The following is a 72,089-nucleotide window of genomic DNA, read 5'->3' on the forward strand; positions in this document are numbered from 1 at the left end:
ACACAATAACTGAAGTCACTCACCCTACTCATCGTTGGTAGATTTAAGCATTTTCTTGGCTTTGGATGTAGAGTACGGGAAACCGATGGTACTGGAAATTCAGGGGAGATATCTAGGTCCAGCAGTAGACGAACGAACACAATAAATATGTAGCTTGACGTAAGTGTAAATGCACATAAACGGACTTTTTTATCCCAACGAGGCGGCACTATGCGATGAGCTGAATACAAAAGCACTTTGTACGCCGTGTAACCATTCTCATTTTGTATCCACTAAGAGAAAATCATGACTGATGAGTGTAGCCGTAAGAATGCTGATTCATATTTGGCTGATCAATTGGTTTTTTTAACAGCGGAGTAAGTGTATTGTTTTTTTAAACTTTCTTAATTATTTTAATACTTATTGGCATATAAATATATACTTAGTTTTATTTATTTAGGCAAAGACGAAGTTTGTGGCAGTTTTGAGGGCAAGTTAGGAAGTGTAATCGAATTGTCTGCTCTCGGCGGCTCGTTACACAAATTGGGCCGAATTCTTCTGACCCGCCCGACTTGTTGGCTCTTATGCGACAACTAATGACTACACCTAAATACCTTCTCTAACTTTATGTATCCAAAGAGTTAGACATGCCCTTTCTATTAATCATTAAGTAAAAATTATAAGTATAATATGCAGTCAGCAAAAAAAGTGTTTTTGCTTCGCCAGTAAATAGTCATTTAAAACACATTTTACAACATTTACGAACTTTACCCAAATTCAGTTGATATGTACCAAAATGCGACTCGCGTGGGTCACACAGGCCGTGTGTGTCAAAAAAGTATTTAATAAAAATAGATTACACAATCAGATATTTCAGATAAAAGACAATACTATAATCAGATATTTGTTAAACTTATTATGAAACGAACGAAGTCGTGGCCAGTTATTATTACACCAAACTGCGTACTTTAAGGTTCGAGCTAATTCTTAAAAGCATTCACCAATTCCAACTAATAATATCACAGTAGAGCTTTTCTCGGAGAAATAGGCAATTATGTGTAAGACGAGAAAATGAGCCTCGGAGTTGAGGCAGTTTGTCACTGCGAGTGTCATTTGGCGGAATGTCTTGTTTACTAATCATAATTTTTACAACTCCAAGGCGTTACATAAACAACAACATTATGAGAAAACACCTCTGGACATAAATTTCGTAGTCTGCATTGTTTATGGATTGCAATTTACAAGAATAAATTAGTATAATATTTTAATACTTTTGTTATCAAAGGTAATATGCATAAATGAAATACTTAAAGCTAGCAACGATCAGTAGGGTGAGTGACCTCAGTTAATTGTAGGCTGAATGTGGTGTGACGTCACGCGGACCGGTCCTACCACCCGCCGCCCGCGCATATCGTAATGCTAGGGCTGACATAACCTCATGCTGTTACTTCCGATACAATTGTTTTGTCATTTACAACAATTAGCTGCGATACACTTGCTCGATTCCACGCTGGCAAGAAATACTTTTAAAATCTTTCGCTCTTATTTGACAGTGAAGAGTTTGCTTTCAATATATATTCTCTTAATATTTTCCTAAATTAAGCTTTATAATAATGCCAGACAAGTGCGTGATGCAGCCCTAGAGCGAGTGTGGACCGCAAAACCTGCGCAGCCGGCGAGCGACCGTGCTCGCGACCAGTCGCGTTTAGGTCAGTTTCTTTGAGTGCGTGGTGCGGTGTGTCTGTGTGGTCCTGCGGGGCGATGTGGCCGACGTTGCAACATGTTGGCCCTCCGCCATGCCAAGGTATCGCATCCCGCATAAAATGTCTTTTAATAAGTTTAAACTTACATTTGCCTGCCATGTATAGAGACTGCTATATTAAAAAAATCTAATGTACTGGATTAGTTAAAATTAATATAAAGATTGTGCAAAGCGGTATAACTTCAATTTTGACGTTGCAGTTGTATGTGCAATGTGCATACAGAAAGATGCGTCGATAACTGGGTCAATTTTTCGTTTTGAAAGTTCGAGAGCTGCGTGTTCTGAAGAGAAATCGCGTATACCTTTGAACTTTAAACAATTTTTATGTAGCACTATCGAAACAACGTGCGAACAATATTAAAGGATTATTTGATTTACATTTTTTTATATGACAGTATAAAGTTGGTGTGTGGCCTACTAATATTACAATTATTGTAAGGGACAGCCCAATACGATGCATTTATTTAAACGTAGAGCGAACGTCTAAACGTAGGAGAACCCAATAAATCGTCGCTCAAACATATTACAGTGTCCGTGTCCCGAGCTCACAAAAATGACTTTTCTGAGAAAACTAGAATATTCACGTACAGAACATTTGTGCGACGTGACGCTAACGAACGAATTATTTTATTTGTTATTTCTCGGTTTATAGCTTAATTTATATTGTATCAAGTACCACGTAACCGTTGGAGTAATTTTGTTATTACAGTAGTTCGGTTCTACGACTATGTATATATATGTAATATTATGCATAATATTACATAATATTTCGGCATAAGGTTAGGTAAGCAATAGGATAGAAGAATACAATGCCAACTTTGTGATTTAAAAAAAATATCCGTGCATATGAATTAAATATTTGTGGCATCTTGCTATTCAACAGTCCTTGACTAAAATAATTAATTCGAATTTTTTTTATCAGCTTTGAATTAGCAATTATTAATACCTATCTTACAAAATTGTGTCCGTTATTTACGTGGAAGTTCGCTGTTTGAATGTTCAGCTTTATTTGCATAAAAGTGGCCGGAGGTATTATGTAGAATTTTAATTAGTTAAAATATAATTACAATTATGAGAGGTTAAGGAGAAAAGGTTAGAAGCGGTGGTAACAAAAGAAGCTTTTTATGTATTAATATATTCATGCTACTCATCTTTAATTAAAATATTATTTGATCGATATAAAGGCATCTAACCTGTAATTGTATGTCAATAAAATGATAAAAGGGTCATGACTAGTCGTCAGGTTATACTTTATAGGTAGTTAGTGGACAGTAATATTCATATTGGCATGGTGACGTGCGAAGAGGAAATGTTTATGAAGACGCTAATAACAAAAGAAGACGAGGCTGCGAGGTGAGAGTGAATGGAAATAGAATGCGAATGAGTAGTGAGCCGGCTGTAATTATAGACGAGTTGGACGACTGGTCTGAAGACCGGTTCGGTGGCATTCAAGCTCATGTGCACTCTGCATCTCAAGCGCGAATAATTATTATATTATTGATAAATAATTTCTGGTCGTGTATAATAATCTCATGTTTTAATAACTACAAAACACACACCGTTTTTGTTATAAATGGTTCTAACAGAGAGTTAAACGCTTTTTGTATTTCGTTAAGGAACTTCATGTATTTATGATTTTTGTACGGATATACGAATAGTTTCTATTTGTGATAAATATACATCAGCAGACCACACGTGTGAGTTGGCAGTTTCTAGTGGGAAGGACGTTTGTAATCTGAAGGGAGGGAGAGGGAGTGCACGGTCGCCTCGTGTCTTCCAATGGATTTTAAAGTGCGCTGATAAATAGCTTTAAAATCGTCGGCGCGCACGGACTCGGAAAACTGAGCGACATCATTATACTATCATATTCCCATTTCATATTTTCACTTTACACTTTCAATATTTCACAAATCGTATTTCGGTTTGTGTCTAGATAGTGAGTTGCAGTTATCAAAACTTTAAAGAAGCGGAACTAAATCGAACATACCTATCTCACTCAAAGCTGCAGTAATCGACCTGCAAAGCCTACTTAAACGGACTAGATTGGAATTAACATTAGAATAGAAGCGATCTATTTCTCTCCGCAGCGATGGTTATCTAAGAGAGCGTGAAATAAAACCTTAGTCAGTAAACAATGCGGCGTAATTAAGCCCTCAATACGGAGATGGTATCACATTTAGTAATTTAGTAGCCTAGTTTAGGTAATATGAAATTTCTGTTCGAACCCTTATTAACCACATCCTGACGTATACGTACAATTTGATGAATAAAGTTATTTTAAAAACAGTCTTTTTTTCTCAAAATTACTTTAGCAGTCACATTTCTGCTAGTTCTATTTTTTTTCTGAAAATAGGTAGGGCGGTGTGTCTCAGGTATTAAGCCTATCTGGGGGTAGCTGTATGGAAACGAAAGTTGCGAGCAAAAGGGGTGCAAAACGCTACGGTGATGAGTAGCGGAAACTTTGTGAGTAAATAATATGAAAATGAGTCGAATCCAAAGCCAGATGGTGCCAACGTCGTGGATCGTAAATTACTACTTAATTTAATGACATTGGCGTCTAGATATTGTAAAATGCAAATGTTTTTTTTTTAATTACTTAAGTTCTAACAATATTTCATCTGTAATTAGATACTGTATTTCAAGTTTGATGAATGTTTGTTACCTATAAATACGCAAAGTTAGATTGGGAAAATTTAGTGTTAAGTCACAGGTAAAATAAAAGAAGAAAGGTTCCGTTTTACCCAAATAAAGTCCAGAGCAATTAAATTAACGAACGAGTTTGAAAGCGCGGAGTTTTAATTATTTTTATACTTATCGCTTTTGAATTTAGTCTCTACACGCTCACGGAAATGACCCGGCATTGCCATGCTTAAGAAGAATTAGTAAGGAGCGACTAGTTTTTAGTTTTAAGGCATTTAGAAAATTTATAAAAAAAAGGTATATGTAACCATAGAGTTTCTGTAACGAAAAAACTCTGAGTAAAATAAGCATAATGCAAAAATAGGATTTTCTTGTCAAGCGAATGTTATAAAAGGATAAGTCCAGCTCAAGCGTCGCAGTCGAGGGGCGTCCCTCGGCGAAAGAGTTGCGAGAAAGGATTTAAAATATCATAAAGAGAAGTGAGAGCGGGGTTCGGGCGGTGCAATTGAAGTTTTTCTACGAGTTGTAGCCAATCGAAAACTAAAAGCAATTTCTGGAGGAAAAGTTGAGCACCTCGGCTCGCATACCTAACGACTGCTCTCATCGGCCGCTATTACTTCAGCTCTTTGATATTTTGACGACCTCAAAAAAGAAGTTTGCAATTCATTTCAATCACATGTTTTTAAGAGTAGAGCAGAATCATATTATAATATTCTTGGTGGGTTCTCTCCGGTAGTCTCAGCATGTTTAAATCTTAAGTACACAATTCCATTTAGGTTTGCAATGTCAATAGTCGAAGTGAGAAGATTTGTATTGTGCGATTAAGAGATAAATTTAATAGAATTCGAATATTATGAAGATTAAAAATTCCCATATTATTTTTCCTTACACTTTATACATTTGTTGTTTTAATAATATTTTACTGACGGAAACCTAAGGGTATAAAACTCACAGTAAAATTTTTAAAATCACTGATTCGCTTTCGGAATGTTTGTTTAATTTGTGAACCGACATATCTCTAGTGCAGCCGCCTCTTGAATTAAACGGATGAGTCGAGAAGCTCTTCATAACTTCTGCATTTTAAGACGCGTACGATCGAACGTTGTTCCCTCGCACTAAAACAACTCGTATTTAAATTATTTAAATGCTACTTTTACGTGCAACGAAGATGAAAAGTTCTTTGATTAAAAGTTTGCATCGGTAGATGGCGCTTGAAAAGCTGACAGTCTATATGATGAATTGGAATCTGTTAAAAACTACTCAATTATGTATGTTGATTTCGAAGTTCGACTTTACTCTGCAGCGACTGAAAACTTTTCCATTACATTATGGTACATCACCATCATATAATTAACATCGGCTGTTTAGATTCGATTCTTAGTAGAACGTTTATCTTGTGCCCTATTTTGTCCTGTACTGCATCCATAACCAATTTATATTTCACGCAGATAAGAAAATCTATACTAAGATTACAAAGATTAAGAGCTTGTTTGTTTGGTAGAATACCTTAATGCGGAGCGGGAATAATAAATAATGGATAAACGGAACGAAAAAAATTGTTGAAAAAGGTTTGAGTGGTTCGATTACGCGCGCTGCGTAAGCGGTGACTGAATTGTTCTTCCTTACATCTAAAAAAACTATGTTTATTAGCAACAACATATTATATCCTCCTTTTATGGTTGGCTTACTATAAACTTCTTATCATTATATATTTGAATAGAACATAATTTGATAGATTACTATGATATCTTCTAAGAAAATAGTAAAGTTACTTCGCAAAAAAATGGTCACGCATTATGTTTATGTGTGCGTCTCTAAGTACGACTACTGTATAAGTTGACATCAGTGACAAGCTGCATAACATACTCGAAATACGTCGATATGGAATATTTCATATTTCATACCCAATTATAGTTATTCTTTTGGCAGTTAAGATTGCGTTAGAGAAGTTTACAGAAAGCAAATTCACAAACGGAAGTGATTGAGGGAGGTTGAGCAAAGTTGGGGTCAAGTCCACGAAAGTTGGTGACACTTCGACTAACAAACGTGATTGATAACTGTTATAGGGACTCAACAAATCCGTTATCTATACTGATATCAAGTTGAATTACGAACCACCTGCCAATGCCACCACCCAATGATTATCAAAAAAAAATAGTATGTTATTAATATTGGCGTTTGTTATTACACTACACTATGACAATAATCTTTTCTTTGTTGCACTGTAGATGTGCGCTATTGTATATTGTATATTGCAGGAGAAAGACAAACTTAATTAGTAATTACGCAAAAAATATTAAACTTAGTTAATTCAATGATTAATTAATAATTCATTTCTCATTAAAAATATATTAGTTTTATTTATTTTACTGAAACTTGTTTACATAAGGTATCTAAATTTAAAAGGAGGGGTTTTCTCATTTATTGTGCCACAGAAATAAAAATAAAAAATGAACATTTTTAATCACTAGTTTATACATTGCTTCGCCAAATGCTGTATAGTGCCATCTACAATTTTCAAGAGAATGTAAGTAAAACTCTACCGAAAGTAAAAAGTTATTAAAGCTTTGTGAACACTCCCTCTGAAGACATACAAAATTTTCCAAGTGTAACCATCACCCGCTAGATGGCACACCCCAAGTTTATTTCAGGACTTCGTTTGGTAAAGCAAATGCAGATGGCGTTCAATGGCATAATTTCCTCTAGTCAGTCAGTTTGATAGGTTATTATCTAAACTAATTAATCTTTTGCCTTACGATAATTTTATTAGTCTACGGCTGCACTTGAGTTGCATTTTCCAATGGATCGAATAGTGATGGCGGTAGTCGGTGGGCGACACGGCGATTGTAAGGGGACACGAGCCTTAAGTCTGCGGTCAGCTTTCACGCGATAATCCCATGAGGTATATTTAAGCCGTTCCTTGCTCAACGGCTCCCTTTGCCTCCAGACTAGGTTTCTTTTACTTGCGTAGACTTAAATAACTTCATTTATTTATAGTATTTTTTCAACAATACAGTACCACTACTACGTAAGTATATGTACTATACTGAATATTGTTTTCTACTATTCAATCACGTTAACCCGCACTTTAAAAATTAACACGTTCTTTAAAGTACCGTCATTAATAATTAGTTATATAATAATTAGGTATTACAAAGTATTATTATATTTTCCAAAGTTTTCATTTATACATATTTATTTAAGTTTTATATTTATTGTTTTCTCGTGGGCAATTATTAATTAACATTAATGCTAAATTACTTTATTATAAAATATTATCGCTATATCACCCCACATTGGATGAAAATCCAGTCCAAGTGCTGAAACATTATTGAAGCAGCACGTGGCGTTTTCCATTAATATCCATTTACAATGTTATAATACGAGTATTTTTGTTTAGTCTCGTCTAAATTGTCTTTTTATATCAATAGTAATTGCCGAATGTTTATAATAAAAATCTTGCAAACATTACCAACCACGGGTACTCGCTCTATAACGTGCTTTACTAATTATTACAAGAATTTATACATAATGTTCACAGTCGTAGTCATAAATGCACATTGAATACAATCAAACTACGGCTCGTTTACAAACAAAATAACTATGCGGTTTTTCACCTACGCCTAAAAAAATGTTATTTAAGAGTTATGCTATTATAATAATATATTGGCACCAGTCTGACTGATATCGTATTTATGCGCAGTATTTGGGCTCATTTCCGGCGGCGGGTGGCGAGGCAGATCGGGTGGAAGCCGTCACAAAGAGATTGCAACACATGAAGGTTAGTAGAATTTTTCAAAATATGTAATTGGTTAAAATATTTATTATAAAGGTGGAAGCCAAAGCCTTTCGCATGACGCCGGAGATCAATTTTTTTTATTTATAAGTTAAATTGACACCAGAGTTTCGTTAAACAGGCGTCCATGTGTTGTAAGCAAATGATCAGAAAATTATCTAAATTCGTAGACGCCCGTGACGAGGTCAACGTTTTACAGGCATCTTCAGTTTAGTTTGCTTTTGTACTCTGGCACACTTTGACTAGCCTATATCTGGGTTATTTGTAGACACATTGTGCACCTTATACAAACACATCAAAGTTTCAATTTGCATAAAACTTTGGGGCTAAAGTCAAAATTTCAGAAAAGCAAACTCTTGCGACTTTTAAATATAGGTCTTAATGCTGAAGAACCAAGCTTCGGTTTTGCCTTGATTAGGTTTTGGGAGTTAGTCTGCTCGTATTAGAAGTGGTTTATAAGTTCATGAAACTAGGCCTTTGGGTTTTTAATTCAGGTGTTGCGTTTTAAAACACATTTGTTAGATAAATTTAGATCAAGACGGATTTCAAATAGGTTATAGTCTTTTAATAACGAAGTTTATCTCCTTATATTCTTCAATATCCTCCTCTCATTCAATATCTCCATAAACTCTTTATCTCGAATTTTAAGGGACATTTTTAGCATTTTTCTTCGCTATAGAGGGATGTCGTTATAAGGAAGGAAGAGAAAAAACACCAAATTTAACCAATTACAATAATTTATATATATATATATATAAATTATATATATATATATATACGTATAATAGATAGGTGACAATAGTGCGTTTAGTTACCGAGACCAAAATTTCATACAGGCAATGTAATCTAAGAATAATGACACACGTGTTAATGCAATAACAAACGCGAGAAGGCTGTTTATGACCTCAGGCGCCTTTCTTAGAAATTTCGGCACCTCAATAGGTTAGTTTTGTAAGCTGATTATAAAAAAAATTACACTTAAGTCACTTAACTCATTTTTATCGTTATAGAGAGTTTACACTCATATCTTCGTAATAAAATATATTTCTCAGAATATAAAACTTCTGTATGGCTGAGTGCGGGCCCATTATAATCCTTCGACGCTTGCTGAGCAGAGCCTGCGAGATGCGAGGCTTAAACTTTCACACTGCACTTAGTCGAACGATATCCGCCACTTATATATTTTACTGAAGTTGACGCATTTAAGTTTGCTGGCTGGACGTTGGTTTTTTATTTCGCGATTCTATGACCTTTATCTTATTAACTATACATTATTTATTTAAGTTATTAAAACTAAATATATGGATATACAATTTTCAAATTAGAGTAAACATATCTGGAATAAATTAAGTAAAAATTAAAAAGTGACGTAAAGTGAAATTTTTGTCACTACATGCAATAGTGCAGGTTGTTTGAGATGTAAAACATCTTAAGTGAAGAAAAAATGCAAACTCGGGTGTTGAGTCTGGGCGCGGGATGTCCTATTTAGCCTGTTTTAAAATGACTGCGAAGTTCATTAACCGGCATAAACCAGGACTTTTCTGAGCTTGTTCTGCTTTAATTACTCCTGCCGAAGAAGTGTCGTTGCTGGGGCTGCGAGTTGCTTAATTACACTTAGAGCAGGAGAGTGGTGATTGGCAATGCGATATGCAAGGGTGCCGCCCTTGATATCTCATATAAAATGATATATCAAAATCACGTATTAAAACTCACTATTCTAATTCTTTATTAATATGAACCAAGATGAGATGTATATGTAATGTGGCTTTGCTATTGAAGTTGTCACTGATAAAATGATCAATGAAAGCGTTTTTCAATCGAACTTCTATGAAAGCTTGCAGAGATATCATTTAAAACGCAATTACAATTTAATAAAAATGAATTCTTGAAGAGTTTAAGACTTACGTACATAAAGTTTTGTAAAAGTTTTTTGTCTTTAAGCTTTGACACCTAGTTAACGTTTAGGAGTTGGTTAAATTAATTAGTTTAATGGGATAAACCCTAACTAATTAGTGTGCTAATGTTTGGGCGGAAAAATAAAGAGCACTTTTCTATGTATGTAAGAATGAAAGAATGCAGATTAATCTGTTGTCTCGTCGACCGTTCGCAAATAAAGCAAAAGCAGTCTCGGACAAATCAAAAGCCTTTGTGCGTTTAGGAGCGTGGCCACAGACATAATGCCGTGTCTGGGGAAATATTCATATTTTTTGTATCTTTCGTTTCTGCGTAATACCTGTTCTAGCTATGATGAATGTCATTTGTTATTTCATTTCAAAGGCGTATTAACTAATATTACATTTTAAATTAAAAATATGGTCCCTGCTCTACTGTTTGTTCTGAAGTTCTTTTCTTTTGTTAGTATATAATACAAAATTAGTTATTTATAGCAGATCAACATAATTTTTTATATATTTTTAGAATACATTTAAGGTTGAAGCTTCTATTAAACGGTCATCTAAATCATCTCAAATCTTACTATTTACATGACAGTCAAGTAACAGTGACAGTGAATAAGGTATTTTTTATCGTTTTATCAAAAATTACTTCAAGCTGTATATTTTGCTCACTCAGGTTTTATAAGTTTTATAAGCATGTCGATTACCGAAATTGTCGGTGTTATGCCCCGAGAGTATACACAATACACATGCCTGCGTCTAGCTCTCTTCACCGTTAATTAGCATAGCGTAGCATAGAATTCAATTTTATAGCATTTAATAATATTTTAACTAATTATTGTGTTGTACGTGAATGTTGAATATAAAGTGAAAATGATATCCTCTATTATTTAAAGAATCCCGTTGACCCAGGAACCGTACAGATTGTTGTGATTGTATCGTTATATTGAATAAATTTCTAAAAGTAAATACAATATATATATATATTTATTATACATCTATATTGAAATAATAGTTATATCTACATGGTATGGTAATTGTCGGAGGCCTTGAGCGTTCGTAGCTCGGAGCCGTAGTACTCGTAGCAGAACAAATGTCCTGTATCCAATCTGTGCGAGACCGCTACGACTCCTCAGGGACGGCCGTCTGCGAGCAAAGCTCTTTCAGCTTTATCTAAGTCTTTTACCTAACATCTTTACTTCGTTTCATTTACTAAGTTTTAATTTTAATAAAAAAATTATGCTTTCTACAAAAAGTCTTATATTGATATAATTATAATTTCTGAATTTTGAGCCAAAGTTGCAGGTTGTGATTGTTTAGTTTAAGTACTTGAATATACTACATTTAATACTTCTTTCTATATAAATAATGTATATTTACTTTATATAAAGATAATAGATAAGTATAAAAATAAATTATAAATAGCATGACGTGCTGCTGTAATAATTTAATTTTAAAGAATATATTTTTATATAATATAATAATAACTGACCTTTGTTAATTTTAATTATTAACAAAAAGGTTATAAACAACAACAGTTACCAGCTATTAAAACACCTCTTGTCTTCATCTCTATTGAAGAATATATATTTAAAAAAAAAAATAGTAAAATAAAAAATAAAATTCTAGTAAGGAATACCGACTTATCTAAAAATAAACTTCTTAAAGCCTTATTTAGTGATTAATTTTATTTTACATAATTAAATGTAATACACTGGGAAGGTTCATTACTAAAGGTCACATTTAGGGTGGCAGGTGCCAGCAGCTAATGGGCAAGGGAAAGGTCGCACTCGCCAGGTACTCTCTCCCAAGGCCTTGCCGGGAGATTCCCTACAGATTTTGAAAAATGGCAAGAGTACCGTTTCGTAATTTTCCGGTTCTTTAATAAATAAGTTGTGGGTATAGTATAAGTATCCCTATTCTTTTTCTATTTCTTATGCCAAAGTAATATCTATCCATGTACGATGAAATAACTACATATTTGCGTTTAATTATTTCAGTATTTTATTAATTTGAAAATATACAACTCTTAGGTCTATGTCCCATATACTTCGTAACTCCCTATCTCCCAACATACATTATTTAAATTAATTAACAAACTTACCTCTCAACCTCTATAACATTATATAAGGTTAATCTCCATACACCAGGTATAACGTAGTCAGAGCGAATACAAGGTACTCGTATGAACACAAAAGCTAAAACTCTTCACTGATGATAACAAAAAAATATTCTTACTATTCACTTATAAGACAAAGAAATATTTTCAACGTGAAAAACTGATTCGTTATTCATGAGAAAATCTCTAAAGACGAGGCTTTAAGATATAAGTTGAAACATTTATAAAATAGCTATCGCTGCAGTTTCATTTGAGTTTTATATTCGAATTGGTAATAAACTAATAGTCTTCTAGTGAACATCCTAATATGTGTGCATGGCTTGAACATTATTATTTATTGTTAAAAAGTAAAATTCTATAGCATTATATATAAATAACTCATTCGAATTTATCCATGTTTTGAGTGAGTGAGGTAAATCAAAAATCTCTCATATCGCGGCTACTGTATACTCGTATATTTTTGTAGGTTTAGAAGTCTACAGAAAATATAAGTGTATTTGTTTAAAATGAATTCAAAAGTCAAATAGCAAGCGACAGAGCGGGTTGCAGTTTACCGTTCGTCGCATTAATATTATCGTTAACCAAATCCAAGTCGTTGCCTTCTTGACCTCTGGACGATTGCAAAAGGGTCATCACTTATTGTTCCGCGAGTATATCTCGTCGTTTTTACGCTCTTTAATAACGATTCGAAAATATAGGTTTGTCAAAATACTCAATGACGTGAAAAGTTATATCGAGCACCGAGAACGGTTCATGGGCAAATTGTGAAAAGCTGGTATCACGTGTATGACATCTTAGATTTTGTTAATTTAATTATATTAACAAAACGCGACAAATTACACAATCTAAATAGCATATAAAGTAACGATACAAGAGCCTATCGCTCGAATATATATATAATCGTATCTCGTCTTGGTCACACAAAAACAAATTGGTGAGGCTATTCAATTACTAGGATCTAACCTATTTCCTACGACCTCACCCTCCCTTATCTCACTTGGGCGGTTCGACATCGGAATATTAAGCCTACATTCAGAAGAACTAAACAACACCATAAACTTCATCAATTTTCTTCAGTGATTTTGTAATTACGACATTTAACTATTATTTTTTATAAAAAATAATTAGAAGGCGAGGAACCCTAACGGTATCAATTTCTTGAAACACTCAGAAGTGGCGAGGAACGGGAGATAAGAAAATTGTCAAGTTTAAAGCTAGCTCCAGCTTTATTTCTCGAGGCCTACATAAAAGTTTAATGTCTACACTTTGTTCTTTAATATTTGAAGACTAAAATTGCCGAGGAATATTCAGATATATAACTATTTCTACGTTATACGGAGACATTGCTCGTTTTTTAAGTAACTTTTCATGAATATTATATAAGAAGGATATAGGCGGAGTACTTTATGAGTTAACTTCGTGCGCATGAAAATTTTTAATGAAAACCCGCAAGGATTCAGATAACAGCCTCCAGTTTTGAGAGTATTCTTCACCTGAAGCCATTCATTAACTTTCGTAACTTTGTAATTTGCATTATGTTTCAATGTGGTAGTTAGAACCAAGTGTAATATTATATATAATGTACTCTTTATGTTTATAAATAAAAATGCAAATAATGTGTTCTATTAACTCGATGTTATCTTTATATCAGCTATTTACTACTGATCATTATTACGCCAGTACCGGAGTTGTGGCCTACGGTATTTATAAGGAAAATCATAATAAAGGTTTTGAATAATTCGACTCATTGGCTAAAATCAATACCCACTATTTTCATTATAGTATTCACATTATTGTTTTCACCCTAATTCCATACGAATTCCAAATAAATTCTTAGCAGAATTTTTAGCATTCGTAGTTTAATGTGATTCTTCTGTATGTAGGTATCATATTATGCCGAGGCATCATCCGCCGTCCCTTTAGGTGGTCTACGCTAGTGTAGAGGTAGTCTAGGAACTAGGCGGCTCTTGTCTACAAATGAAAGCGTCAGTCGCGCGCCGCTCTTGTTATGTTATGCTTGTCTGTATTTAATAAAGCTCTTAGCTGTGTAAAGTTCCGTAACAAACGATTTGGGATTAAAGGGTGAGTTTTTCAAAGAATAATGTCTTAATGACGTCCAATCTTTATTTCAAATAAAACAGTAATACCAGTACAAAGGAAAGTAATATTTTTAAGAGTATTAAGTAAGTTTTTCTGCCTTTGTTTAAGAATATATTACCAAGCCACATGGAGTCCATGGACATAAAAATATTATTAATATACATAATAATTTTACTAGCGCGCAGTTCTGCAAATCAAATCTTTGTTTTTAATTTATTTTACCATTATTAATTACTTAAATTCAAATTCAAATATTGTGTTACCTAGATTTTTAATTGAATTGCAGTAAGAAAATGGTATACGTTTTTTCATAGTAATGAATTTCTGTGATGATGTAGAAATACTATAAAATAACCAAATTCTGTGAGAATATGTAGTCGGTAACGCTATATTAAATATACATTTTGTAAGTATTCAACTTGTAAGGATTCAAAATATGAATAAAAGCAACCATCCCCATGATATATAAATATCGATTGAGATATTCGAGGCCGAGTTCTCGTGTTACGACGGTACGCGCGCCCAGACACACACACCCTCCGTCCTTTTACTAGTTAAGATTTATTCAATAACTGCTTAACTCAGTGGCATGGTTTATTAAGTGTAAGAATTATCTTTGATCTCAGTTCGGTGTGTTAATAGAGGGCTTAAGATGACAATCCTCACACATCGCAATGCTTTATGAAGTTGCTAAGAGGCAACTTGCTAACTTTTTTAAAATGATAGCAATTAAATATTTTAAAGAAATAGTCCATCTTAAATAAAAAGTTAATTCCTAATCTGAGAACGGCAAAAATTGAGTGAGTGTAATTGATTTTTTGTAATTTTGTCATCGTTCATAGTAACAATAACTACAATCGTTATATATTTTATCTGGTTAGTCAGTGAAATTAATTTTGCACTCAATCTAATTAATCAAGCAAAAAGCATGGATTTCAGTACTCGTATTAAATAGCGTTGAATAACTGGGCGTCATTGCAGTAATGAAGTACACTTGCGATCATTTACGATAAATTCATAATAAAATAAAAACGCTTATCGAATAGGGATTCGAGTGTTTGCGATTTCAATCAAGATATAAATCAATTAATCGAAAAGCCGGATCGACTTCAACTGCTTTACATTATTGTATTTACCATTTTGCTGTTATCTTATTTTGGTGAAAAGTAAAACAAATTAATAATATACAATTATATTATCAACCACTTTTATCGACTTAATTGTCATGTTAGAGGAGAGGTAGTCGAGGAGCGACTCGTGACATAGAAATGGCAAAATAATAGTGAAACGGGATAAGAAGTCGCGAGTAGAACTCGAGGGCGCAGAGAGGCGGTGTGTAATGGAAGGCCCAAGTTGTAAGAGAAAATCAAATGTCTCTTGACTTTTACAAAATGTTTATTTCTTTGTTTGTATATATTATTTTATGGTTTTAACAGATTTTCGGATTTATTTATTTACACTTCGTTATCTAAAACATACATATAAAATACAGGGTACATAAGTTATAAGGCAATGGGCGGCGTTATCGCTAACAAGAAATTTCTTCCAGGCAACCCTAGTATGGGAAAATATAAAAAGAAATACTTACTGAGGGTAAAGAACAAGAAGTGCGTAAAAAAACATAAAATTACATGTAACAATATACGAATTGAATCTAAAAAAACATAATAATATTAAAAACGTAAAAGATAATCTTAGGATTAGTGTGTCATAACTAATATGTATTAGTAGCTAATTACGAGGTAGAAGAGTAATGCTCAACAAGAAGATTCTGAAGCTGTTTTAAGTAACTAAGAGTAAGAGTTTTAGGTTCGAAAATAACATTATAGAGAAGTGGTAAAATCTGCATCTTGCCCCGCAATCGAATGGGTAACCAGTTTAGAATTCTTCGGAATTCCGATATATGGTCAAATTTACGAAGTCATAATATGAATCTGATGCATCTATGTTGTAAAAACTCCAAATTATCAAGCTGCAGTTCAATTAAATCTGGATAACATACATCAGCGTAATCTAGAATAGAAAATAGAAATAATGTGAAAGAGAAATTTTAGTAGAAATAGAGAAACAATTGCGTAGCCTTTTTAGTGCGTGGGATAAAGAAAAGATCCTTTTGCTCAGTTCATTCCAATGATAATGGACTGGCTCTTATGAGGGTTTATTTGAAGACCATACGATTTAGTCCATTCAAAAATTTGTCAAAACCAAAGTTTGCCGTCAGAGCAGAGGGAAAGACATGATGCTCTTCCCAACTTCGTTTTCAATAATCGACTGGAACGAAAAAGAACGTCATACAGCTGCGTTAGCAATGTGTTAAGAACCATAACTTTCATGTGAACATCGCTCTCATTATACACCGAGTTCCAATCTAACCTAGTAGCATCTCCAGATAAACGCTCTGTGTCTATGCTACTAAAATTTCGTAGCAGAAGGATTTGTGGTTTCACGTTTGCTGGACGTAATTTGTAGGATAGGAAGATAAGATCGTGGTAAGGAAAGGGATGAATGTTACAGTATTGACGCAAGAAAATCAGTATAATGCGCTGGAATAGTTTGAGCATTAATGTGGACAACATTAAAGTTTTTGGATATAGGGCATTATTGTGGGCATAACTAAAAATTATTAAAAATTAAAATAAAAAACAAAATACTACTAAAAAATAGGAAACATACTATATACAGCTAAGGGTGAAAACAATGAATTAATTTGATTTAGTACCTATTATTATAAGTTACTGCCATGATTATTACTACTAAGTATAAAAATGAGCACCAATAAAGATGCCCAATATTAAACAGAATATATGTAAAAAGAAGTCATTGATTGTCTATGAATGCCATACTCGTACGACCGCCAATCGTCAAACGTCGATTTTTATTCTTGACAGGAAAATCACATACGACAACAAAAGATTAACGTTTCTTAATACTGAGTTCACCTACAATAACAGTTTACAAATTACAGGATACCCACCGACAATTAGCTATTGCTTATTTCAAATTTAAATAAATGAATAGCACAGAGACTATGAAGAGTATGATAGATACTTATATATATAAAGGATTAAGTTCTATGTGTGATAATATAAGGGTTTCTTTAATACATGTGTCTTTATTAAGACATCACGGACATTACGTTCTAGCCTAACTTAAGACTAATAAGTAATTTAAATCTAACCTAATTTCCTAATAATGATGTTTAACATAAGAATAGTCCAATAACACTACTTACAGTCTCTATTAAAGGGAAGACACTCTGTTCTTGGGTTCTATTTTTTCACTAATTGTTTAGCACTTGATACTAACGTGCACTCACACTAATTTACTAGTTCAAATGCTTTAGTCCTTTTCAGTCTTCTCACTTGGGCCGTGGTGTCAATGTGTTGAATACTCTCGACATTTACGTGATGGTGGAGCTTTTGTACGTGGGCTGGAATTTTTATTATTGTGGCGACGTCCTCTACATTGAGGTCCCGATGGAGGTCGTTATTGCGAATGTACCAGGGAGCAAGGACTATTCCCCTGAGCACTTTGTTTTGGATTCGTTGGATTACTTGGATGTGACTATTACTGGTACAGCCCTACAGCAGGCAACCATACAGGTGTCAGGACTTGTTTGTAGATCAATAATAAATGTAGTGGTGTTATAATGTGTTTGAAAAATTTAGGAAGGTTATAAAAACTAAAAACCGCCATCGCTTTTGAAATTTAAAAACTCTTTAAATATAGTTTCCAAAGTTCAAAGCGAGAAGCGCAGCTCAACTCTACCGCAGCTGCACGTTCGAGAGTCACTTCGCTACACTTTACTCCACCGTGTCGGTTCGGGCGGAGGGCGTCCTAATGTGTTACGTAGACAACTAGGCATTATAACTTTCGCTGAGAGGATTACACCCCTGTCGCCTCACACCTGTCACCTTTTAGCTAAAATACCTCTTTACTAATTTAGTAAACGAATGAAACGAGACAAATGTGGCGTCTTAACTTCGAGATCTCACAGGTCTAAATAACATGAGAAAATATAAATATAACGTTTTAATGAATATACTGAAGTTTTTAGAGTATGCTGATGCCAAAAAAATTTAATCAAGTAGAGCAAGTTACATAGAGTGACTTCCATTGTGTGTCTCAATTAGCGTAGTTATTCGCAGTTCTATTTATAATTAAATGGTTTATGGTACTTGAATGGCCTATGATATGTCTAGTAATATCTAGATATTTACACAATGATTAGTGGCACATATTATATTGTGTAACTTTAGCAGATAAAGGTTGTGTAACTGTTTATCACACGAGGATTTTTTTACCAAAACTAAATCACCTACTACAAAAGGACGACCAGCTTTATTAGCGTCATTTCGCATTTTATATCTTGTTGACTGCTCGTCCTTCCTGCTTTTAGCTACTTGTTTTATTACAGTCCAATCCAGATTCTCGCATCTCATTGCCCTATCTAGGTTGGGATAGTGAAATGTAATCAGGTTTTTTGCAGACAAATAATAACTGAAACGGACCCGTATTTTTCGAAATTGTACAATTCGAATCCTCTTACCGAATTTTACCGATAACGAATTTCCAAGGTATGTTATCATGTTTTTCAGCGACTCTGACACACTTGTGGCTCTTTTTGCCCGTTATTAGCACGACAAACGGTTTCATGTAATTTAACAGACCATTCTTTACAACAATTTTATAATCTTGTCTTTTTGTGTTCTGAACATATAGAAAAAGCTTTAGAGTTTGGCATGCAGATCGTGAAGTCAAGCTAGGCGACAGAACTCGGTGAAACGCGTTCCCCTCAACTACAACTAACCACTCCATCAATACTTCATGGAACCCTAGGTGCACGGGCACACACCCGGAGTTAAGCCGGATGATCGACGCAAAGACGGTCGGATCCATCCACCTTCCTAATAAGCAATACTGGTCTAGAAAAAGGCGACGAGCTCTCACGTTATTTTCTATGTCATTAGCAATAATCTCATGCATAACGGTTCGTTCTTTTATTTTTTAATAAATATCTCTATACATTGCAATTATGGCCTTATAGGATTTAATATCATTAAATCGGTGATATTTTTATCCAACTCTGTATTTATGCTTAAAATAAGACACACATTAACACTTGCACCGCGAAGATCTGAGCGCCTGCGCCGTCGCTATTTAGGGGTGAACAAGGGTCTTAAATACCTACCTACTTCAGATTATATCATAATGGAGCAAATATGAATCAAAAATGACATACTGTATTTCGGTATGGAACCCATCATAAGGAACTCATCATCATAATCGAAAAACACGGTAAAATGAAATAATCAATGTGAGACGGGTGATCAAAGTTTATTTCTTATTTTTTGGTAAACAATTATCGATTTCTTTTTTAATGAATGAACATTGTAAACTAGTGTCCATCAGTGCTTGCAGAGTATCCGTCTGTGCAAATTTCTATCAAATGACCTTAAGAGGTCTGGATTTGTGACAATAATAATATTGTGTAACTATTGGCTGTTTACGAGATTTATCGACAGACGTGCGAGGGTACACTTTTATTTTTATTATATACTGTACCCTCGCTCCATTTTTCTGAGCTCCATAATCTGATGTAAAAAATTCCCGATTTCCTGTTGGAGGCGTTGCGGCTGGCACACAAGATTTTTGTAACGATCTCACCGCTGCTCAGGTCTTCGATTAATTTAATTTACACGAAGGCCTACAACAACAAGTACCTAGTAAGCCTAATGACACTTCTGTTGTGCTATCGCACGATGACACACTTGGGTCCCAACGCTCACAGCTATGTAACACTTTGTTATACAGTTTTCGTCATTTTGTATACTCTTTGTCCCTCGTTGCCCTCAAAACTTTCAGTTTGTAGGTCTTCGCTGGGTCACCGACATGCAAGCTGTCGGGTGACCCGTTTCAGACCCGGGTCTGTATACTTTCTACAAGACATATTTCGTAATAATTTAAAGGTCTTCTCGAAGAAGTCTGATGTTCGACAAACTTTGGAAAAATTTCATTAAATAATTGAAGCTTTATCTACTGTGCCTTGTGACATTATGTATAGTCTTGCTTCCTTTATGACTAGTTGATGAATAAAGTCCATATTTCCAAATAGACGTGACTAGACTACGCCATATAGAGAATAGAAAATATGGAAAATATTTTATAGCTGAAACAACAGAATAAGCCTCAGTTATTGGTGTAAGCTCCGGCATACACTCATTACACTGCAAAGTACACGCGCCAATATACAGCACGTTGTAAGCTCACTCGAGACTGCCGACTCGCCTGCCGAGTTCTCAAACCAACTTTTCAGACAAAGGATTGCATAATAATGTAAGCTTAATTGATAGCTTTCAAAACAATGTATTATTTAATTATATAGATCCGATGAAGATTAAGTTGATAAGTACAAATATATCCCTGTACAAAAGCCATAAATTTTAGAGTTATGGCCCAATTTGATTTACTTATAATATTTACCTTTTAAATAAAATTATATATTTTCGTAAATTAAAGATTCTAAAATATTAAATAACTTTGTAAAATAGTAAAACAAAAGTAAAAAAAAAATGTTTTCGAATTCTGAATCCCGATTTCGAATTCTAGAGTAAAGTCTAGAATTATTTTCAAATGTTCTAGTTTCGCGGCAGTTGACTAGGACGTCATATAGGAGCCATATTGTATTTTGTGATTGGTTGGACCGTAAAGGACGGACTAATTAATACATTAAAAAAATTATATATAATTAAAATGGTTTGTAACACTGATTGCTCACAATTTATGTTTCATATCTAATAATCGAAAAGGTTCTACGAACGCATAATGCTTTTAGCTACTTAAAATCTTTTTACTCTCTCACGAGTAAGTAATCAGAGTGTAAAACTATAGGACGTCATAATTCGATCTAATTTTAAATATACCCCCCCCCCCCCCCCTCTCATGTATCAATTATAGTTAGCTATCGTGCACAGTACAAATCTCTTTGACTTATTCTGACTGTGATAAAATGTAAATATCTACAAAAGTGCAAAACTTATTAGCAAAGTTTTGCAGAAGCTTTGCAAACAATACACTTCATATATACGGTTGGTAGTAATTTTGTAACGCGTTGGTTTCAGCCGGGCGGTACCGCTGTCGCCGGTCAGCCTGCGGTATCTGCCGTGGTGGAGGTGGGTGTGTGGGGTGTCCGCGTACGTGGCGCTGGGCTGCGCATGAGTCACGCTTTGCGTCGCATCTCCTTCGCCACATGTGACGCGCCACGAGCGCTCTTCGCCTTCGTCGCACGTGAGCCCCGCGATCGCGCACACGCGCACTACTGCCACGCCTTCGAGACCGAGCATCCGCACCAGGTAATACTCGACCAGTCTTAGAAGCAGTGACAATAATAAAATGAAAAGGTTTTCATTATTTACTTTGATGCAAGATTTCCTGAAGTAGGTGTTTGCGATTATTTCTCCGCTATTCGCGATTATATTAACTGCTTTGTTATTCATCATGGGAGCCATTACGACTACAAATTAATTCCTCAAGACGTATTCTACTTAACAGTAATCTTTCGTCGCAGATTTGTACTCGTAGAGCGCTCATTGTTCATGTTTCCCTCATCACTCGCACCTTAAACGTACAGTGTAGGCAGTGAGCCATTTCTCAGTTCTATTTTTGCGGTTAGCTTTTAAAATGAAACATGACAGGGTACGATCTGTTTCTCCAGTATATCATCAAACACGCACGACAGCAAGTTCAATGAATGCAACATTTTTACAAACGGAGTTAATAATTGTTACTATTTCTTAATATTAGGACATCTAGAAAAGTAATAATATACTCGTATAGTTACTCTAATATCACGTAGATATGCTGCCGACAATTCAAAACTTTTCTAATATTTTAATTTTAACGGTAGATTTAATATGATGAAAATATGATGAAATTATCAAAATATATTGCATAAATTTCAACGAAGATAATAAACGAATCGAGATAACTTGATAATTGTGCAACAAAACGCCACAAAAGCGATCTTCGAGCAGAATAACAATGCACATACATGACGTTACACGTTACATGACGTTATCGAAATAAGGTCTAATTCTTAACAGAGAAGAAAGTGATAACCTCACAATCTACAGTAAAGAAAAATAAGTTATAAGCGAAATGTAACATTTATTGTATTTTTTTAACTTAAGTTAAATTTACCTGCAATTTATTACAAATAAGTAATTACAGCTCTGGCCGTCAGTTTATCTATATAGCTGGCCGTCACTGTTGTGTGCTTGACAGCATTATGTTTCAGACTCTAAAAGAATGTAAGTTGTTTTGAACAGATACAAAATATGTTTCACCGCATGTGTTGTCGGCACTCTCCCGAAATGCCTTAGAAAATCGCATGCCTTACGACAGAATTAAAATTAAAAATAGAGGTAACTTTGAACCGATCGTGATAGTATGCAGTATGAGGAATGTGTGTCAGTCGGCGCATGACCTTGTGGGTTGCTGCATTCCTATACATCTCCCTACTAGTTACGCAGTGACTTACCGACGCTGCTAAAAAGAGATAATTCTAACAGATTGTATTTATGTTTATTGTTAACTTCTGTAATATCTAGACCGTCACGATAACATATCCTGTTACTTGGGTTATTTGATTCCCATAAGGAAAAGAATAATACATCCTGGATTTTCATTTATTACCATCATTAGCTTCTCGAGCCGTTCTGAGTTATTGCTGACTTATAGGGCATCTCTTCTGAAGGCGACCATGTAGAGTCGAGCGGCGAGGGTCATCTTTCAAGTATTACTCGCGGGTCTATTCACATGTCTCTCACGTTGATGAATTATCGCAATTATGCGACAACTCCGATCGATGTTGGCATTCAATGTAAATTCGTGTGAAGTTCATTAAATTGGTGGGGTCGTCGACCGGTTGGCGCAGAAAAGTTCGTCGCCTCAAAAGTAAAAAAAGAGCTGATACAGGTGCGCAAGAGTTAGCATTGTTCGCTGTTCCCCTCGGAGCCTTCGGAACGAGTTATAGCACGTCAAAGGCCACTGCCAGCTCCAGTGGCGATCGAGTCGTGGCCGCGTGTGGTTGTGTATTTGTGTAGTTTTTGTTCGGTGTCAGTGTGGTCGTGACAAAACGTGGGACGACGACGAAGGGACTCCGGTATCGGTATGTGATTAGTGATTACGCGCCACGCGAACGAAGCACGTTTGCCGTTTGCGTTTTTACATGATTATTGGTAATGTTAGAATAATAAAATACTTATAATTATAGATAACAATACATTATTCTTAAGTTAACAAAGATTTTTTTGGTAGGTTAGACCATTTCGATAACTGTCTGTTAAATTTTTTTATTTATCTAGAAATAATTTAATGGATATTAAATACTAAATTGTTAATTGCTTGGATGTTTAGATGAAAAATAAAGTCACCAACCGCGAATGTCCCGCAATAAGATTTAATTAGAGTTTGTGAACGCGTTGTTTCTCGCAGCCGCCGCGCCGGGTTCCCACCGAATCTCTACCAAATGCCCTTACCGTAAACTCTGTTGCATCAATCTTCATCAGAGCATCTGCAAATTGAAGATTTATTAATTTTATACATTAAAAACACCTGTTAAAATAAGCATGGAATATTAAAAGGTTTGCAAAAGAGTCTGGAGTGTCATCACACATCCGCTGTGCAGTATAGTTGTATGTATGTACGAAATTACCGTTTGCTCGTACGTTAAAAGGTAAACATACCAAGGGAACCGGCTTATATTAAATTTGAATTTAAAAAAGAAATATCAAAGCTAAATATCAAAATATCAAAACTGCTTACGGTAGCAAGTCGAGTTGTAGTGTCACTACACTATAATTATTATTAAAGTTTGGAAAATAACGATCAAACTTTGTTCCTTGAAATTAATTTTACAATTAAGAAAAGCCGTTCGAAGGTTAATCCCAGTGAAAGCAACAAAAAGGTTTAACTTATCAGCTTTAGGTTTTAATAGAATTTAGTTTTTACTATACGGCTTATTAATGGTGAACTACTTTGAGAATAATTTCAAATCACCGAAGCTAAATTACTGAGTGTTGTTTGTGGTGTTTGGTTAACATTTAATAACTAAAGAACAATGTACATTGTGATGTGGGAGCTATGCACTTTTGTTGTCTCATCTGCAGTAATGGCAGATACAGCCGTATTGTCTCAGTCCTCCACATCTGTGCCTTCATTATTCCCACCCGGTTGTTCATTGCTAATAGTAATTTCAACTAACTATTGAGTCTGTTGTATTGTATATTTAGGTAAATAGGAATAGCTGCTCAGTGTAGGACGATAAGTTATAAAAAGCGATTAAACTTTTATGAGGGTTTCCGAAATAGATTCAATGGCTTTGTTGTAACAAAGCATTTATTATGTTGCTTAATTCGAAGAAAATTTCATTTAATTATTCCGCTTTGTTGCTTTGTCTTACAAGTATAAAAATTGAATTAAGTTTTCATTAAAGAGTTATTTTTGGTGCAAGCATAATATTGTCAGTGGTAAAAATCTGGAGTATTACACTAGTATATCATAAATGAAGTGCATAAATATGATTAATGGAGCCTCGCTTATGAAATTGGGCGTCAGCGGGCGGCTTAATATAACATTGTTGTGAGCGGCACATATATTATTAATATAGTGGATTACAGAGTTCACCAGATGATCAGCTCGATTTTTTAATATTTAATTTTACTAAATTGATGTTTGTTTCTATTGTAAATACACACGTACTGTAAAATACGTTTTTATTTAAACCCATAACGCAAAACTATATTTAAATTATTTCTTATTATTAGTCTCTGCTGTCATGTACTTACAATAGTAAAATATCAATTTAAGTAGATCGGAAGCCTTTAAAGCTGTGTGCTTTAAAGTATATATAGAAGCCTAATAATTCATTCCTCACTTATCTTTTACATTTAAATCCTCGTTGCTCGATGTCTTAAAAGCTTTTTAACTGCGCAACTGAAACTTATAAACAGTTGGTACTAATATTTGTTTTCGGTGTCGACTACATTTTAATGTACCTACTGTTATAATATGTACAAAAAATGCTTCGTTTTTCACTTGTTTAGGATATCTATGCGTTTGAGGTCTTTTATGATAAAATTGTGGAAAATTATGAAAAGGAAGGGAAAATTAAAGACTTTTTATTAAATTTGCCGTAAGTTGAGCTTGTAAAATGATGATAATTTAGACGAAGTATGAACTCCGAATGAGTGCCTAATTGGGTGTGTAATGGGATGAGCGTGTCGCGTGCCGCCTTTCGTTTCCCAGAACTCAACTCTCAGTCAAACGAAGCATCTGATTTAGTTACATCTTTTTGTCGAGACCTTTCCGAAAATTCCCTGAAATTGGTGAGATACCGGTTTTGAAATACAATAGCCAAAGGGCAATTTTTGCTTTAATTCTATTTTAGAATGAAACTTATAAAAAGACGCGTCTTAATATATAAATACATTGTTTGGAAAGATTTGGTGCCGCGGTTAACGGAAATTGGGCAACAACGAAGTCTAATAGTTTAATTTGAATATAAATAAGCGTGAAATCAATGTGGCGTGGTTTGGAGTGTTGAGAGCGGAAAGGAAGGCATCCATAAAGACGCCCGCATCAAAGCGCAGTCAAAATAAGTTTTATTGCCTGTAAATATCCGTTTTGTCGATGCGCACAGGATACATATAGCTGGTTAGTAGCTTTATGAGCTTCTACAGGTTAACGAAACATAAGCAACTGCTTTTGAATAGACTTGTTGATTTTAATTTAGTTAAAATCATTGTATTTTTATACAACTAGTCGAATGTTTTTCTTAACATGTTGAAAGCTAAGATAGCAGTGAAATCTCGCTCATCATCTACAACTTGTTCATATCGGCGATTACTTACTAATATCAAAAACAAACAAAATAAAATATTCAAACTTACATATTTTCATTTAAAGTAAATAACTGTTACAAGAACTATAATAATAGCTGTGTTTTCTCTGTGAGAGATAGCTAGAAGTGGCAGAAACAAATGTGTGGTAATCGAAAATACTGAGAATTCAATTGTGTATGAGGAGAGACAATAAAAATGTAATTTTATCTGGTCGTCCCGGGTCCCACGCCCTATTTCATTTACATTTTATCCTCCGATACCTCACGAGATATTCATATGTGGAATTGTTTTATTGAAATATGTAGTTATGTCATATTTTCTCTTGAAACCATATCATATTCTTCGTTTTACATAACTGCTTAAGTTTCAAAATAAGAAGTAAACTTATAACTATATTTTCTGTGAGTTCAAAGCAAATATGTTTCTACGTGTTGTGATAAAATGACGGTGCTGAGTGAGCAAAAGTAAACAAGATTTTTATATCCTCAGGCATAAAGTTGTAGAAAGAATACAATAAAGATATTGTATTCGCGTAACCCGATAGACAATGTCTCGAAAACCTGACATAACGACACGTTAGTTTCTTTTAGATAACAAGGGAACGATAAGATAACAATGCGTATGCAAAACAATTACGCGTTCATTGAAATTTTAAATTAAAAGCTCTCTTAGACTACTGAGTAGTAGACGTGAGGCGTAATTAGATAATTAAAAAGCTGGTGAGCAGTCGTCGTGACAGGATAATTTGCCGGCTAATGACAGGATACCGACCGTAAATATTGATTTATTAAAAAGGCCCTCTACACAGCTGGTCGTTAGCGATCACTATCTAGAAGGCTTACTGTTAGTCGCAATATACTTCCGAGCTAGAAAGCTTGGAAGCCGTAATAAATTGCTAGCATTATCAGTACTTCATCCGTACATACCCATTTATTAGTGAACTTAATGAGTATATTTACAATAATAATAAATATTCTCTCTTATTTGTTGAATGTCAGGGAATTAAGAGGTAATTAAAGCAAATAGAGGCGACGCGCCTATAAGCTTTGGCCGCTACCTTGAAGCCTTCTCAAAAGTCCTTTAGGAGAACTTTCAACATTTCAGAATAAATGACTACGGTCTGAGTCTTAGGCACGTCTCTCTTTAATGGCGACATTGAATTAATACTGTCACCCTTCACATTTTGTAGATTCCTCAAGGCAAGCCTCTCAAGAGAATCTCACTATAAAGTCAGCATCGTGAATGCTTCAAAAGTTAAATGTTTTTGTCTATATTAAAATCAAAACAATTTTGTCGTATCATCAAAGATTTTTAAAAGTAAAATTCAGAAAATGTTTTATTTTATTTTGCCCTTAATGCAGCTGTAAAACAGAAATTACCAATCGGCGTATCCTATCATATATAATCCTATCTGTGAATAAATGCTAAATCGATATTGGTACTAAAGTGAGCGCTCGTTTATCTCGAACGGCGAGACTCGAACCCACTACATTATGCACCGGAGATTGCGATACACTATTTAAAATATTTACTATGCTGGTTTATTGCATAAAAGTTTAAATTCTTAAAGGCTACGGTAAATCTTGATACATTTATTTTATACCCTCTTCTGAAATAGCAGAAGACATGCTTTAAGCATTATTTAAATTTGTTATAACTATAGAAATTACCGAAATAGTGAAGTGGAAAACAAAATGATCTAGCTATACAGTAATATTATTATTATATATTACTTTGTGTATATAATTGTATATTACCCAAACACAATATACGTGCAAAACAAAAAAAAAGCTATTTTTAACTGTGTAAGTTTCTGCAACCGGAGAATGCCTCGTTTTATTATTTATTTTGTATTTTTTCTGCACGTACCTACTACAGATGTCAACTGAGAGTCACCATGTTATGAAATGTGTATGATGTGTTTCAGGCGGAGGAGCTGAATGCGCTAGTGGGAGATGCGTTCCGCATGGCGTTCGCCTCGCAGCTACAACCCTCTGCTCCACTTTGGGTGAGCAAAAATTTTTTACGGATATAAATATTTATATAAATACTTCCGATATTCTTTTTCCTGTGTATCTTTTAAATCACTATTAATTTAACAGAATTATTTTCAAACTTTCTTGTAAACGTTTCCGTATACCTATATCGTAATATGATTCCTTTACTATGTAGGAATAATATTGTTTACTTATGACTCGCCACTGCCTTAAAAAAAGGCGCCTGGACAACACTATAATCATCACACGGAACATTGTAATCAACGGGAACAACTTTTTATGATATTTTTACACTTTGATTTTACGATGCCTATTTATCCAGAAGATTCTATTATCGCCGAGCTCTCCTAAATTACTTACATGCAAGAAATAATATAGTATCTCAACATTAATTATAGCTCCTTAGGTGTAGATCAAATATCGAAATTAGATTAGATTAGATATTATTAATACAAAAACACATAACCCACAATTATTTCCATTCATGTTTTTTCTCACCTTGTTCTATGCGGGTTTTATACCTGCCATAGTGGGTGCATTCTATCCAACAGTTTTTGTGTTTAGAACAAATACACGTCAAATTGATAACCTCCTCTTTCGTTTTTTACGTCGTTCACAAATACCGTAATTCCAATAAATCGTTTTACGGAGTTTGATTTCGTATAAGAGTTTGGTATATAAAACAAAAGCTATCGTGAAAATTGTTTTTGTGCTGAGATTAATAAAACGTAGGTAAAAAAGCTGTGGAGGTGTGGAATTCAATAAAAATAGCTAAGGCGACTTGTAATCGAATCCGCCCTTTATGGCGCTCACCTCGCGAGGGCCGGTTATATTGGCAGTTGCACCTCCTCATCATTAAAGTAATCATCAGTAAAGTTGGTGGTACTTACTTACCTGAAATACAGCGCAATTAACATTTTTATACTCTTTATAATATTGTCTTCCTCAAATTAATTTTAACGCTGATGTTACATCGGTCGCCCATTTTATTGAGAACGTTAATTAAAGATTCAACCTACTGTTAAATTCATTTTGGCCTACATAATGACAAACACAACGAGCTATAAATTGGAGTGGCTTGTTCCTCTCGGGGCCACCACATTCGTTTGTCGGATGTGAACGAGACGCACGTTCCGACATCCGTGGGATGAAAAGAGCGAGGTGACGTAGGGACATATTTAATTATTGTGGAATTTCTCTTTAGAAAGTACATATTTTAAGTTGAATGGCGTGCACTCTTTGTTGCAAAATTTTTAATCAGTTGATAGAGGTCTATAACCTTGCGAAGGGCGGTGAGTATCGACATTCGATATTGTGTTAAAACTGTCACAGTGGAAGTAATTCTGATTGACAGCTGACTTTACATGTGTTTTGATGTTTTCGATAAACAGTTTTTAATTGATTTTTTTTAGTTTTAGTAGACCTATAAAGGTAAATGTGAGATACATGTTAATTTGAAAAAAGCTCGCTCGGGGGCAGATTGAGCTCATTGTGTCCCGAAAAGTTGTCATTTAAATGTTAAAGTGCTGAAACTTCGGCTCATAATTCGCAGTAAGGGACGAAACATTTCAGATTCAAATAACTTTTTTGTACTTATATGATTTTCGTATGATTCGCCTTGATATTACGCGTTTGCGTGTCGTTCCCACGGTAATGTAAGTCCATGCTCCTATTTCACCGCGCCTTGATAGAGGTGAAATTCCTTTTTTATTTATTAATAATAATTAACTGCTTTAAGTAACATGATGAGGAATATAGTGTAATGGCAATGAGCAGGTGCTTATAAAAATTTTGTGAAATTGTGCGATTTAAAAGAGTGACGGAGAGGTTATAGCCAGTTCTTCTCATCCGTTCTACGGCCTTGATTTGCGAACTGGCAGTAAATGTAAATTTAGAACCATTATTTTTTTCTTTATTGACGTTCGTAAGTGTACTTTAAGTTACCTACATTAATAATAATCATATTTTGATTTTTCCACTAAGCTGCTATTGTCAGATTTAAAAAAAATGAAGTTATCTCTCTTAAATTAATCTAATCAGCAAGTTGTATTCCGACTCTTCGGTAAGTTGATAGGACATAATTTGTTTTACACGCGTTCGTGATTCTCCGCAATAAAAAACACACACACACAGTCACAGTAAAGCAATTAAGCGGAACTATTTTCATATTACATATATGCTTTCTGTTTGCGTACCAGCTGCCTTCATAATTCTTTTTTTATAATTCAGAAACGATGAATATCTACATATTCCAATAACGGTGGACGTCTAAAAAATATTTTGTTATGCTAGAAAAACCAATTAATTTCGGCTCACGAGAAGTGTCTCGATATTTGTATAATATATTCATTTACTAGTAAAATTTAATGAAGGTTTTATCAACAAAAGTATTTTTATAAATGTGTATGTTGTGAAGGCCCCATTAAGAGTCGAGTGATCGGGAGGTCGGTGCAAAGTCAGGGGTTGTCGTGACAAGTGGCAGTAAGCGCGGCCGAACAAAAGAACTAAATGCGCTGCCGATCGGTTTTCACCCCAACATTTCATTTCTAGTAACAGCTTTCAAAGTAAATCCATTTGTTTTAGAACAAGAAATCGTTGCGGTATCGATATATGATACGATTGCTATCAGCAACCGAGATCACTAACGTTATGGCAAAACTTATTTACAGGACGAATATTGCTATTTTCAAGTTCTAACTACTTTTATTAGCTGAATAGAGTAGTGATAGAAAAAAATGAATGAACGTTTGCATTTTCAGTAGGCACTGTATTTAATTTTAATTCCCAAGAACAAAGTTGTAGAACGTCGAAACAAACATAAAAATATAGTAAAGGTGCACACAAAGGCAGTAATCACGCTCAGAAACGAATTGAAACTATTACAGCTGATAGCGATCGCACTGTGGCTGACGACCGACCGAAAGTCCCTCGGCCCACCCCGCCTCGCAATATCTCTGGACCGTTTGTGATCCAATTCCTACTTTATCTATCGAGCCTCCGAGAGCTTCACTTTTATTTGCGTCGATTCTACAGATTTCAGCAGACGTCGCCAAAATACTCGTATATATTTCATTATAATATAATATTACCGTTATAATATAGATACAGCGTTTCTAAATACTACTAATGATCTTTAAAATGGATAAAAAATAGCTATATTGTTATATGTTAGTCGGGCCTACAAAAAATAGCATTGTCTCTAACATCGCAATGGTAACTTTTTCCCATAATTTATGCGTCGGCGGCACGTCGCGTGACAAACTGACAATACGAAACATCCGCCCGATACTAATAATATTACATTTTACGATCCCGAAAATAACTTTAAAGTTATTTCATTACAGTGAATGCTGAGTTTCGAAAAATACTAAGACAAATAGGACAACAGATCTTAAAGTGACACAAAAGACTTCGTCGATGCACCTTTTACGCTCTCGGAACCTTCTGTCGTATACCTTTAAGTTCCGTATCCGACCTAAGTCGAGGTTAGGGCAATCCCCGAGAAGCAAGCACACACAATGCAGTGTGATTTCGGTCGGCATTCGGCGCCGTGGCATTCCTCGTGGGGAATGTGGCCTGACCGGCCGCTATCGGCAACAATAGTAACTCGCCGTAGAGAGTATAATATTATCAAATCTTTTATTAAAATAACGATTATATTGGAATAATAAAAACGAGATCCGACTTTGCAAGGATTGATTTTGGTATCATATTTTGTAACTATTTCATAGTAAGGTTAGGTAAATAGAGTAAGTACATATTTTAATGAATGAATGTAAAATATCCGCAGAGCAAGGAGGTAAGCGGTGGTCCGCGAGCTCCCGACTCGCTTACGGGCCTCGCGCACCACTACCCGCGCTGCCACAGCAGGTAAATGCACTTTACTATTGAAGCGGCCTCACGTAGGCAAAGCTACCACATTAATGATCAACGTAGAGAGAGTATTTAATTGTTCATCGATCCACGTCTCGAGCAGATCTCCCGCACGATGCGACGCGACGGGCGGCGAGAACGCAGAGGGGTCGGCGAGCGAGGGCAGCGAGGGCAGCGAAGCGAGCGAGGGCAGCCCCAGCTCCTCCGAAGACTGGGTCTCCCCCGGCGACCCGAGTCGCTATCGTCGCCTGGCCGAGCGACCGCCCCTGATGAAGCGACTGGCCCTCGGGTTCAGCGGGGCGCTGCTGCAGCCGTCCGACGACGACGCCACTCCTCTCGTCACCGACACGCCCACCACGTCAGTGTAGACATTTATTTGTTTATCCTTATTATTTCCGTCGAAGGATCTGATCGAGCGTTTATTTATTATTTGCAGGCACAAGATAATAAAATCCCGCCGCGCTCTCTGCCAGTCAAATTGAATTAGAATCTTCCCTTGCAGGCCGACTAACGTGCCTCTGTGCCTGAACGGTGGCTACATCAACGAGGCCACCGAGGCGGCCCGCCGAGCCGCGTCCGGGAGGGGCCTGGAGTTTCGCAGAGGGGACGCACTCTCCAACGGGTCAGGAGTCATCCTCACTAATACTTTCATAATAATTGTATATTTGTTAAAATTCATTTACTTATTTACAAAATTATTCAACCTTTACGGTTACAACTAATGTAATTCGACGAGTCATAAAAATTTAGTCTACGTATATTTTACGACTAATAATGAATTGAAGTCCAAAGTGTAATCTCTTCTCATAAATGTTTTTAAAATCAGTTATAAAGTAATAAGCCATTCCGGTTGGGAGTATAACTGAATATTATTGAATACATGTGTGCGTTCGATAATCACTTTATTTAGGAACTTTCAGTCATTAGGGGAGCTCGAACAGCTCCGGTGTTCAAGCCTAATGTAATTTTTTTTAGAAAAAAGGCAATGTCGTATTGTAATTTTCGGTTCTCCCGTTGCACGAATTCGAGGCCTCAGAATCTGCGGTCGAATAGGCTTACCGCTCGACTGATGCGTCGGTTACGATACAGTGACGTTATGAGTTTCCTATTTCAGTCGCGGCGGAGGCAGCGCAGCCGCGTCTTCGTCCTCGGGGGAGTCGTCGGGCGGAGCGTCGCGCGAGTCCCGGGAGTCGCGGGGCTCCGGGAACAACAACTTCCGGCCGATAGAACCCGAACTGAAGAATGCGCCCTGGTTCCAGCAGGGAATACCGAGAGAGGTTTAGACATATTTTTTATATACGTATATTAAATACCTGTCCCGCAGTGTTACAGCTTTACTCCGTAAAACAAACAATATTAAATCAATTTGATTAGTGGCAAAAAAGTGGAACAAGTAGATAAATTCGTGTACTTAGGCTGTAGGTTTACTTCGGATGGAAAGTGTGACGCTGAAGAAAGACGATTGAATGCTGAAAATAGAGTAAATGGAGCGTTGCATTCGAGTGGAACAAATACAGTGGAAATGAGAATGTAAAGAAGTATGTGGTGTAACATTGCCTGGTAGGAAAAGTAATAGCGAGATACGTGAACAGAGTGGGTTAGAAGAGAATACGATAGGGAATGCTTTGGTGGTAGGATTTGTCATGTAGGATGGATGAATGAGAATCGGTTAACGAGTAGGCATACAAGTCAAGCGTAGATGGTGTAATCGGATTGGGTAGGAGGCACTAGAGAAGGGACATGTTAACAGAACCCAGTGGATGAAGCGAGAGAGGTGTGTCAGGACCGTAGCGAGTGAGGATCTGAGGTCTCCGCACACCTCTTCGGGAAATAGGCGTGATGGTATAAATAAAAAGTAAGTGAGTAATGAGCAAGCGCTGGGATGGTTCGAGTAATTAATCCTTTTTACCTTAAAATTGCGAATAAATTTTGTCGCAAAAAGCGTACCTCTTTCGGTTTGCGGGAGGAACGTTCCTCCTTGATACGTTCAAAGTTTAGATTTGCTTAAAGTTCTTTTCGAGTTTAAAATACTCATAAAGATGAAATTAGAAATGACCGAGACATCGACCGAACAGATCGCGCTGGAGGTGCTGAGCGCGCAGGCGCCGGGGGCGTTCCTGGTGCGCGGCAGCACGACGCAGGCGGAGTGCCTGGCGCTCTCGCTGCGGGTGCCGCGGGACTTCGCCGCGCACGGCATCGCGCACTATCTCATCCTGCGCACCCCCAAGGGCTACAAGATAAAGGGTTTCACGAAGGAGTTCGGCTCGCTGGCCGCGCTCGTCACCCACCACAGCGTGATGCCCGAGCTGCTGCCGGTGCCGCTGCGGCTGCCGCGCGCTCCGCCCCGGCCCCGCGCCGACCTCGAGCCTCTCGAGCGCCTCGCCCCCCCGCCCTCCCCGCACCCCACGCCGCCCGCTCCGCCCGTCAGGTGCGCCAACATCCTGTAGGGGACAGGGGACTCGTGTGCATGCAATAATATCTTAAATAATAATTGTCGAGAGGACGTTAATCTATACCGATGGCTGCGGTCGGTGTTCGAGCATAAGTAGCTAATTATTATAATTAATAAATTAGATCTTAAAGCCCGAATACTCTAGTTCGTTAACGGTGATCTATTTAATGTAACTAAATTTTTAACATTGTTCGAAACTTTTCCTGAGAGGAAAACTGAGAACCGAAAACTCTGTTACGAAACGTGATCGCGAAGTGCATTAATTGTTGCCTGATATATATATAATATGTTAGTTCTAAAATATGATGAAATTTTGGCAAATTATATTAATATCAAAATTATGTAGTCGTTGCGAAGTCATTAAATTATTGTACGTTGTCTGTTTGGCGCTCGCCGAGATAGGTTTTATATTGATAATGTGATAATGTAATATTGATAGGGTGTATATTATGTAAAATGTATGTGGTTTGTGAGTGTAGGGATTTGTGTCATATTTTTTACATATAGCTTTCTTACGGAGCGGTCGACGACGATTTTAATTTTATTGAATAAATGGAATTTCGCATTTTACCTTCTAATTAGTGAATGTCGAACGAACGTTTAGTTAGGGATGTCTAGTCTTAATTTTGTATTAACTTTTTTTTATATATTATTTTCTTATGTGTACCTATTTGTTTCGACTAAATTCAGATCCTCTTTGGTGCTTTTTAAATCCAATAATTTTTTTCAACCTAGTGGATGAAGACCTCGCTTCGATAACGATTTGGAGAAAAGTTATAATAAAAAATAATTTCTTAAACATCCTGACGTCCGAAGCTACGTCTCCTCTATTTTGCTAATTTGATTTCTAGTCTCGTAAGGTCAATACAGTAATACGACTGTAGCCTCAGCTCGAAATATAATGTTCTGTTACTTTAACCAGACGAATTTGCGTATTATTCGTGCTATTTTCCCTTAACCTGTATTCCGAAAACTACATTGTATAAGCTATACGTAGTTGTCAGTCGTTAATTTATTCATACGTAAATAAAATTAGTACCAAATACGTTTAATATGTATTTTTATTTGTTTGAATTCCTTTTAACTCCTTAACAATAAGAGTTTTCTGAGATGATACTTATTTGCCTGTTCTTTTTGAGGAAGGATTGGATTTGAGAACTTTTTACTGTGGGATATTTCGGTTGGTATTATGATGGCTATTATTAAGATTGGTCGTTCTTTGATGATGTGTAATAATCATTATTAATTGTATTCTTTTGTTGTTCCACTAAAGCGAAGTATACAATAATTAGCTTTAATACATTATTTAAAAAAGCGCCCTCTCTTGAAAACTTGTCTAACTATTTAGTCGACACGACATTTAGTCTATTTAGTCGTTGCAATGTATTTCGAGAAGTTAACTTGCGAGTAAGAACGTGCCATCTATGGGATTTTTGAGGAATCAAAAACTGCTAATGTAAGTTTTTACAAGATGCCATCGTGGCGAATAGATGTCATTATTAAAAGAGTTTATGTAGTTTACATTATAACTGTTTGCACCGCTTAAAAATTAAAGCTTTTACTGAAAATGTACACATTTAAAGGAATTAGTTTAACATTAATAACCTAATGTTAATGACAGCTGAAAAATAAATAATTCTGAAAGTATCTAAAAGTCTCTTTGAGTCTATGTGGACATTTTTATGTTACGCGAGTCATATTATGTTGGTTAAGTTACATAACTATACCTATACATATTTTACATTATATATTTATGTTACATATTATATATATATTATATAATATGTAATATATAATAAGAAGCGCAAATGTAAACAATTCTCTTTCACTTGAAGCCAATAAATTGGAAAACGTCAGTTTTGCTAATAATAAATAAGGAAGCCCCTTAGTTTTTCATACACTCATTAATTTTAATATAAAATTCTCGTTTCCTATAATGTACAATAGGTCAACTTCGCTTATATTCTTTATAACTAACAGATGTGTTACTTAGTTTTAAGAACCCATAATAAGAAAATCTACATTTTGTTAGTCCAGCGTCGTAACCGCTAACTTTATGTTATCAGCCCTTGTTTTAAACGAGTAAAATAAGTTGACGCTTAGCTTTGAACAAAGAGTTTCATTTATTTAAAAATCCCTCCAACACCCGCCATCGATCTTACAAATTACCTTTACCATAATAATATGTTAATATTACCTTTTATTTGATTAATTCAAGTACTAATACAAGCACTAACAAGGAACAGCAGCAGCTAAAACCAGTGCTAAAGCAAATTACGGACCGACAAGTTGTACATTTATTATTTAACTTCCTGAATATTCATAACTTTGGTTAAACTCTTCAGGTTTTGAAAACAATAAGCAGCAATCCTTTTACCCAGTCTTTCGTAGTCTGTGCGGGAAGAGAGTCATCGAGGTGGCCAAGTCACTGTAGTGATAAATTACCTTCTTCGTAATGTTGACAACATCGTTTCCTTATTATAGTTCGAAAGTCATGTTGATACTTAATATGAAAAAATTAAATGATGGTACATAATTTTTGTAAATAATAATAATCCGTAAACGGCCAAACCCTGCTTCGCAATTTTTCTCTTCACATGAAGACGCATGTTTCACAGATCTTATTGTGTTCTTCGGCATTAAACTATTATTAAAGCCATATGTACAGGCAGTTCATAGCCAATCACATAGTCATATTATCAGAAAGTAGTAAGAAAATCTTTGTTGCTGGATTTAGTACCATTTCTTTGGTGATCTGTCGGAGAAAGACCTATAGGTATATATAATATATATAGTCGTTGAAGGAGATTTGGATGCACTGACTTTTAGATTGGTCATCCCCGTCGTGACCAACTTTAGGGTCGTTTCGCCAAAATAATACCATAAGTGACTAGCTCATAAGCTTGCGACGTATTGAAAGAAGTACAATATATTAAACTAATTCTGAATATCATTTCCGACTATTGTGTGTACTAGTGTACGAATAATTTTATGATTAATAGTTTAATGATTATTCAATAATAATCGTGTCTATTTCTATACAATTTACACAATCTATTTTTAGGTAAATTAAGCGAATAATAAAGAGTTTAAATGTAAAAACAGCTAAAGACAGTCGATGTCAGCCCTACACAAATGGCTTCCGCTAAGGCTGTGTACTGTATGCGGCAGTGTACCGGTAATGACACGAGGCTGCTCTGTTATTGGGCCGACAGCGAGTTAATGTACCCTCTAATATGTTTAGAGCGGACTTTCAAAGGATCCACCAAATTATACATTTGTAAACCGCTAGCTATTTAGTTTTCAAAAGCCATGCAGCAGTATTACTTGCTTTTTAGACAAGTTCTGGCATGTTAATATAAAGTACATTTTCAGAATTTAATGAAATAATGCTAAGTGTTGTAAGGGTCATAGGTTTTATCTATAGTACAAAGCGTTTCATACCGACAACAACTGCAAAAATATTATTTAAGCTGTGAATAACATGAAAAACCATCTCCACTGGTCCTTATCGCATCTACTGGAGTCTGGAGCCCTGTAAAATGGCGAAGAGCGTGCGACGTGCCGATAATGGCTTTCCAATTCGTTAACCCACTTTACACTTTTCACGGTTCACACCGCGCTCAAGACGTTTGTTAATTTAAATTAATTCTCACGAACTCTCTTTAAGTCGAGATTTAGGAGACAAAGCCTTTTGGTGCGGACGGATCCGAAGTTGATTGCTTTGTGGCTTTAGCAGCGCAGTTCAGGGTTTTCGCCTTTACTTCTAGCTAATCATATCTGTATATGCTCCTTAAACATTTCAGTTCTTCGATCAAAATATTTTGTCTACAATTACATATTTACTAAAAGGGCTTGCTTATAATTAATAAACTACAACATTTTCAGTTTACATAATAAAACACATATTTTACATATGTATTTTATCCACAAGGGTTTTATACAAAATTTACAAAAATATTTCATGTATGTATTTACTAGAGTGTAAGACTAGACAAAACATGTCGAGCATGTAAAAAACTTTAGGTTGAATCGAAAGAGGATTTCGGACAAGAAATTTCATGAAATTAATTGAAATTCAGCACAAACTATGAGATCAGATAAACGTCGGACCGTGAATTGAATTTTGTTACTAAACTTTATTATAAGGTGAGAGTTGGAAGTTGATTCAGGAGTGGCCCTAATCGGACCGGATCTTAGGATTCTATTCATAACTGGGGTCTTACTGAGTCCTCAATGTTTTGAAAATGTCAGGACTGTATATATATTTGCAGATAATAGAATTTGTATCAGTGAAGAGTGGGAAACTTAAATTGAAAAGTTACATACAGTGTACTGTGATGTGAAACGAGAACCGGCAAAGATAATAAAACTTTGGCATTACAATGTACCTCTTATTCTCTTTGTTTTTTAATTTTTTTTAAGTTTAAGAACATAAAAGATCTAGAAGAAATCTTTTGTATTCTACTGAATATTTGATTTGCCGAGTAATGAGTCCACCATTCATCGGAGTCCAGGGTCCTTGACAGTCCTAGGGAACATATTGTACAGACAATGCAAAAAACAAGGTCCTTTCTTTGCGATCTTTATTGTGTTGTCAATGTTAAGGTTGATAAACGTATGCATCAACCATTTAAGATATTAAAAAACAGTACCCGTGTATTTAATTTTAATAATTCTCTTTTATACGCCTACAAATAGCCTAACAGCTTATTACCATATATATACGCGTTCGACCTGATAATGCGTAATTAAAAAGCTCTAAAAACGAATACGCAAGCGTAGTTGAATTCAACAGTTAGTTTAGCAGTAATCGCTTAATTGAGCTATTATTTTAATAAACTTTATTTTCTATCTGATATTGCGCTAATGAAACAGTCTCATTATTTTTTAACTGATTTTAAACATTACCATTACATACCTTATATGTATTATGATATTGAATCCGCAAACACTAAGCTGGCAATCAAATACAAAAGTGGAAATCGCCAAACCACATCGAAATTTATTATTTTTGATAGAAGCTAACTGGCGCTAATCCAACAGATATGAAATAGATAATTTGGGCCGCAGCCGGCTCGCGGTGCAGATTGCACCGAGGTGAGAGTTATTGCTGCACTTGCATCGCTCCTTCACCCCTCGCCCCCCTTATATACTCCTGACACGTGCTTCGCATCACGAAAATATTTTAACTGCTGTATGTTTTATGATCTCCTGGAACGAGCATGAGTTTTAACTAGAACAATTCTCATTTAAATGGAGTCCGATACTGCTTTCATACAAATTAAACTAAAGTATTGTATAAAACTTCCAGTCCCTTATTTATAAAATATTACAATGTATGACGTGAATATTGTGAGTTTATCTAAGTAAAATTCAAATACATATTAAGATATTCAATATACATGTTAATTTGTTACCATATTTATTGAGAGCCCTCCAAAAGAACCGTAAGTTATTTCATACGATACGGTTTACATATCGCGTTTCATCAACACTTGTGTCTTTTACGGCGTAAATAAAATTCAAACATAATAAATAAACAATAACTTTTTACATCGGCTGAGCGCCGTAAATAAATAATACTTTATGTGGTACATAAGCCGGTCGTAATATACCTCATAAAGCTAGCCGGGATCTGCATCGGTTATCAAATTGTGAACAACTTTACGACTGCGCCGGTCGCCGGGTGAAATGGTGATAGCAGGGCAAGGTCAACTCGTGTTGTGCCCTCACTGGTGTCTGATGATTATATTAGAGTTACAAATATTTCCCTACTTAAATTTATATAAAACGTGACACGAATCAATGTCATGACTTCGATATAAATATAACCATATAATTTAATATAAATAAATTACTATTCTTTTATATATTTTTTTGAAAAAGAGCAATAGTGACTTGGAATAAATTGTATTTTCAATTACAGTTCACCAAAAAATGTGTTAATTTGCAAAAAAAGTTACATTACGCTTAGTGGGCAAGTTGGAATCTGGAAAAATACTCTGCTGTACACGATTTTAACATTTTAGCCTCGAAGACGCTCTTTCAAACGCTATTGCATTCAATATGGATTATATTATTGACGTAAAAAATTTGACGAATATTTAAATGATCCTAATCCATGGGATTGATTTGCTCCAGTTCAAACAATTTGTATGACTCAAAGCTTAGCGATTAAAAAGAGTGGCGGAACGTTTCTTGGCAGTTCTTCTTGCCCGCTCTACGCCCTTGACTTGTGAACTGGTAGTAAATGTAAATTTACAATTAATTTAACTTATTTTTTGACGTTCATAAGTGTACTTGTTTACCTATATGAATAAAGTTATTTTGAGTTTGAGTTTGACTGAGTCATCACTCTTCGCTTATGAACTTTTTAAGCAACAGCGAACAGCTTTAAGCATTTCTTCAAATACTACAGCACACGATTTGATGAAAAAAGTAACTTGTAAAGATAGGCTTGTGTAGACACTGCTGACCTCCGCTACACTTCAAGTATACGATTATTTGCCACACCTATATAATAATACGTCATTATTTTAGCTTAAAGTGAGTAAACAAACTAATATATGCACGATTGACAACTTTCAGGTCGTGCGTTGGAAAGCTTGGTGCACCCTGGATTTCCATTTAATCTATGTGAGCAAGTTATACTTGCTCATATGGTGAAGTTGTCTAAAAAATCATGAATTATGTAGAAAATTATCGGCCATATTCACGATAGGGCCGGCCTGATTGATACGAAACTGCATTATAGTAATAAACAATCACGTTATACAAATTAAACAATACAAAAATTATTATAATTAATATAAAAATGCGTTACATATTTGTTATTGAAATTAATTGCCTTGTAATTCTTTGCGATTAATTTGTAATTGAAAACTCATTGTTTCGTGAAAGCAGCCAATTACGATTCAATTAGCGGCTATCCCTTCGGGGCAAAGCGACTATTGCAGCATTACACGCTTACGCATTACGCTTAGCGTTGAAGAGGGTATAGTCGTATATATGCACATATTTTAGACTCCTTAATCTTAAAAATAGAAGGAAATTTTTATTCGAGAATAACTCGATGACGCACCGGAAAAATTAAATGTTAATATCGACCTAATAAAATGCTTATACAGGATATATAAGATAATTAGTATCGGAGTTACATTGACGCAACAGTTTTCCTTAATTTAAGGTAGTTATAAATGACACCATCCGACCCTGTTTGAACACACCTCCTTGAACGTCTCCCGGTTTTATTGTTCGACGCTTCAAGAAATTTATCTTTATTCCAAACGTCTTTCTTATATTGGATTAGTTCGTTGGGAATTTTATTCACTCCTTTGAATTGAGGAGCAATCGAAATAATTTAATTTCGTTATAGGAATTTCTGATTATATGACCCGCTATATTTTACGTAACCAGGTACTGGTTTTTCTTAGCTTTTAGTACACGCGACTTCGAAGAAATCGAATAATTTAATCAATGTCTTTGTAGAAAAAATTAATAGTTTTTCAGCTTAGAAACGTTTTTGCAAGCTGAAATCTGTTTCTTACCATTTTAAGAGAATAAATACTAGAAAATTAGAATTCAAATAAAGTTACCCTGGTTTGCAGGAGGCTAAAACATACAATCAATTATAAGAAAACCCTTTTGAGGTATTTTCTGGACAGGTTAGACTTTTAATGAAGGAATGTTCTAGTATAACCTCTCTCGATGGATAAGGCCGATTTGTGGTCAGTCAATACAGTCTCGTAGATATACATTGATATTGTTAAGTGCGTGTAATTAGTGTATTTTTGCGTGGTATTAAACAATTTTTTATAAACCGTATTACGGTACGGTACGGTATTTATATCCTATCCCCTAGTCCGTAGTAGCATTATTAACTTGTAGCAGATAAAACATCGGAAATCGGAATAACTAAATATTTTTTGGTAATATAATATTATGTTTCTAGTGACTTCGCCATGCTTCGACATGCGTTCCGCTAATTATGAATTATATCTTGGAAAAGACATATACACATATTATCTTTCTTGACATCAGCTTTTATAAAACAAAAATTAAGTCAAAGGTAAGATTAATCTCGCGAGGTAGTAATCGTAATCGTACTAACTTTGTAGCGTAGCAACCGCGTAGCAGTCGCGTAGCACTACAATGACATAGCATGAAAAAGGTTTTCACAACGAGAACACAATGATGCTGGCTGAATATATAATATATATATTTGTTAGAATATCATTTTCTTAATAGAATTTACACTCAGCGGCCTGTTTGCCTGCCATTAATGTTTAATTAGAATATTCCAATATCTTCTTCCTATGTAATATTAATTACAAATTTCCAAGCTTCTAAAAATTTAAATATAATTTGGAAATAAAAACAAAAACCATCTTAAAACTCCATTAAGCCTTGAGTAAACGATGCCGGAAAACAATTAATTTAATAAAAACATCAGAATTAAGTAACCATTTCCAAGCTTTCGTTTATAAAAGGTATACCTTTTATACATAAATTTACTGTAAAGTACATAAAACCAAAATTATGATTTTGAGTAGAACGTTTGCAACGATTGTTCGTGACATACGATATTTTGCTCTAATTTGTGATTATCGCTAAACTATAATTGTAATAACTTTAAAGAGTCACTGAGGATATCAAATATCGAAATAAATAAAAAAGTGCCAAGGTAGACAGAAGCATCTGCGTAATGGATACGCGAACAGAATTTACAACTCACTTCATTTAACTTATTTTTACTTTTGATTCTCTCTATCCAATGTTTAGAATACTAACGAAGAGTGTCATTGTAATTGCGAATAAACATATATTAGCATATATACGTATAGCAACTCTGTAATTTTAAGCAGAAGTTTAATATGGTTAAATATAATTGCGTGCTGTGTGTGCTCAATGTATGTGCTGTCATTATGATAACAAATTATTGTTAACAGAAGTAAAGTAATAACAAACATATTTAATATAATATAATTATATTATTTAATGATACACATATTTGTTGCTGAATAACGACGACAACATACTTGGAAATTAGCCAACGTAAATATGTTAAATTCAAAGTTAAAAAAATTATCTTACCTTGACGCAGGAATATTTTTCAAATCAGCAAAACAAATAATGTTGAAGCTAACAAACCATAGCAGACCTTTCGCCGCCCCACATAAATCATAGCTGAGGTCCAGAGAAGAGTTCGATTTATATAAGGGCTAACGAGTAAGTGCCCTCAGCCGCGATTGAAAAATGATTTGTTCATAGCAAGATTTATGGGAGCTGACGTAGATTCCGACTTTAGTGATACGGCTGTTATGGTAATGTCGTTCAGGCCCTTTTAAAATGTTCATATTACCAAGTAAATAGCGAGTAGTCATATCAGAGAGTTGTAGGTAAATTTAGGTCATACAAGAAAATTACTTTATACGTATATACTACTATAAAATATTTTGTTATATGCATAAGAACTATAAAATGTAAAATTTAAGAAACATGAACAACTAATTTTGTAATAAATGTTTAAAATATGTTTGCATTAAGTGATTTGAATGTTTTGCAATATTTTCAAAATTAATTAAATGTTTGCAAGTTGGTTCAGGATGTAGTAATAGCCTTCAAAATTAATCATTATCTCAAGAGCAGCTACGTGATGTCTTTGTCATTATAATCAATATCAATGTCATATTATAATTACATCTTATATATTCGAAGACAGCTATAATGTAACGTATTAGAACTATTTGTGTTTAATTATCTTGATGGGAAACTTTGTTGTTTTCACAATTTGCGTGAATTTCTCCTCAACTATTTTCTAATGAAGCTGGCGAATATACGCTTTAAAAAAAATAAACGTATGTATGACTAAGCCAGCCTCTTTGTTGTGAAAAATTGACGTAAATATTATAATACATCCTTTTTTAAGATAAAATAGTATTGTGACAAAAATACAAAATTTAACTAGAAATAAAACTATAAAATGAATTAATTGTATTACAATATGCCTTTGTATATGTTTGTAATAGGTTGAAAGAATCTGTATTATTTAACGTGAGAACATTAAGAAAATGGTTTTATCGAATGGACGTATAATGGAATCGCAGCTGCATTCCTCGACGCAATATAACAATCTAACGGGGACTATCAAGGCATTGCGGGTGTCGCCGCCGCAGTTTGTCCGGCTAACGGCGTCGTAATGAGCATAGCGTCCGTTAACTAAACCGGAAAATTATCTTAAACTCGCACTTATCGTCTTACTAATGTTAAGCAAAATTATCGAGCATTTAACAATCCACAGCAAGTATTAACATTAATGATTAGACATAAAAAAAATTGGAATCATGTGTTCTGTGACCTTATTTTCAGATCCCTGGTATTTTATGGAGCAGGTTGCACTGATCTTACTCGTCTCTTTAGAAACTCCTAGACATGCTCTATTGGATTGAGGTCTTCGACTTCGAGCTGCCCAATCTAAACGACGAATCCCAACTTCTTACATGTACGCTTCCACGTCGCCGGAACGGTGCGGACGAGCATAGACAAAGTCAAAGTCAAAATCATAATAAAAAATCATTTATTCACGTAGGTAACACAATGTACACTTATGAACGTCAAAAAAAATATCGTCCATGGAATGTAGTTTATAAGTTTATTTTAATGAGCAAAGTTTAATTTGCATTTTTAATCAACACTGTAAATTGAAATATTATTTGTGTGCTTAAGATGAGGGGCCGATGGCTGGCCATTCGTCATACTCGTGAACGGGTGCTACTTGTGGTGACTGGTCGAACTTGAATTCGTGTATGTGGTGATGTTAGTTATTTCGACTATGTATTTGCGTGTTTTTCCACGAGAATGTAAGTGTGTGCTCCTATTTCACCGTGCCTCCTGCTGATAGAGGACAAATCTTTGTTTTTAATTTATTGTATTATTATTAATTAACTATTAATCACTTAAGATGTCATGTGGAACATGGTGCAATGGTTGAAGCTCCTTACAAACATTGTGTAAAACAAAAAACTTGGCGGTAAAAAGAGTGGCGGAGTGTTTAATGCTAATTCTTCTCTTCCGTTCTAAACCCTTAATTTGAGAACTGACAGTAAATGTAAGATCTGAAGCCTTTAATATATATTTCTTTTTTGACGTTCATAAGTGTACATTTAGTTACCTAAATGAATAAATTATTTTGATTTGATTTGTATTATGTCTGGTTTATGTGTCAGCTGTTAACTGTAAACTATACAGACGGCAGTCTCTAATTTGCCAGTTTCTCTTTGTAAATAATTAGGTATATGTAGATTGTATAACAAAACCAATATTTCCCTAAAATATCATATATAATTTTAAACCAGCTTCCGCTCGCGTTTATTTCGTGTATTTTACCAAAGTCTCTTGCGACTACTTCAACGATAATTCCGTTCCGATTGATGAATTATTTAAAATAAAATTTAGATTTTATTTATTATTATAGAATCATCTGTCGAATCAACAGATTTGACAGTTAAATTTCAAAACTTACATAGACACCACAAACAAAGTTATCGTTCTTTCGTTCGGTCTTGTATTGCTATTACAAAAGGTAAACGAAACATATTGGTTTCAGTTTATAGTAGGTTATGGTACGAAAAAATGCTTTTGAATATAGAAACCTAAACGCGTCAGCATTTCATCTGGATATTTTAGGAAAGCTCATGGTAGGCCCCCAGAAGAATCGCAAGTGCGTTTCTGTTCGGTCTATTACGAATATAATTCCTAATTATATTATATAAAACCCTATTCAAACTTAAACGTCCTTTTTACCTCAAGAAAATTTTCTGGGTCTTTACAATTATGCTTTACGCTCCGCAGAAAATAATATACCTACTTCAAGTCTCGACCCACAACACAAATTTTGTTAGCAAATCTTTCAATGTATCGGCTATAATGCTTTGGAATTTACTGACTTTAAATTTTTTTTTGCTAATTATAATTTTATTTTGTTTTATTTTATTATGTTTCGCACTCTTGCGAAGTGAAATTCTTCTTCACAACTCTTTTTTTTACAGTTTACTCTAATTAGGGTTGCCTTAAAGAGATAGCTTAGTAACGATAAGGCCACCCGTTTCTCCATGTTTTGTATTTTTTATGTTTTTGGTTAATATTATTATTTAATTCTTGTACAAAAGTGTAAATAAAATTTTGACTTTCTTTTCTTATAAGTGACATTTTGTTGAAGTCTATTTATAAACATTCTATAAAATACCTAATCTAAAATCTTCAGAAAAGTCAATTTAACAGACGACCTTGTTTAACTTAGAATTTTTGAATCTGTTTCATGATATTTTTTTAAATCTAATAGGCAAGTAGGTGATCAGCCGTACGCCAGTGCCTGACACACGCCGTCGACTTTTTGGGGCACAGCCGGGGATCGAACCTACGACCTCAGGTATGAGCGTCGCACGCTGAAGCCACTAGGCCAACACTGCTATCATATATTTATTCTATATTACTTTGTTCTTTAACTTTCTCTCCTTGACTAAGATAGGCGACAAACGGAAAACTGTTCGATCTTTATATTCTAAGTGAGTTGATTTAGGACGAGATAGAGCATAACACGTCAATTATTTCGACCCAAAACTAATGTTGCCTCTGAAAATCCCGTTTAATGCATTATTATCCCACTTTGGAGGGAAAATATTTGGATAAATCGCAGTCCTCAGCCAAAAACAATATAATGTCTAATCTGAGATGTCTTTTGTCCTTAATTTTTCACCACAACGATCACAAGGGGCCCAAAGTAAACACGCCTTTATGGAAAATGCTTGTCTATTCGACAAAGGAAATCTTTATATACGGAAAATCCTTTCACGTCGTCAAAGACGAGTAATTGATATGAGTAGGATTCAAGTGTATAGACAATTATTTTGTACCTGTTCAACAATAATCTATATATTTTAAACTATGTTATCTCATATACCCACACAATTTTGATAATTATTTCACTTATGATAACTTTTGAATCGATTTGAATAATACAAAAACAAGTTAAAAGGTATAACATTATTTTGTATTGTTGGATATTTCAAAATAAAAAAGCAGTTGTGGCATAACTGTAATAGTTGATAAATGTAGATATTGATGTTTTATATAAAACTGTAGTACATCACTTTGCTCTATTGTCAACAGTTTCTGCAGCGGATATATTTTTATGGGTTACATTATCGAAGTTTTCATTCGGATTCGTAACTTTTTTGAATACATTCTACTGTCTATATTCGTCACAGGTAGAATTCAAAAATTTCAAATCAGTCGTGTGATTTTGGAGTCTAGTCTAATGAAACAAACTAAAAATCAATCAAATATTTGCCCTTTATAATATTAGTTAAGACAAACGATAAATCACAAAGTATTGAAATTGAAAAGTCCCAATTTTTTTTTTATAGAACAGGGGGCAAACGGGCAGGAGGTTCATCTCATATAATATACATATATTGTTCAAAAATATAATTATTATGCTTTGGGAATTTCATCTGTGCGTTTCTATTATTTCACGTATTCGTCGAAAGGTCAGAAAGCCCTCATGAGTTCGGGGTCTACTACACACTTAGCACTCAAACAATCATTTATTTGAACTGTAAACGGTACCCTCTCAATTCAACATCAATCTAATTCTGGTTTATACTCGTACATATAATACGTTATATGTAAGTATATGAAAACACTTGTTTTAATAACCATTCGTTAAAGATTTAATAAAAAATGTTCTAAATCTAAAATTGCAAAGTGAAAAATAATTATACATTTAGAAAGTTTAGCGAAGAGCAATTTATTTCCTTTTGTAGCGAGCCCGTTCCGGTCGACGATTTTTTTCAAATAAATCCCTTAAGATTCTTTACAAAGAGTTTCATTTGCATCTCGTCGGTGATGGAGATCCACACGAGGCTCCGAAACAAGCGTATAGTGTTTTGTGCTTCTTTCTCTGTAGATATATATTAAAAAATGCATATTTTTTTTAAAGAAACTACTCTTTAATACATGTATTAATATTTATGGTACAATATTAAAAGCGTGCAAACTGTTGAGAATTAGCGCGTTGTTTGGCCCCATGGCTTCCTTGCCAGATTTATTAAGGCAATTAAACTTCGAGCAAGTTGACAGTTTTTTCTTTGTTTCAAGTTCTTTTAATGAGCGCCTCGAGCGGTTCTGGATTAAATGACGATCATCTAATACGATCTTCTATTCTCAACTCATTTTCACACTTTTAGCACGCAAAACTTTATCACAGATAAATAGTTTTCTACTCTTAAAATCCTATGAGCTGTTTTGATTCTCTATTTTTATTGTTGAACGTGAGTTTTCCGCCTCAAGTGCCAGTTGCCGGTGATTAAACCTAAATAGATATTTTGTTAATAAATAACAGGAAAATTGATTAATTATATGTTGCCTACTGTCAAGGGGCCTCATAGAAGTGATGGTTCAGGTATTTCAAAGAAAAGGAGATTTTATAAATATTTATGCTCCGTTTGTAAAGATATGAAAACAAGAAATTAACGAATTAGGCCCTAAGATTATACATACAAGTTGCTGAGAAGTTGTGAAGTAGGGCTCGACCCTCGGGACCAGCGGCAAAGCGGCAGAGGGGGTGAGGGGGACAGGGGGAGGTGTGAAGTTTGCAGAATGGTGAGGAGTGGAGGCCCCGGGACGGATTTCGATTACCGATTATAACGAGCGCCGAGATCAATTCGACAACTCTGTTTTTGAATTGGGAACTTTCAAGTCCGACTTGGGCTCAGTTTTTAATTGGTCTTTCTTTGGCATCTGCCAATTCTTGTGAAATTACTCTAACAAAACATCTTTGAGTACTTTTAAAAAGTTTTTAAAGCTTGTTTGATTTAGACCTGATCCATCGTGTACTCGGGAGATTCAAAATATGTATTTATTTTTCGATTTTTATCCGGAAAATGGATAAAGTTGTGTTATAATATTAATTGTAGCAGCAGCCAGTTGCTTGGCGAAATATTCGTGTAAAGTGTCTCCCGCACGTGATGTGATGCAACGAGATTTAAGTTCCACCTTTACGTGAATCGTTTAAGTTAGAACGTGTAGGAATCACGCGCGATGTATTCTCGTTACATAACATTAAGTAATAAGTTCGCTAAATAATGATTATTTATGTGATTATTTTATAAAAATTTCAATGGTGTAATTTCATTGAGAAACAAGATTAAACACGGTTAAAACTTTTATTTTCAATGAAGTAAAGGACTAGATAAAAACATACAGAATGTTTTTTTCAAGACTGGTACTCGACAATTATTTATACTATACAATCCAAGTTAGCAATAGGAAAAATTTAATACCAACTCAAAATATAGAATGAAACATATCTTTCCCATCAAGGTATAATTACATCAACATACAATTTTGACAGGACAAGGCAACATATGCCGTGAACGCTCATAAAAAGAAAGTACAAAAATCTTAAAATGTTCTCAGACGTCATCTATTAGTTGAACGGTGAGTAGTGACGTGTAATTATTAATTCAGTCATGTTATTCATGCGACGTAAGACGCTTCGAAGCGAGAGAATTATTAATAAGCTCTGCAGATTACTAGCCGTCTGTAAGTGGTCTTCACAACCGCCACAGCTTTATTTCTGTTAATAATATTTAGAAACGTACAAAATGCGCCTTTTGGAAACAAGATGGCATTCGAAGTATAGGAATCAATCGAGGTCCGACTTTGCTGTCATACTTTAATTTACCTTTCGTGGACACATTTCTAATATTTTATGCTTGATTGTGTTTCGTCATAAGCTAGTTTACATATTAACATGTCAGCATGATATTGCAAAACGAGGCGTTTTAAAGTTTAAATATAATAATAACTTTTTATGTTTTATAATTTACAATTAAAATGCATTAATGTCTTACGTGGGAGGCCATATTACATAAATTAAAACAGTCTAAGTGATACACAACCTAACGATTTAACAGTATATAATTATTACTTACAAAGAGTCATAAAACTTCCATATATGTATATGTAATAGTAGCAAATAGTTAGGTTCCGAGGAGAGATATAATATTATTTTCCTGTAAAACTGTGAATTATGAAAGTTAGAATGCTAGGATACCTTAAGGCGCTGTTTCGTTGTTAATCGAAATGTTTATTGGACGTGGAGTATTGCATTCCGACAATTACGATTTCAATTATTTTATGCAACACTAGACGCCTTTCCTGTTGCGCCTGTACTATAAACTCTGACTGAGCCTCATTTTTGCATTTCAAGTAGAGAACTAAGCTAAAGGAGTGATGGATGAGGAATTAATTTCTTTACTCTATTTAACTTAACTTTAACTTTCAGTATAATACGTTTAATTATAATTTAAAATACGTTGATAAAATGCTTACCGAGTAATTATAGTATTGTGAGTAAATGATGTTTCCTATGTGTCGTATTTAATTAGGATTATTATTACTACAGTCATGAGAAAATAACATTTCTTGAGTTTTGATTAGTTTGTCAGCGGATGTAATATAACTATGTAGCGACTACAATGATCAAGCTACGATCCATTTAATGGAATATTGTTTTTATAAATATTTCCTTTTAACGTTAATATAGGCTGATTTAAATAAAGATTAATGGATTTTCTAAAAGCGTTTAATGAACACAGCAAACATATTCGGTAACAAAATTATATTTAGTCGAGTTTAAACCATTAAACTATGAGTTATTTCGACGATTATTAATTCTTTATTTAAATGAACGTATTTAAATGCAAAAATTATCCTGTCTTTAAAACAAGCTCTCAGTACATTTTAACAAAATATTTATTTCAATAAAAAATAATGTCTAATAATATCCATAAGTTTTGAGTAAATGTTAAGTATTATTTTGGTATTAAAGTTCCAAGTTCATCACAAAATACATTACAGGAAGCTTATTTTGGACGACGCGTGACGTCCGAATACAATTCATAATATTGTCCTTCACTCGAGAGAATTTGTTTTCACAACATGTAAAGCAAAGGATGTATCACGGTAATACAATTTGAAATGAACCACAGAGAGCATCGCATACATTCGCAATGACTTCACCGACCGTCGACGATACAATATTCTACAAATTTTGCAATTTAATGATAGCAAGAGCTGCTTTTTAATTTTTAAAAATTAAAAAAGTAAAGAAGATGTAACATACAAAGCATTCCCTCGTTATATAATGCGTGTATGAATATCGAAAACATTTCTATTTAGTTGTTTTTTACTTAAGAGAATACATTTTTAGCGTCAATAACATCATAATTGTGTACAGTAGCTTGAATTACCGAACAGTATAAATAAGATAGTTTGTGTATGAAGCCGAGACAAATAAGCTCGTTTGAATAACATTTTCGTAGAATATAAATCAGCTGGCTGTACACCGGCCACGGGCACTGGCTAGCTCTAAGTTGCTGTAGCTGTATGGACTTTGTCAAAAGACTTGTTGGACAAATAACTTTAACTACAAAAGCTTTGCATCTATATATATATACGTAAATATATGTACAATTTACTATCGTTCAATTCTCTTGGTGGGACGAGACCAAACAACAGAATTAAGTAATATTGTTCGTTTATAATTCTAGAGGTTTGGGTGTCGATTGTTTTTTTAAAGGAATTTATTTTAAAGTTTTAAATGGCACGAAAATAATAAAACGTCGTTCTTATAATTTCATGAAATATTCCATTAATAATATACATTTTACCGAGATAGAAGAGCAAAGCTAATATTGTCCTATTGGTTAAGAGCACCTAACCAAGCTGACTACAAAACCCTTTCTATGGAACCTATACGCTGCAAATCCAAACCATTTGACATCTCGATTATCCAGATCGCTCCACGGATGGAAGAGATTTTTTTATTAGCTATGCTTGAATATACACAAAAAAAATTACACATTACATTAAAAATATCGTGATCCATGTGCACTTTTTTTATTTCCCTTTCACTGTTTTATTGCTTTGTTTTGTTCCATTAGTTTGTCTAAATAACTATGTCTTATGTAGTTTGCACTTCTTGCGCTCAACTAAACCAATTTTTTTTTCACACAATGGTTGCCTGAAAGAGAGATCCGCGGAGATCACTCGAAAGTGACAAGTTGCTGTCCTTTTTATTTTATTTATACTATATTTCTTTATACTTGTAACGAAAAGTTAATAAATAAATAACCTCCTCCTTTTTTTTATGTCCGTTAAAAAAGCGCCGAAGCGCTTATTACTAGTTCTTCCCGTCCGTTCTACGCTCTTGATTTGAGAACTAAATTTAGAAGAAATTTGTGTTACCTACATGAAAATTATATTTTGAATCACCAATAAAAATTCATTATTTGTCACAGTACAAAAAACCGGGGCGAACAGCTAGTATTCATATAATGTGGGATTGGGCCTACCTGTTTCTCATTAATTTGATCTAGCTTGGCAATATCATCATATCAGCAGATTTATCCGGATTTCTGAATTGATTGATTATATTCAAAAGTCTTAACTTATATGTGTCTGTTCGGAAAAAAAGTATTGAAAAAAATGATATACTACTTAAATAGTTGGTTCAAAACGCTTATTAAAAGCATTCACACGGTTCGATCCTCTTTCCATAAAGACAAAGTCGGAGGCTACTCGTAACATAGGAAAGGCAACTCTGGAGCATGTGAATAAACTGAGCCAACCGCATTTGACGAAAGAAAATATGAAATGTAATCAGGTTTGTCTTTTCAGTCCAGCGCGAATGGTTAAAATTACATTTCTCTGTTTGTGTTTATTTGGCGAATAAGTAAGTTTGTTTGAAAGTTTAATTGTTATGTATTGAGGCGGATTAATTAATTGAGGTTTATAATTGTTCATGTTGTTTGTTAGCATACGTTAGTAATAATCGAGTTTTGATTATGTAATGTTATTAATTTAGTAGCATCATTTATTATTCCGTGAGCGTAGGTCGTTCGCTTTCGTTTAATATTCATCGGTGCTCGCAGCTCGACTCAATAAAACGTGTTTACGAGCGCGCGCCGATGGAACGCGAACGAACATATAAATTACAAACGCGCTCACCGATGTATTGCTTCTCTGATTTTATGATATACTTTACAAACATGAATTCAAACTAAAATTTAACGTTCATAGCATTTCGTTATTCTGTGGTTAAGTTACGATGGAACTGCACGGCATTTACTAAAATAAAATTAAATATGTTTATTATGGAATATAAGATCACTTATATCCCTACTCATCAGCAAAGAAGACAGAGGGTGTAGGCCCAGAGAAAAAGCCGGCGTAAATAAATCTCGGTACTCTTTTAAAATAGCAAATCATCAAACAAAATGACTATGTCAAACAACACTAATATATACACCTGACCAGTATGTGCACATTATAAGAAATGCTAAAAAAACTGGCAAAGCCTATCAAGTAAATGAATTGGAACACGAAGATTTTTTTGATATAAAAGCGTTGGCTGCATCGATCGGCAATAATTTTTCTAAGAATATGGACAAAGAAACGTTAAAGCTAGGAGATGTCAGAATTTTGAAGGTGGAATCGAATGATTTCAATTACTGTTTTTCCTATAAAACATCGTACGAGGACACATCATTTTAATGTGCATACGGGTAGGTGTCTGGGTTATAGTCATACTGCAAGTTATAGCAAAATGTGGACTTATGTTATATATTTTGTATGACAGCATTTTCTTCTAAAAATACTTTTCCACAGGTTTGTTTAATCTCTGAATTTCATGTTAATTAGCATAATGCACTAATATAATAAACAGAAATGTGTTATTCTACAGAAAAAATTGTTTCGATGGCTTCAACATAAAACTAATAAATTGATTTGTGTTTGAACATACTTTTCTTTAATATTATCTTAATCGTTATTGTGTTACTATTACAGATATTTCTGAACAACTTGTAGATCATATTACCAGTTATACTATTATAAAAGTAAAATTGAGAACTACTCAAGTATATTATTTTGATTTATGTTCCTATTCATGATAATATGCCAAAACTTATTTTGTAACAAGTCGAATAAAGCATAGTTTTTAATTATTAATTAAGGTATTAGCAGGGCAAAACCTATATATTAAGATTTTAATTAAACCTTGATTAATGCCCTTTCGATTTATACATTTTATTCTTCTATTGATTAAATACATGAAAAGTTATGACAGTAAAAATTTTGTTTAATTTTCAAATCGCTACCCTGTAAAATTGTGTGTTTTTGGATTATGCGGTTATTCATGCAAAGCAGCGACTTATTTTAAAAGAAATATCTCAAATTAATTAGAAGTAGCCTGTCTAGCACTAGTCCCAGGCCCTTTTATCAACTAGATAATCGTAAACTTTACAGTAAGACTTTTTACACAGCTTTTCTTTAATACATTTATTAAATTTGTTAAATAAAAGTAACCCTACTATGGTTTAATGATTATCCTTTTTTTTTAAACAAAATCTCAAAGTAATTAAATAGTAAGAAAAAACAAAAAAAATAGCAACTGAAACTGCCAAACTCTTGTTACATATTAGCTACAGAAAAAAATAGATTAAAACTTGGGTAGGTCTTTGAGTAACGTTTTAATTTCCATTAAGTGAAAATAAGGTGCGAAACACTCGAGACACAAGATCTCGGGAGAGTTGTTCTTGAGTAGAAGCGCTCGAGCCATCACGCACCATTAGACGCCATTTCGCTGAAAATTACAACAAATTGTTGCAAGCGCTCTATTGGTTTAGTCCTCCTCCCAATATCTGCTTGCTCAAATTTATCGTTTTTACTCGACTTATTAGAATTTGAGGTAGTATATATTTTTATGTATTCAAAACTGACGAAATTGTCTTCTTAAGAGACGACATTTATTGCAAAACATTGTCGCTCTAGAGTCTAGATAATCGCACTAATAGAGAATCAAAGAGACAATAGTTGTCTATTGACAATATTAGACAAATTGAATTGTTTTATCATTAAATTTATATTTATCTTGGCTTTGATGAAATTTAAGTAATAAAGTTAAAAGTAAAAAAAATCCACATTTAAATAACGTGTTACGTTATTTAAATTATGCTGACTCTTAAGAAGACTGAATATGTCTCGATCGAAGCAACAAAGTAGTTATGAAGTGTAGGTTATAGGTATCAGCCGCCTCGCTATTGTATTCGCGAATAGGTCGGCGGGAAATCTGATGGACCGTAGTACGTCATATCAAAGGGTATTCATGCTGCAATACTTACAGGGATGATAATAGTTTTTATTTTGTTATTCATGAGAACTACAAATGACCCTTAAACGCTAGTGATATACCACAATTACCCTTTCTCTTGTGGTTTCAACATTTATTTTTATTTTTACTCACTTTAACTTAACGAATTGCTCGATCATACCTGATTTTATTATTACACCATATAGTAGGGGTCTATCACAATTTTTACGTGTCGAAGCGATGCTCTCGCTCCATAGAATAAATTGTGCGATATTTGATTCCTTCTGATAGATAAATGCGTGGCGCGTAAATTATTGAATTATATCAGCCTGATTGGCCCTGACCGGTCGCTATTTTTGTCGACTAAATGGATCAGGTACCTTTTATAAAGTACCATAAAATATTATTGCGTACATTGCATTGATGTGTAATAATAATAATTTGTAGCCTTAGGCTTTAAATGAGGAATATTTTGAATAATATCCGAGTCAGAGGACCGGGAGCCGGCAAGCTGCTCTAACGATGCTAGCACAAGTGGCAATTATGAGGTGTCGGCAAGATAAATCTACATTTTATGCGAAAAATATTTAATAAAATACTATGGTTCGCAGTATCGTTAGTTTTCAAGAAACTACCGATTTATGACTAAAAATGTTTGTTATATTTCTCTTCGTAATGCATGTCAAATGAAATTTAATATTTATAGACGAAGTAAAAAAGAAGTGTTTAATATTTAAATGAAACTTCTCGTGAATAAATAATTAAAAGTTAATCCAAACTAATTGAATTTATAGTTTATAAGAATTACGAATAGTAGCGTCTTATGACGCCTGTAGATCACAGCTGAGAGTGCTTCGGCTGACTTTGACGATGGCTTTTAGATTATAAATTGTGATGACTCCTCAACGTACTCCTATTTTAAAGATACTTAATAATAAGGTTTCTCCCCGTGTCTAATCTGTGGGAAAATACAGGTGTTATAGATATTTATCGGTGTTTGTCCGAAGCGCTGATGTTAGAAAGGTTTCGAGTTTGGGTTCAATATTAGATCAACTTTTGTTGATGATATTTTAGGTGCGTGGTAAAATGAGCAGGTGTGTACGTGGTCAATACGTAGTACACAGACTTAGTCACTGCGCGGCGAAGATATATTAGATGAGATAATTGAAAAAACAATGAGCCTTCAGCTAACTTAAGGCTTTATAAAAGACGAATAAACAGAGATAATAAAGCCAGCTTAATGTAATAAAATCTCCTGTGTCATGCAAAGCAACACGTAGAAGCCGCAAATTGGCGTAATGTAACCGTAGGGGAGGGGTCGGGAGGTATGAAATCAATTAAATTGCAGCCTGAAAGCCGAGCCAATAAGCCTGCATTAATTGCATCCCCTGTGTTGCACTTGCAATAATGGAATGGAATTCAGCCGACGTCAATCAAATTATAGCTTTTTTAAGAGATTTAATGCAGTGCTTTCCACTTTGTGTTTTGGACCAGTTTATATTCTAGTAGATTTATGATGCTCAATCGTGATGTCGTAGGATAAATCGCGGCGCCATATTTTACTCTTTTACTTAAAAATTTATCAAGAATGGGACACAGGTATTCCATTTTAGGTCTTTTTTATATAATAGGGGGCGGACGAGCCTGTGGGACGCCCAAAAAGGGCAGTCATCGCAGCCCATATTTACCAGTTTTAGTGGGTGTGTTGCCGGCCTTTTATGGAGGAGTATACTTGATTTTTGAACATTTGGAGGTCGTATCTCTGAGGAAAGACCCCCACCGGGAATCGATTCCACAGTTCGCTAGTTCGCAAAAGAAAATGCCTTGTGAAACGGACTGTGGAAGACTTCATACGGCTCGTACGGTGTTGAAAAGAGGCAGGAGGGATCAACCCAAACAAGGTTTAAGTTAGGTCTAAGATGCGTTCACTGTTGTTTGCGTTAAGGCCATGATATAATGTTTTCGTACAAAGTATGATTTTGTATCCGTAGGCAATAATTTCCCTTCTTAAGTATTTATATTTACAGCAATGCTAATACAAAACTAGTCACAGGGTAAACTTTATAAAGATATCAAGTGAAGCGGCAGTTGAAGCCGAAGTTCATAGAATGTGTAAGTTATGTCAGTTGGAAGCTATTAAGTCTCAGTTAAGCCTAGATGTTTAAGTAGCCTGAAGTTTATTTGTACTCTGTAATACTGTGAAAGTGTGTTGATTTCGCTCATAGAAGCGTTCAAATGTTAAGGAGCTTAGAACTTTGATTCGTCCCAACATAATGTTTATAACAATATAATACATATCGTTATTAATGAATGCTTCGTCAACATCGTTTAAAAAATACTAATCAGTTCTGCATTGCTAAGTCGATTGAAACAAAAAACATTTTCACATGTAAACAGTTTTATATAAAGAAATCGCTATCACTTATGATACTCACTACAGCCTTATTTCAGATGACAAGTAATAGTATCTACCGAAGAAAGAAATTCTTTAATTGAGTTTTCACTAACCGACGGTGGAAATATCAAGTGCGTAGTTAAATAGAAAAGTGCATTAGTTGTGAAGCGAGTTACAATAACTAGCAAAAGCTTTTCAATGTTCGCCGGCTGACTCAGCCGCCACTAACGTATGAACACTTATCGAAGATAGAAATGCGACGATATCATATTTATTTCATATTATGCAAAATTTATTTGCAAGCGAGTTTATTTTATCTCTTCACGTAGTTCCATAAATGCAAATTTTAAATGTGTTTTATGCAGTCCTGATGGAACTTTAGTTATTCTACATATCGGAGCAATATATACATACATAATTGCCAAATAATTTTACAAATGATTCGCTTTTTACATTTTCCAATTAAAGTAAGAATGTTTTGATAAAAAAGAAAAATTCAAAATTAACTGAAGATGTATGTAGTCGACTGTTTATCTGCACATCCGACCACAACACATTCTGTTACATTTCCACATAATGTAAATACTCCGCGACACCCGTTTATTGGTCTCCATTAAATTCACAACCTTTAACTGCGCATCCCATTCTAGTCCTTGACACCGCTAGCTAAGTGCTAATATTGCGTGTAGGTTTTGCTCATTCGTTCTGTCCGTTTTGGCCGTGGTTATAAAATAGGACATAGAATAAGTTCGCTCAGATAAATAGTTTGGGCCGGTGCCAGGTACGTAACGAGAGCTTTTGAAATATCACCCTTTTTAGTTTTCAAAGTTTTGTTTTGAACATCTCCACAGCCGCTAACGTTTTGGAAAATATTAATCGTTCGATCGTTGGCGTACAACACGTTATGCGGCGACAGATTTGATTTGGGTCAAGAAGCAGTCACATCGATCACGAATACGGCCAGAAAGTTATTCGAACTTTTCGCCTTGTACAATATGGCAGATCGGAAATTGCGATAATTTAAGCTTCAACTCAACTAATACGTGTTGTGTAACGTTTTTGTTAATCATAAATATCATTGCAATCCGTGCAGTGGTGTATTGCCTCGGGCAGTAGTGAATTACATTTAATTATGTACAATTACAGTGAAATGAACATAATTAATTAATTCAGAACTAGGCTAATGCGCGTTGATACCGAATATATTACTATTTAATACAAATTGTCTATTCAACACCACGCATTAGCGGCCTCATTGCAGAGATTGTCCCGACTTAACAACTGTTAGTATAATTCACGTTACAATTTGTGATGAGAACGGATGAATAAATTTTATCGTGAATTAAAAACAATTTAAAACGAAGCTATATCTCAAAAGCCGTAGAACACGGTTAGCTCGAGAATATACTCATACAACGTCGTGTACATAATTATGTAAATGTGCTTTAAGGCTTTTATTTCACGAGGAAATTTCCGTCTGCTACACTGGATTACCTCAATCCTTTCTTCACTTTACTGAACCTATTTTACCTCACTTGTCACCAGCTTTTATGTCTCTTTGAAATTGCTTAATCAAGGGATTTATCAAACATGAAGGGTTTTATGTTTACCTTAAACCAGGAATTATTAATTTAACATAATTACGATATTTTTTGCGCAATGAATATTGTTTAGCTTTTACTACAGTAGTCACCCCACCAAATGGTACGGTAGTAACACATTTCTGCATCTGTTTCATTCTTGTGGCTTGAGCTATGTCCGATATAATATCTCGTCAGACTTTTTTATCTGTATTAATATTCGTGACGATGTTTCAGTCACGGTTCGTGTAAGTGTTCGCTCACGACGACAGCGTATACATAATATGCAAAGTCTCGTAAGCACGAGGATTTGAAAGTAATTGTTTCTACTTTGAACACAATGCTTCTGGATAACGTCTGAGTTATCGAAATCCCCAGTAATTAATTATGTTATAAAAAATGAAAAGAAACCCTGATTATAAATCTATATATTTTGTATAATTCTGCTGTAATTTTTATATTACTTTTAGCGAATAGGGAAACTTCAATTAAAATACCACTTACCCACGCAAATCTCATATATTATATTCATATAAATTAAATAATTTATAGCCGCAGTTCATGCAAAAGGAACAGAATATTAATTAAATTAAATATTTAGAAAATTTGATAATTAAAGACTGCATTTGACGTGAATTCAAGCAATGAAGTAATGAAGTGAGCCGGGTAAGTATCAGAGGAGTGCCCAAATAGATTACACGGCGCTCCAACTTGTACAGGATGCGGTAATGCAACGCGGTTTGTGGTGCACTTCACGGAGAACCGCGGGACACTGGGAATAAATGTGTATATTTCGATTACTCTTTCTTTCAATGCAGGCATATTATTACAATAATAAACTGATATTACTGATAATACGTAATTTCTTTTAAGCTGCGTCAAACTATCGAAATGTACTGTAAATTTTTACTTAACTTGTATAAATGACTACGTGGTGTGGTACTTAATAAATTTTCTAATAATAAGAATTAAAGTTGTCCATAATTTTCATTATTTTCCAGTTGTGAATAATAAAGTTAGTTTTATTCATTGTAATCGAACTCAGTGTGTCGCTAGAGTAATTGGAGCCACGAATACCAGTGTTGCACTCAGGAAACAAGTATTAGTTCAGTGGGAAATTATTTCAAACTGAATTTCGTACAATTTCGCGCTTACATACAAACGTAACTGAATTGGATTGCATGGACAAGCCCTGTGTTTTAAACGTAGATGCAGTAGAATATTTTAAATATGAAACTAGGATTATTAGTGTTTGTGGATATACATACATACGTAAAAATCAATTTTTTTCTTAAATTATTAGTTAAAATTATAACGGCCCGGTCGCAGAATACATAGCATTAAAGGGCCGACTTTATGATATGGCCAAATATAATTGGTCTAATCGTAAAATAATATCTAGTAATAATAATCGTTTTAATATCGAGTTAGTGTAATTTCGTTTTGAACTGAACATGGCGGTATAGATTTATATTATTATGTAGTCTATAGAATTGAGTTAAAAACGCTTAATTGTACAAAATGCGATTTAATTTATTCTTTCATGCTATAACTTTGTAGTCATTTTACACAGTTTAAAATCTGCATACTTAAATGTTATTCCTTATTTCATTAAGTTAAAAGATTTCTTTTTACCCGTTCTATACTATGTCCTGATTAGACCTGCGTAAATATTATAAATTATTTATCAATCAGCATTAACATAGATTTTGCATTGGCATCAATATTTAAGTAGAATCTACGGTTGGAGTATTAGTATATGTTAATGGACCATTACTGTTTATTGAACGGACAATTTAATGCGATACATAAAACATGAAACTTTTCACCTGGAGTTTATTACTGCGGGTGATAACCTCAGCTTATTTCAGAAGTTTTTAAAAACACACATAAAGAGAGCAGTTTTTTTTAAGTTAGGTATATAATACAAAAGAGCCGTGTTGGATTGAACGTGCGACTCTCATACCTGAGGTCATAGGTTCGATCCCCGGCTGTGCACCACTGGGCTTTCTTTCTATGTGCGCATTTAACATTTGCTCGAACGGTGAAGGAAAACATCGCGAGGAAATCGACATGTCTTAGACCCAAAAAGTCGACGGCGTATGTCAGGCACTGGAGGCTGACCACCTACTTGCCGATTACATTTAAAAATTATCATCAAACAGATTCAGAAATCTGAGGCCAAGACCTAAAGAGGTTGTAGCGCCACTGATTTTTTAATATTTTAGATTGACAATTCATCATGAAATAGATACATAAATCAGAGGCCCCGAACTAAAAAGATTACTTCTGATTTTATATAATAAATACAAAACAATCAACCAAAACTACTTGATAAAACTAATATACTTTTAAAATGATAGAAATTAAGACTAATAATAGTTATGTGAGCATTCAATACTTACTTAAGAGTGAGACCAAACCACATCAAAAACCTAAAAACCATCGACATGTGTTAGGCACATAAGGATGACTGATTCTTTGCCCGTAATGAAAATGATGAACAAACCAGATATAGAATCTTTAGGCCATGCCAATGTCTTGTAGCCAATAAAATTCATTATGATTATAGACAATAACGATTTAATATTAAAATACTTTATTATTTAGAACTGGCACGAAGTAATTGCCAACTTTTGATGAACTTTCCTAGTTCAAGTTGGCGTATCTTTTAAGTTATTTTGCGTCTAAATATTGTGTAGTAGAAACTGTACGCTTGAAATCCTTAGACAGCGACGAAACTACTCTGTTTGAGGCGTAATAGCTTCTCTGTAGTCAAATAGCTGGCAGACGGAATGTCTTTATTCTTCTGGACTCATGCACCTTTGAGTAATTTGACTTTTATTACAAGGATCATTCTTAACTAAGTTAAATTTGAACCTTAGGCTTTTTTGACACCTTTTTAGTAAAAAGTAAAATCCTCACTCTATCGTCTGATAGTTTTAAACTGCAGAGATATAGATAACATAATTACGAGGTGAGTGTATATTAGAAATAAGAGCAAGTTTATCGTAGAATTATTTGTAATTTTGTTTGTTTTCCGTTTTTAAATCGTTGACTGTCCGTAATTAGACGCGCTATAATATTAAACTTTTTCATGTTAATATATTTAAGAACTTGCATAGCAACTCCTGTAGGCTTTCTCAGAGGTAACACAGTAATATCACGTAGTTCTTCTTGAAGTACGTGATATTAATGTTCCTCGAATAATACATTCCGAAATTACATATACCTACTACAGTTTATACGTATCCGCATTTTGAGAATATTGAAAGAAAACACCTATACAGGTAACCTAAACAGTCGTTCGCATTAAGTTAACGCAATACCTAATACGCATAACCAATATTATTATAGTTTTACATTTCTCCTTGTCTACTCTCTCTGAATACTTCTCTCTACTCTAAATATCACTTCAATATTATTAGAAGTGCGCTGTCAGCTCTTGTTACTGTCATAGATGTTATATTATAATATATTGTACTAGTTGTGGAGGCTGTGGTGAAATCTGTTGTGTCCGTATGTCAGTTACGCATTTCGATTACAGGAACTGTTTCAAATTTTGCATATACCAGAAGCTGCATTTGATCAAATTGTGCCACTTCCCAGAAATTGCTTATAGCCAATTAAATTTATCGTCATTAAGAGTTTATTAACAATAATTGAAATAAAAATATATTTGGACTTGTTGCGGTCCATTCAAATGCTATTTCTGTAAACTGATTGTGAATATCCAATCGTTTATGTAGAACTTCGAAATATATCAACAACGAAACACAATACAACGAGAAAAGTTTTCCGTTTCGCATTATGAGTTGGCATGTTTCTTTAAAAATAAAGTGGCCACTTCACCGTCCTCCAATTTGCGGTGACCTCAACACTTCGCCGCTCACTCGCCTCATTATAACTATCACCCTATTAACTCGAGATATACATTTTTCGCTTTACTCCTGAAGAATTTAAAAATACATTTGAACTAAATAAAATCAGATATCAAGCAAGCAACCTATGACAATCACATTTTTTTAAGGAATTATAACAAATAGATGCATACAAAGCCCCGGACCCCTTTTCCTGCTAAAGCTCTTACAGTCGCGCCATCCCTCCTCCCCCATAAAAAGGGTAATTATTCCAAGATGCTTTAATTTTTATCGCAATCTTAAAAGCAGAAGAGGTGGCATTAAAAATGCTCCTTTAAGAGCAATTTAAAATGCAAATTCGCAAATGGCGGGCCATTTTTAAGTTGTTAAGTCAGTCTGTCGGTCCCGGGTACACAAATATTGTGGACAGTAAGCTGGTACGTGAGGGTTTGCCAAGTCCAGTAATGATCATTGCAGATTTCCAACTTAATCTGACGTAATCTCCGACCTCTGAAATTGAGCCATTCATGTGGTTCACTCACTGCGCTGCGAATATTACATCACAACACACACTTATGCGTATCTGTATTCCAATATCACAGGCTATGTGAAAGAAGAATACGAGCGAAATTTTAATTTAACATTTAATAGCTTTTTAAAACACCAGCTCACATGAGAAATTCAGCGTTTTACTGAATTTAGTTTACTGGATAGCTCTTCCTTCATAGGCATCACAGTAAGTAAAGGGGCTGTAATACACAGCTTCGATAGTATGTCTATTGGCAGTCCGGCACTGGCCACAAACGAGCCGTGACAATGTTCTTGCGCCGTTACGTCGATGTCGCTACACGCCGTAGTGGCTCGAGGCCAACTACCACATACGGGTACTACGCACAAATGTATTCTTTATATTTGCATTGTTTTGCAAAGGCTTGGTTATAATGCGTGAACAACATATTATCATTGGTAAATTGGGTCGGAGACTTGATGGACAGAAAAACATGTAATGTATAGTTTGTGTTTCCGCCACACTATGTATGTCATAAATACACGAAAGTATATATTTTATTGTCTTAGTAGAAACTTAGTCTTCAATTTAGCTAAGAAACGAACAAAATATAATAGTGTGTTGAAAATTAGTAAAAATATACGATATGTATACAATAGCAATACATTTCAGTTAACCCTGCAAATATGGATTAAAAATGTAAATTTAAGCCCGTAACTTGTACCACCTTTAATCCCGTTTTCTTAAGCGAAGTAGAGAAAAGGTTTCTAAGGGCGAGTCCGCCAAGTTAGGGATTAATCCGTATTTTGGGACCCCAACGAGAGTTTGTTCTTACCTGTGCTCTCGAAACTCTGAGTAAATAAAACGAATGAATTGTATCTTAACGAACCAATATTATGTGCCCCAATGCCAATTGGAATCACTGATTGTCTTCTCGTGACAAAGGGTGGGTCGCTTTTTATCAGAGTTAATCACTACTTAATATTAGATAAAATGAGTTTATCTCTATTCAATCCTGTTTGTTGGTATTAAACCTTCCTTTTTTAAAACAGTCGCTTATTAATAAGGCATTAAAGTACGTGGCAGATTTGCATAAAATTAAGTGTTATATCTTAATATATGTAAATTACGTGTCACGTTCTTTGTCCGCTATGGACTCCTAAAGTGTGCAGTTTGATCTAACTTAAAAGATAGGATAGGAGGCTTACATCTCAATTTATACCCGCAATATTATTTTATTGCAAAGTATGTGTTTATTATTTGATAGTCACAATTCTAACAGATGGCGCTGTGTTGAAAGTACCAACGTTTCACATAGGCTACAATTTAATGGCATTACCACCAAAAAAGCATGGTGGTCCCCATGACTGGTGTTCTCCTACCGTTTCCCTTGAATAGGTTACTACTATGTAATATAACTAAAACCTTAGCCACAGCATGGCCGGTCTGCTAGTTTATATTTAAATCATACTTATAATGAATAATAATCATAGAGAGAGACAGATGGAGAGAATGTTTTATTATAAACAGCGTTGAAGATTTACTAAAGGTATCTAACTACTAGTTACTAAAACAAGTAATATAAAATCTTTTAAAATTTTTATTTTATCGAGGAAACATTTTTCTTCTCAAAATTTATTAGAGGAAGTTCAAAAGCCGTACAAATTAGTTTGCGAAGAGTGTAATTACGGAACTGGGCGCGACTTCTTTCAACACTATTAAAGACTCGAATCCATTGCAAAACGAATTAATATTATCATGATTAATAATTAAGATGAAATTTATTTTATTAAGTAAGATAATTTGAAGGTTAAATTTAATCAATAAATTATTTTAGTTTGTTTAATAAATCAAACAAGAATCACCATTTAATGTTATAAATTAATGTTTTAGTGCGATATAATGAGATAGAAATTATTTAATGAAGATTAAGAGCCTATGTATCTCGAATTAACTGACGGTAATAGTGGAAAATCATTAAGAGTGGCTGTTTTATAATTTTCAATTTAGCGAGCGGCGACGTTGGCAACGACCCAACTCGCGACAACTTCGTCGACGGCTGGTTTAACCTCGGAAACTTCACCTTTGAATATCTTAAAATTGGAAAAGTAAAGTTGGCGTCCCGGTGGTTTCGCCTTCTGCACGATTTGGACTGCGCTTATGAATTGAATATGAATTCTTTTATGACCCCTACGAGCTAATATCTTACTTTTTATTACGTCTTCATTTAAACTTCATTTCTAAAGTGTGCTTTTCAGCGGCCCCTTATAATCTGATTGTTTGGGAGATATCGAGTTGCCAGCGATGCTGAACAAAACAAGATGTTTGTAAAGTTTTTGAGAGACGTTCCGAGCGATTGCTTTAAATTCTTTGTATGAATGGAGTCGAAACTGCAACGTTGTATGGAGCGGCCAAGATTACGGGCTAGAAGTACTTAAAACTTGAGATACACCCGAAGTGGGCCAAACAGGGCAACATCGATGAGCTGCCAAACTTTGATATTGGCTTCACGCCAGCTGCTCAACAAATATTGATTGCTAAACTAATTCACTATCAGAAAAACCTGAATACTATAAAAAGGGTTTGATATATATCAAATCTGTAGATCTGACATTTAAATTAAACAGATACAGTATACACGTAAATAAACGCCATACGATCGAGAACGATCACGAAAAAGATAGTCCTTGTTAGACTTGTTTGTTTCTATACTATATTATAATTATTTGAAATAATAGTAAAAGCACAATACTGTATCTCCACTATTTGTTGTTGTTTGATCTGAGTAATGTAACGCAAACAATAATGGTGATCATATTTAACAATCCTGTTTTCGAATACAAACTGTGATCAAACATTATTAAAGTAGTTTCATAGTAGTATTAATTAGTGGATTAAGTTTAAAATATTATATTAATAAAGGATTTGTATGCATATATGAAAAAAAAATTACCAATCAGAGTTTTTAATAAACAAACCATTTTTACATATTACGATTAATTCAAAATTATATAAATCCCAAATAGTAATCGATTTAATTAACAAGATTCAAATTACCATAAATTAACCCATTATATTATTACTAGGTAGTAATATCGAGAAATTTAGAAATAACTTAATAGGCTTATAGGAGGATATGAGGCTAACGGCGAGAATTTAATACCTGTGTTGAAATAGTATCTGTTAATGATGTTTATTTTGATTAATGGAAAACTGATCGAACTGTTTGCATTTCATGTCTATAAACTGGAGATCGAGGTTGTTCGCTTTATTAAATTTTAATATTACGTTCAAATGTAGGTAACCCAACCCAAATGAGATGTGGTGTTGCCATCCTAATAAAACAAATTTCTCTCTTTATAGGCATTCGCTAAGTGTAATGTGAATTTTGGTGTTTTATTTTTAGGTTAAAAAAACATTTAATTTAGGTTAAAAAAACATTGTAAATCGTTAATTAAGTACTTAGAACATGTAGCTTAATAATAAGTTTTGTTTTAGTTAATTGTTACGGCTTTGCTTTTAAAATACACTTTAATACATTTCGTTATTAAAACGTCCAATATACTATGCTGTTGTTATAAGTCAATATATATTTATTTAGGTAACTCATTATTAATTAGATATTTTTAAAGTATAGTCCAAATAAAATGTTAAATTCTAATGGAACAATAACATAAGTTTTACTGAAATTGTAAAGCAATTATAGAAGTTCGTAATAAGATTTGGATTAACTGTGTCTTGTTGATGACAATTTAACGTAAAATCCAATTTATATGTCAGACATGTTTGAGCCATTTTATTTCTTCTAAGCTCTCGGTCAATTCGGAATAAATTGTCTTCTCGCTTATTAAAGTTTCGATTTTAAAATTAAATCTTTTTACGCCATTTTTTTTAAGTTAAGAGCACGCGAGAGAATCTTATTAAACATACACCCAAGAATGTAAAAATACTATTAAGTCCAGTCAATTTATTGTTTTCATATATTCACGTTTAAAAGATTTTAAGTTTTATTCAAGCTATAATGTTAATATGGTTATTAACAATAACAGCTATATTTGAATAATATATTATTTGGTTTAAAGATTATTCTTGATGATCAGAAGAATTTATAAAACAAATGAATAGATGATCTTTTACACTACCGTTACGTCTAAGCACCAGAATGGAAAATACATTAGATGATTCAATCAGCAGGTCAATGTTCTCTAAGAACAAATAATCTTTTGGTATTAATATCTCCACGATTGCGCAGGTACTTATCCAAGCTATTTTAAAGAAGTCGTATCTCATTCGATACATTAAATTTTAAGTAATTTATCCTAAAATATTCTTGAATCTTTTACAAAAATAGCTTAACCGTCCGGTGAAATATGAAAATGCCACAAAGTGGTTGATGCCAGCACTGAACATACATTATTCATGTAAGAGAAATAAGCAAAGAAACGTTTTCTCTGATTTGAAATAAACACGTCGGGAAATACTATAATATATATGTAAAGTCGTCCTGCAGGCGAATTACGTCATTCCGAGCAGTGAAGATGACATGTTCACTTTAACAAAATGTTTTTTGTATGTTAATAATTATTTATAGAGTTATTTATGGCCCATTTTTTAAGAAACATCTTTCCATTTTTTAACCAACCTCATAAAAGGAGGTTTGCAGTTCATTTGAGAAACTGCTTTTTCTTTGACATTATGATGTTTTCATAACGACTTGTGCATTTGAGTTTTGACACTTAAGTTAAATTGGAAACATTTATAGTAATTTTTGCTTGCAGCTATGTTTTGATCAAACGACGAAAATTAATAATATAGTTGAAACAGTAATGTATAATTTTTCTTGTTACGGCGTAGCACACAGAGCGGTATTGATTTCAAATTCTACCCTAATTTTCATTGCTCTACGATGACGTTACACTCCAGGCTGGACCAGAAGAATGTTTTACAAATACATTGATTATATATATATTTAAAAAATCTAAAACACATCCTTCGTCTTAAAGTCTGCAGTCTTATAAACCAGCTTTGGTTGTGATAAACTATTGAATATTGATCTAATGCCACGAGATAATCGAGCATATTGCGGTTTTTAATTTTAAAGTAGGGCAAACAAACAAGCGTTAGCATTAAAAGCGTATTTGAACTGCAGCCGTAGCGCAATTAATTGTGATTAGCGCATACCGCGGCGCCGACCGCCTCGTGATTAATTCCAGACCGCCACCTGCGCCCAACGATTCGCTAAACTTTAAATAGTTCCCGTCTCATTAGGGAACGCCTTCCGCGCTCTCTCTTAGTGATCAATGTTACGCGATTCCTTTTAACTATTTGGTATCTCTTCTAAAAATTTTGTAATGACGTCTAAGCACATACCTTGTAATAACTTAGAGGCAGCTTTTAACATGTAACATTAAAGCCCCAATATTTTGATTAGCCCCTCTGTAACCATGAAAGAAGCCTTAAACGTAACAAGTATTTACGACATTAGAGTGTTTACTTTACATTAAACTTCCTAAAATAAGAGCCGATCTTTGAACGTAATAAACGTTCATCTCGAGATACTTCGATAAGCTTTATTGCAAATTACGAACCTTATGTTAAGATAAAATATCTCATTTAATTTAATATTGTATAAGGAAACATAATTAAGCTACTTTGTTAGTAACACTACAAAAGTAATTTATAGATGATAAAATATAAGATGAACATTATTAACAATAAATGGTATCTGTACAATGAATTGAACTGAAACAATTGTAACGTCGCTGGGAAATATTACATCGCTACAAAGAAGCCTTGAATAAAAACCTCGTAAAATTTAATCTTTAATATTTAGTCTAAAAGTTATGATCTTAATGCAAGCATTAACTATGAAATATGCGCCGTTTGTTTCATTCTGCTTTAGTAGTACTTTATTTTATTGTTAGAGATATTTAACTCTAGGCTTCTCTGAGGACTGTATACAATTTGTATTTCCATTTACAATGTCTCTACTGCATTGATAATTTATAAAAACTGATTATATTTTCATTTTTGTGTTATCTATAATAAATGAGTATAAATAGGGCTTGATAAAGCCAAATTTATATCCTCCATAGATACATTACAAAATATATAAATATTAGGATAATAAAAAACTGGACAAAGGATTATAATTTTCCCGAGGGAATAACAATGAGAATTTCTTAATTTGAGCTGGTCCACAGAGCGCCGGTGTCTGTGTGTCTGTATATTATATTCATTATTCGTGCGGCGGGACACGACACAGCTGCCGGATTGTAATTATACCCGACACAGATATACACAATTTTTACTGTTTATTGTTTATTGACTAGGGACAATGTTAATTAATTTTGTTATAGTAACGCTTTATACTTTTTCATACGGTAATAAATTTTGAATAAATACTTCTTATTTTTTGTCCCTAATGATAAGACTTTGTAATATTTGCATAAGCATACTGTAATAATACTGAATTACAATCTGAACTCAAACTATCTCTGTGATTGTTGTTCTCTATTACAGGAAAGTAAAATTAGGTAAACGAGTATTACTAACATTGTGTGTCCGTAGCCATAAAGACATCCTCGTGATAATTATTATCTAATGATATTAATAAAATGATTGGCAAAAATTCTGAAAAACAATGCCGTTTTACATCACCCAAGGAGGTCAAAAATGGGAAAACATGAAAACAAGACGTAATAGTGCTTTACGACTTTGTTCTCCGGGGCAAGCGATATGTTGATGTACTTTGCATTGACTTTGTGTATAATGTGTATGATTAAATGTTATAAAATGAATGTTATAAAGAACATATTAATGTGGTATCAAAAGAATAAACGATATTCTGTCAGTAGAATTACGACTGACTTGGGAAATACATTAACGGTGTAGACGCAGACATGCGGCACTCGCCAGTTGCAATTGAATTTCACGGATACAGGGGGAATTGACAAGATGAAATTGTTATATACTAACTACCCAAACAGATATGGATTGATGACCAATATATCAATCAATAAAAGCAATCATTTTTATAAATCACCTTGTAAAGGCTAAAGTGTAAATTGTAATTGTCAACTGTTACCGTTGTTTTAAAGGAAAAAATATTTTTAAATAAAAACTCTTTATGTTCTTTTATTTGGATGATATTCAATTATAGCACGAATGTAATATATTTCTTGTAAATGAATAGGTGTTGTAACACAACGCACGTACTGCGGATAAAACTTTCAACAAGTTTAGGCCGCAAACTTTCCGACTTATTATTACTTCCAATCGCACCTCATGAAGATGAACATATACGTTGGTTTTATTTGAGTTGAATAACAGGTAATTGTACAAAACTTAATATTTTCCCTTTATATTTAAAAAAAAAATACAAAATTCCCTACAAATTAATCATTAACGAATTGAAGCATTATTAATTAGTTGAAAAAATACAAGCAAGTAACTCTTAGATATAGAAGCACAATGTTTTAAAACATCTTAATTAAAATTATGAAGAGCCGAAATCGAGAGCAAATCATTTGGAGTAAATAAAAGCATATTTCTTGTATCAGAAGGATTATTAAATATTTATTATTATGTTTATGGAATGATCGTTTGCGTTGAAAGCTATTTTTCTGCGCAAATTTATTTTTCAATTATTATCTTTAGGGGTTGCCCTTTGTTTATGTTAGAAAAAATATTATGAAAGGAAACATAGAATAAAGCTTAGACGTGAAAAGCTTTGACCAATTGTTATGTACGTATGTGGTATGTATCGATATTATATATCTTAAAAATAATATAACAGACATTATTCGTAAATTTTATTATTCCTTAGTGTCCTATTGATTTATATTCAGAATCAATGCTTTAAATCCATCATAATATAAGAGAGCAAACAGAAATAGCCTGATTGTGATCCTCAAACGAAAATACTCAGTAATTGAATTTAGCCGTCCATTCGACAGCGATCCCAACGGCAGCTACTTGTAGTATTCCATCCAAATTCACGATACAATT

General features: G+C 34.1%; 1 protein-coding gene across 3 annotated transcripts; it reads left to right on the forward strand.

The window, feature by feature from the left end:
• The first annotated feature begins 1,622 nt into the window (after positions 1 to 1,622).
• Positions 1,623 to 35,568, forward strand: LOC125053118 (tensin-1-like). 3 transcript variants are annotated; one of them, XM_047654336.1, is made up of 9 exons: positions 1,624 to 1,783; positions 8,085 to 8,162; positions 21,413 to 21,643; positions 28,122 to 28,202; positions 31,982 to 32,061; positions 32,168 to 32,422; positions 32,567 to 32,686; positions 33,179 to 33,341; positions 34,140 to 35,568. In XM_047654336.1, the coding sequence occupies exons 1-9, from the start codon at positions 1,760 to 1,762 to the stop codon at positions 34,509 to 34,511; spliced, it is 1,404 nt and encodes a 467-aa protein (XP_047510292.1). In that variant the 5' UTR covers positions 1,624 to 1,759; the 3' UTR covers positions 34,512 to 35,568. The 3 variants fall into 3 exon arrangements, with proteins under 3 accessions (XP_047510294.1, XP_047510292.1, XP_047510293.1); XM_047654338.1 differs by lacking the exon at positions 21,413 to 21,643 and having other exon boundaries at positions 1,623 to 1,783; XM_047654337.1 differs by lacking the exons at positions 1,624 to 1,783; positions 8,085 to 8,162 and adding an exon at positions 14,165 to 14,273.
• Positions 35,569 to 72,089: the final 36,521 nt, after the last annotated feature.

Source organism: Pieris napi, chromosome 10 (assembly GCF_905475465.1).
Source record: "Pieris napi chromosome 10, ilPieNapi1.2, whole genome shotgun sequence".
NCBI lineage: Eukaryota > Metazoa > Arthropoda > Insecta > Lepidoptera > Pieridae > Pieris > Pieris napi.

Excerpts from the sequence above, each read along its gene's own strand:
- LOC125053118 (XM_047654336.1), top strand. The coding sequence starts at position 1,760 with ATGTTGGCCCTCCGCCATGCCAAG. Across the intron at positions 32,423-32,566 it reads GTCACCGACACGCCCACCAC|GCCGACTAACGTGCCTCTGT; the intron begins GTCAGTGTAGAC and ends CTTCCCTTGCAG. Across the intron at positions 32,687-33,178 it reads GGGGACGCACTCTCCAACGG|TCGCGGCGGAGGCAGCGCAG; the intron begins GTCAGGAGTCAT and ends TTCCTATTTCAG.